The following is a 60116-nucleotide window of genomic DNA, read 5'->3' on the forward strand; positions in this document are numbered from 1 at the left end:
CCACCACCAGACTGAAAAGGAATGCCAACTTAAAAATAAATGGGTAGGCAGCTTGTTCAGACTGTATTTTCCAGGCCTGTCAGGAAATGAGTTTTTGAGTTGTGTTTATATATTTTTTATTATTATTTAGATTCTTTAGAGTATCTGAAATAGTTTGAATTAACTATATTGTCTCTATTCCCAATTAACTGACCTACTTTTTACTAACTGACTGGTTTTGTCATGAAGAGCGCTCGTCTGTGAACACAGCATTGTCAAAGGAAGAGCCACTATAAAGAGGGCAGCATCTGTCATGCTATATCAACATAACGTAAATGAGCACATTTCTCTTAATCACTATATCGACATGTGAAATGGCTGGCTATTGTAGGCTATAGCTATGGTCTTATTGGCAGCACATAATCACTCATACATAACTGACATAACATAATAAGCATGAACTCGTGGGCCCAATAGCACACATTATATTTCCTCATGTTACCAATTAGTGAGTCGGATCAGTAAGAGAACATGGAGACAGTCTGATAAGGGCCAAATTGTTGTGGCTTAATGAGCGCATCAAACCAACATGGAAACTGCTCTTTTGAAGTAATCTGGTCCGGAGTGATCGATATCTATTGACCAAAGGAAAGTGATGCACCAGTTCATGTGTGGGACAGTCGCCATCTACATGTGAACCAGCCCAAAAGAAGAGCTCGCTGAAGAGTTTAAACCTGGTTATGATAGAAAGTTACTTAGGGGATGCAAATTAGGCACGTGGTCCCAATGTAACATAAAAGGTCTGCGTTTTGACATATATTGCTTTTATCATTCCTCTTTTTGGACAAACATCAACTTCTTCAAACACATAAAAGCACTCATTCATTGTTACCCTTTATATTAACGCTATCTTCCTGTCTAATCTACTGTATCCTTTCAAACAAAGATCTATCCTGTCCATCCCTGACCTACCAATCTTTCAAGTATAAATGCTGTTCTGTGCCGTAAACTAATTTCTCTTTCCGATGAGTCAATGAGTGGCTTTCAGAATGGCTTGTTGGACAATTACAAGACAGACAGCAAACAAATTGAGTGTGCTGGTGGCTAGACACATGCTTTCACGTGGACACAAGAGCCCACTACTCATTGACTGGCTCTGTGCAAACACACAGGCTTGTAAATATATGGTTTTAGGATAAGTAAGGTAATGCTTCCTGGTCCCATGTGTGGCTTAACTCACAATAATAGGAAAATGACAGGCTCATTTGACATGTTTTCCACACATAGTAAAGGTAATAAAACAAGTGGGATGACCAAAAGACATAGCCTACATTCCTGTTCTGTAAAGCCATTTGAATTACTTTATGTAAGACTTCTGCTCTGCCCTGTGTCTTGTCTTGTATGACTCTAATCCCTTATAGCACCCACAATGCAGTCCATTTAAAAGTTCCCGGTCCCTTCTTCCATCCACCAAGAAACTTTAATTATTCACAAGGGATCAGAGCACCCACAAAGACTCATGTATCCACTCCTACAACCCTACACCAGCAAGCCGATACAGCGCCACAATACTTCAGTCACATAATAACAAGAGAGTCAGTTTTCAGCATGCCTTCACTCACTCACACACACTGTGGCCTGGGCTGTGTGGGCGTGTTAGCAGTGACTTTCCTGTGTTATAGTGGCGCACAAGTGATTGTTTACAGTGACAGTAGGTGAAAGCAAATATGTGGCCCATTTGGAGAAAATCTCAAGCAGCAGAGACAAACTGAGGCCATATGTATTACTTCCTGTCATGTGTGTCTCCATATTTGTACCCAATAACGCCACAATCAATGAATTACAACAACGTAGAAGCTGAGTGATATAGTATGATGTCAGCTTGCTGTGTCTTTAAAATCCTTTTGTCTCTCACATTCAGCCAGCTTCACAAACCCACTCAATTAAATCAAAAAATCCCCAAGGACCATGCTCTCGGATGGGGGAGTGCCCCATCTCTTTCTTTCAGGGATGGCTACCGGCTGAGTGTAATAAAGCCCTTTGTTGTTTAGCCTCAGTAAAAAGTCTCTGGTGATACAACAAAATGACAAGAAGCTAAAAATAACATAAGAAATAAATAAGATGTGGTCAAGAATCTGTATGTTTACACACGTTTGGAAATCACTTGTAAATGCCAGTAAGTATAACAGTTTTCTTCCCTGCTATTCGACAGATAAGACTTGTTTTATATTAGTCTTTAAGTAGTAATAAGTCCTTATTAAGAATATAGTTTTCTAGGATTCATCTTGGGTAACACAGCAGGTGCTTGCTTAGTTACTGTACAGTGTCCTACCAACAGAAGCCTTAAAGTGACAGTCAATTGTTTACATACCACTTAGAGTTGAGCTATATCAAACTAACATTTTTACACCAAAAATCAAGACTTGATTAAATGTCAGTAATACAATGCAATCAAAAGCAAAACTTACTTCTCTTTTGACTTTTTGATCTTTGTTGTCCTCAAAACGTCCTCTCACTTTTGCCACAAATGTTCTGCCTTAGTTTCTGTAAATCCATGGCAACACAGAAAGAAAGTGCTACGGCTTTGCTTCCAGAGTGTCCCAAAAACAACTTCACTGGTGTGGGCAAGCAGTGCATCAAGCAAGGTCCCCTTTCAAAAAACCAACACTGCTGGGATACCAGGATCACCGGAAAACCTGGAATGGAGTCTCAGTGGAGCAGGGAGAGAACAAGTCAATCATTAACTCAGCCTTTTCAAAGAGGGATCAAAATTGTAAATATATATATACACTACCTGTTGACACAAGAATTTTCTCAAGCATTATTTATGTAGATTTTCCACAATCTTGAATAGAACATTAACGTAATTTATCTTTGAAGGCTTTATTGAGTCTCCACAGCAAAAACAGTGCCATTTATTTGGCTAAACACACTATCCTTGTTCAACTATGCTAGTACAATTTCATTCACTATACAAGCAAACCTTATGTTAATATCTTAACACATGGGGAAAAAAATATCGAAATGGCCCTATATTTGCAGTTTCACCAGTGAATTGTAATCATGTTTGGCAACATATACATCTCCAAAGTAAGTAGTAGTGTTTTAACTGCAAGTATAATTGATTTTTATTCACAAATGCACATGTATTATTTACATGATACACATCAAATAATAATGACATGTTTAAATGTCTTAAAATTCAACTGCGCTCTAATATTTGCTTAAGCTGCAGTTTTGCTCCCACTCCTCCCTCACTGACAGTTCAAAGTCTGGCAGCAACAACCCTGTGCCTGAAATGCACCTTACAATTTAAACCGGCCCACCAATCAGAGCTCTGCAGAGGCCGCAACAGTCGCTAGTAACATTTGCACAACAAAAGGGTGACTAGCTGATTCATCAACCCCCCGCTCTATCCTCTCCCTTTCCCTTCCAGTGTGACTCCTCCTCTGCCTCCTTTGTGTCCGAACCCAAAATCCCCTTCTTACCCCGGTGACCCTCCTCCCCTCTGTGCTAATCTCTTTTCTGCCCATTGGGAGGACTGGCTGGAGCACTAGCTCTCCCTGCACCCCCAAAAGACTCAGCAGCATGCAAGGGCCGCCTCCTCCTGCTCCTTCTCTGGTCAGAAAACTCGCACAATTAATATCCAGTCTATTGACATGCAGTGCAACCATTAAATGCAATCACTCGGCTTAGGTCCTGGTTGAAGTGGAAATTTGTCTGAGCCAATTATAACTGACTGACCTTGCTGATGTTGTAATGCCTCTAGCAATGTCATAATAAATAAAATGCCACTGTTAAATAATTAAGCATGAACTCAAATTTAGCGATGATCTTTAATGGGTAAAAAAAGAATTCTCCAACAAATGCACTATACTGTGCTTTTAGCCATCTGATTGTATGGTCACAGCATAGCAATAGATACTTATTTTTAAATGAACTCATACTCAACACTTTCATTTAAAACATAAAATGTCAGCAGAGTGTTTGATTAAACTGTTCTAGTTTATTTGATCTTTTCTTGAATGAATGAGTAGCTGCTATTTTACTAAACTGACCAGACCCCTCACGTCTTGGTAAAAACTCTCCTGATCAGATTGAACACTTTGTTGTCCCTCAGGGCTTTAAGCGCTCGTTCCCAGAAGCTGTCCTCCTTCCACAGGCCAAGGCTCTTTCTTTTAGCTTTGACCTCCGCCCTGTGCAGTCGCCTGTGCAGACGCCAGTAAAGTGGGGAGTCCGGAGGAAGCACAGAGATCGGAGCAGTGCAGGCCAACCCCAGTCTGAGGAGTTCCACATTTAAACAATAGGTCCACAGCACTCCCTGGTGGACAGAACAAAGAAGCCCAATTAACTCTGAACTTGCATTCCCAGTTTATCTGGTCACTGGTATGCATTAATATGCCTTGTTTTGTCATCAATGAGTACTGCAATATCTTACCCTGTTTTGTGATACTAGGCAAGAAAGTACATCATCTTCTCGGCTGATTAATTTTACCCAAACCATTTTGGCAGGAAGCAGGTTTTCTTGTAGCCATTGCCTGCCTCCTGGAGTGAGCTCCACCCCAGCAAGATGCACTTGTAATAGGCTTGGACTTGGACACACATCTGTAATAAAAGAAGAGGAGATAAATCACTCAGCCACAGCCTAAAGTATAACAGTTGTAATACATTTGTAATATCATGATATAGATATTGTTATAAGAAAACTATTGGTTAATAAAATATCAAAATCACATCTTAATGTTTTATGTTTTATATTTTATTGATTAATATGCTTAGCAATTCAAAGACATTTTATAGCCTATGTCTTTGGAGTGTGTTAAAATAACATTCTCATAATAAACATGTATCTTAAGCTTGAAACAAATTATAGCCCAACTGCAATATGGTAATGAATACATATATACAGAGTGTGTCCTTCATTTACATACATTTATTGAAGACTGGTAATTGGTTCAGTTATTTTTTTTTTCTTGTGCAATTGCTAATATCCACCTGTTCAATGCCATGCCATGTGTTCTTGTTGTATTTGAACATTTAAAATGATAAATTTCCCTGCATCCTGGCTAGGACACTCTTGAAGAAGAGATTTTTCATCTGAATTAGTTTTTATCCTGGATAAATAAAGGTAAAAAAAAAAACTTTTTTGGACACAACTCCAGATGCATGTTAGATGCATTTACTAGTGGTGACACAACAGTTGAACAAGTTGTTACACGCATTTTATAATTTTATATCATTTTTGCAAATGTAAATCTTTAGACGTTTTTGCAAAACAAATGATGTATTTTGCTTATAACATTCAATATACTGTATAACATTCAATGGTAAATGGTCTCAAGTTACTTATATAGCGCTTTTCCACCTATATTAGGCACTCGAAGTACAAGGAACCGTTCACATATTCACACTCTCATTCATACACCAATGTACACAGACACTGGAGGCAAGGTGGGTTAAGTGTCTTGCCCAATGACAGTGTGCACCTGCAGTAGCTGGGATTTGAACCCCCGACCTTCCTATCTATCACCTGCGCCACTGTCGCAATCCTTAACTCCAGATTGTTTTCAGATTCTATAATGTGACTGTTACAGTCCCCAATGGGGGCAGGATTTGTTTATTCCTAACATTGTATTTACAGGAGAAATACCTAAAAGAAAAATTCACACATAAAACTAACCATTTATACCATGATCTCACTAAACCACATACAAATTGCGTATAAACTTTAATAAAGTTCCTGCCCTGCATCTCTTCTTAAATGCTGTGTTCTGTGATATCTGGAATCCTGCAACAAGTACTAAGTAAGTAGTAAGACCCATTCTGGAAAAAGCGAATGAAGAAATATTCTTTTAAGAAACTAAAATGGTTACTTACTGTGTTTTTTGTGAAGTAATGAAGAGATGACAGGCAAATAGACGGGGACATGCTCCACAGCAAGGCCTCTCTCTGTGACTGAATGAACCTTCCCATAAAGACTCACGTTCTTCTCAACAAAATGCACGGGAATATGAGAAGCTGTATGAAACTTGGTCATCTGAGAAGAACACACAGCTTTGATAAGCTAAGGGCAAAATGCATGACTGAATAATGTGAACCAAATTTACACCAGGAGTTAGATTAACTCTTACCAGTTTTATACTTCTGGCAATTATAACAACACCAGCAACAGCTAATCCAGTGCTTAGATTCTGGGAGAAGAAGAAAGAGAGAGATATGCGAATTCAACAGACTCTTATGACACAATGTAGTAAACAGAACAATCAGGAGCCAGAACTGGGATTCGTGGAGAAGTCTTCACAGGTGGAGGTGTCCCGTGACGACACAGCATGTAGCCATAAAACAGGGAAATAAAAATAATTCATGTGGTGTGCACGTAAAACATACCCGCACTAATGTTAAATTATCATCTGCTAATTGAGATAACAAGGAGACTATGTTGCGGGACGATCGATTTGCCTCATGTCTTTGTTGTCTGTCAGTCTCACCGTCCCTAGAATCTTCTGCTAACGACTCCGGCGGCATGTTGTTGACATTCTGGGTGCATCCATGTGCCCGCCCATTATGGGACGGCCTACGGGAGTATTCCTTGCGTCAAGTCTCCGCCCAATGGCTTACTTTGGATATGGCTCAGGCATTGGGAAAAAAGAAGAAAAAAAAAAGAAGAAAAAAAGTCTATGAAAATGCTCCTGGGTAATGTTTACTTTTACTGAACAAAAACAAAACAAAACAAATAAATAAATAAATAAATAACAGATGATGCATTATTTATGATTAGTTGAAATGCAAATTCATGCAGTTTATACCAAAAACAGTTATTTCCTTTCGTTTACGTTTTTTTTTTTTTTTTTTACATTAACTTGAACTAGAAGAATTTGCTAATTTCTACCGTAACAAACAAATATGAAACATTGGTTGAGAAGTAAAAAGGGTTTAAAGGGTTTAGGTTTAGTTCACTCGGGGCTAAGTTGAGAAAACAGACATCACTTCTTTGACCAGTGGAAGAATGACAGATGCAGTGGAGCTTTCATCTTGTAAACTGTGAAGTCATGGAGCTACTTGAAGCCGGATGACGCCCCCATTACCACAAATTGGCCAATAGGAGTTGAGAGGCAGAGTTGTCCTCCTGGCCGCCATTAAAGAATTCAATCCATGAACTGAAATAATGGAAATCTGCAGGAGCTATGGATCACTGAGAGAAGCGTAAATGATGAGTACCCCGGCAAATCTTGAACATCCGCAATTTTAGGTGTAATTTTACTATGTCTGAGCACTGTGATGGTTTTACTAAGAAGGAGGGTGGTGTAGCATTTTTTTTTATTTAGCTAGGAGCTAGCGCTGGAGCTCTGGTATGTTAGCTTGTGTGCTAACTGGCTAGAGCTCAGGGGGAGGGGAGAGTGCCTCTGCTTTGAAATTGTTTCAGACCAGCTAGCACGCAATAGCATTAGCACAAGAGGGGCACAAGATTTGGGGGTAAAGTTTTTAGTTTTGGGGTCATATTTTCTCGCGCTCACTGCCTCTTATGCGTGTATTTATATGTTTCTTTGTCTTGAGCAAGTGAGAAATGGATGTCTGAATTGACGTTATGTAGCAGCAGCGGCAAGCTTGTGGCTATCCAGATCAGACAATACATTTCAAACAGGATTGATGAACAGCTACAAGCTCATAGTTTACGCTATCACAGCCTGTTAGCTTAGCCACAGGGCTAGCATCGGCTAGCACCGGCTAGAAGTTATCAGTATACAGCGCTAGCTTTAGCACACAAGTTGATCAGCGCTTCAACTGGAAACTTGCACCAAACAGTGCTTAAACGCTAAATAACTGGACCAGTTATTGCCCTCAATGGTGATTGAAACAATGGACTTAAAGGATCAAGTCACGCAGTGAAAGGATGACTTCGTGCTTTGTACCAAACGGGGCCAGTTTGGAGGATTGCCACTCCAACCTCTTCTGCCTGGTAAGACTCTGCTAGCGTTAGCTCTCACTCAGGCCAGAAAGCCATTTTAGCTAATCAGGCAACAAGCTTTATAACGTCAGTGCAGACAGGCGTAAAGGTATTTTTGGGCCTGTAACAAGCATATGTTCATTTATCCAACTTTATTAACACGACTAAACGTTCTGGTGTTTCGATACGTGTAAATCTGTAAATTATATAGGACACACGAGGATTGCACATAACATCAAAATGACAGCTTGTCCCATCTATTTTCGGATGTGACATACTGTAGTACAACAACATAAGTATGTATTATTGTGATTTCATCCAAATCAATATTGTGTTTCACAATCTGCAAATGAATTTGTTTCTTAGGCCTGTCTTATTGTTGATAAAGATTTAACTTTGTGCAATGTCTATACATCTCAAAATGCAATATAAATCTCGCATAAATTGATCATTTTCATTATATTGAAGTAGAGTAATAAAATGTTGCAGTGGAGTAGACTTTTTATTTTAAAAACACTGTACATTTTATGCAGTAACTGGTGTTTTGTGTTTTTCTAATTACTCATATAATATCCCTATTCTGTTTTTATAGGCTGATTTGACTGGAATAAAATGGAGACGCTTTGTGTGGCAAGGGCCCACATCTTCGCCCATCTTATTCCCTGTGACCGAAGAGGACCCCATCTTGTGCAGCTTCAGCCGCTGCCTGGCTGCAGATGTACTGAGTGTGTGGAGAAGACATCACACCCCAGGTCGCAGAGAGCTCTGGCTGTTCTGGTGGGGGGATGACCCCAGCTTTGCCGAACTTATTCACAATGAGCTTTCAAGTAAGTTCATGTGACTTAGTGACACTAGGTTGTTGTACCTCTGCGTAAAACAAAAAATGGCCTGATGTATTTTATTCTGTTATGTCAGTGATTAGTAAAGTTATTAGTGGAGTTTGCTGTATTTTGTGTGAATTCTGAAATGGACTACAACAACATTAATACCTCGTTTGTTACCCTGTTCTAGGTGAAGAGGATGGCGAGTGGGAAAGTGGCCTGTCCTATGAGTGTCGTACGCTCCTGTTTAAAGCCATCCACAACCTGTTGGAGCGTTGTCTCATGAATCGGGGTTTTGTGCGCTTAGGCAAGTGGTTTGTAAAGCCATACCAGAAAGATGAGAAGGCACTCAATAAAAGGTACGTGCTGTTTTGTTATTGTTTCTTCATGGATCTTTTTTTAAAATGTGATTAGAGTTACTAATGGCCTTTGTAAATAATGAATTGCAGTTAATTACACTTTTACTAAGTGGTTAATATTTGCTTTAGATGTATATTTTAGGAGCCTCTCTGTATTCATGTGCAGTTGAGATATGGCATTGATGTATCTTTAACCAGGAAGCACCTATATCCTCCTGTCTGTTTCTTCTAGGGAGCTTGTAACAGTTTGGACCATTGCAGCTGTGATCTCACATTTATCATAGCACAAAAATCATGCAATCTATGATCCGCTTTTACATGACGTGGTGTCACGAGAATGGAGTTAAGGTGTAAAAAGCTACACAGATTTGTCCAGCAAATGGTTCTGTGCATCTAACACATGCTTTGACATATACTGTGATTAGACAGAGGAAGACCGTTTTTCTCAGTTTGATAATCCTGTTGACCTTTATGGCTTTCTGGGGGTAATTATAGTACATAGTAAACAAGAAAATAAGTGGGAAGTAATTGTAAATAGTAGGCCATTATTTGAATAAATGTATATGTGTGATGCCTGAAAACCTCCTACTTTGCAATCGTAAAGTAGGAGGTTTTCATTGCAGCCTCGATGTGATCAGTGTTCACATCGAGGCTGCAATGTCATTGTTTTCCGTAAAGCTTCATTTGTCCAGTTGACATGAGGCAGAGGAACTGAGAATGGCCTCCATTCATCTGAAAGATGAAATTACCTCCAGAGTTTTCAGTGTAGCCAATGTGCGTTGTAATGAAATACTGCCCCTTAGAAATGATGCATCTGCTTCACGCAGGACCACCTGGACACACCTGTCTGTCTCCTTTCTCACGGGCGCACTCCATGGCTTTGTCACTCATTGTTTGTGTGTTCGTCTGAAGTCAACACACTTTCACTTTCTTTCTATCCCCGGGCTGGTGCAGGCGTTGAGTCCGCCACTCCGCTGCATTGCAAGTTTTGTTCAAGTGAATGGCTGATCATCTGGTGCTGCTGCCGTCAGGCAAAGCCCCAGTAAAGTCAAGTAGATTGTGTCTAAGAGGGAGAAAGTTGGCTAAAATTCATCTGCATTTATGTTTTTTCATGTGCTGTTTCTGAGCTGTGTCTGGCTGGAACAAGAAACATGGTCTGTGCCATTAATGGTGTGCAAGAAATTGGGTTTATTTTTAATGGCATACGTTTTCTGTTATTAATTAATCAATCAAATTATGTTTCACTATTTTTTTTTCCAGTACATTTCAGTTCTTTGTCCAGATTTAAAATGCAAGAAAATTCTTTGTACAGCCAAATACAGTACATCACTCTGCATACCGAGTTTAACAGAATAAATGCTGGTGGATTATGGTGCTATTCTTTGTACCCAGAGAGCATAAGATTACTAAGGAAGTAAATGAATTGAGTGTTCTAATGCTCAAATATTTATAATCTTTTTGCCTGAAAAAAGATAAATGGCTTATTATTCCAAGTGAGTCATAATCTATCTTGCGGTGAAACTTAGCTCTTGTGGTGTTGCAGGTAGTTGTTGTTCCCTGTCTCACGTGTTCATGAGATTCCAAAAGAGATGGGGCTGTTTACATTGTCAGTCAGGAAAAGTACATAAATTGTCTTTTAACTGGGATGTGCCTAGTGTAACTCAAGTAGATGCTCTTGAATTAAATGTTCATTCATTCATGTACATTTGAGCACTTTTTAAGTTCTATCCTATACATTCTAGAAAATTGTTAAAACAGCGAAAACTCATCAAGCATCTGTCACTTTTTATAAAACATAACATGTGGGTCAGGTTGGCCCATAGTGTCTGATCTATCCAATTTTGTTGTACAATTTGAGTAATGACAAAATCATTCACAAGTGCCTTTTCCTCTTTTGTTTTGCTTCTTTATTTTCTTATTTTACTCAAGAGCATACCATTTTTAAAACTTGAATTTCTTACAGCTGGCAAATTATATTGTATTCATTATTTTACTTTTTGCCTTTGCGTTGAGTCCTCGGTCTCAGATTCCTTCACAAGTTTATCAACATTGTAATGGATTCTATTAAAACTTTGTTGATGGTAAATAACACACCTCTCATCAAGCCCATAGACTGTAAAAAATAATGGACGTCTTCTGCTCACTCCTCCCCGTTTACCATAATGACCACGGTCGAGGGGGAATTCATGGAGGATTTACAGACTCCTCCTCCCCAGCTCTGACGAAGCATGTTCCTAAAAAGGACATACGGGCGGGATCTTCACTGTAGACTCGGCCCTTGCGTGACGTGTAGCTCGCGCTGCTCCAATACTAACAGTCCGACCCTCATTAAGTACGAGATGTCTAAAATTCTTCTTGCGAAAACCAGCCTAGTTTCATGAATTGTGACTAACCCAGCGTTATCTCAGGAGGAATATCTAGACTAGTCTAGTGTTGAAAAAATTGAAACCAGGCGTTAAAGTTGTTTTTAAGGTGTGTAAACTCCAATGCTTTTCAATGGGGGCCTAGTGGCGATATGAAGGTACTACAGCAATGGTGGAGCAATGGCGGCCCCCAGTGTCGTGGTCATAAAGCAGAGCAGCCAGCGCCCATTGATCAAGCCTAGCAAAATAAAGTTTAAAAGAAGCAGTATCTAACTGTAGAGTTGGCTCATTTGTCCCTTTTTGGCTGTTAAGGACTCTTTTCCACTCTGAGGATAAAATATTTGTTTTGAATGCTAGATTGCTATGGAGACGGTCCTTATTTTGTATTACTGTGAAATGGACGAGTGTTGCTGGCATTGAATATGGGGTAGTCAAATAAGCTTTCTTGCTTTGACCAACTCCTTTTGATCCTTCATCACAGTGTAATGTGAATTCTGTAAATAATCAGAATGTGAACTGCTCAAACTCAACAAAACACAGGACCATTCTGAAAAATGCTGAGTCCGCTTTGTGGTTTTCCAGCAAGCATGTCAACAACTACTATTTTAGCAACCCACTATGTCAGAAATGGTAATAAAGATGACTATTGCTTTTAATTTGAACCACCACAATTAGTTTTCACACTGATCATTAAAGACGTGAACTTATGAGAAAAAGAGGGTGTGCTATAGATGCATAAGATCTGTGTTTGTGTGCGTTGTGTTGTTTTACTTCAAGTAGTAATCTCTCTTTCTGGTACATAATATGTGCCTTGAAAAGTTGGTCTACTTAAAGGAACAAAGGTGTCAGAGTATTAATTGGCATTGATATATTGTTTATGTGTTTTCTTCAGTGAACACCTGTCCTGTGCATTCACCTTCTTCGTGCATGGTGACAGCAATGTATGCACGAGTGTGGAGATCGCTCAACATCAGCCGCTTCAGCAGCTGAGTGAAGATCACCTCAGCCTTGCACAGCAAAGCTCCAATCCATTACAAGGTAGTGTTTGATCTGCCTCCTTTTGCACATTGGCCGTGGATGATTTTATTGGATATTTATTTGCATGTCCTCTCCTATCCTGCAGTCATTCTAAGTCCATATGGTTTAAATGCGACCCTTACCGGCCAAGCATTCAAGATGTCAGACCACCCCACTCAAAAGCTCATTGAAGAGTGGAGACAGTTTTATCCCATCAGTCCTAACCCCAAGGATCTCCATGAGGAGAAGATGGAGGAGACGGACTGGGAGGATGACTCTTTGGCTGCTGTAGAGGTCCTTGTTGGTAAGTAATTCAGCACTTGTGGCACATTCTGCTTATTTGGCATGGAAATAAAATTTGGTGGAGCCTTGGTAGCAGTTTGTTGTTAGAAAAATGCCCCTTTTTTATTACTTGCTCTACTTATTTCAATGCATCGGTTGAGGGAAAAATCCTATTAGTAGATAGTCATGTAATTATACCATTTGAGAAGTCCCAAACTTGTCTTTAACTGTGTATGTTACTGCACGTTTTACAGGTGGAGTACGAATGGTGTATCCTGCATGTCTAGTGCTCCTACCCGTCTTAGACCTCCCCGTGGTGGTCCCTCAGGCCTCTTCTAACCCCTCACCCCTGTGTGGAGCTCCAGGCCAAGCTGTGCACAGAGACCCCTCCATGTCCTCTGTGACTTTGACTCCTCCAACTTCACCAGAGGAGGCACAAATCAGTAGGTTTAAGTTATACAATTATTATTGTTTTGCTGCGTTACATACATTACATACATTGTTTGTTTTTTGTTACAGGCCACCCACCAACGCAGAGATGGACGAAACTCTCTTCTTCTTCTGATTGCTATAATTCCACCCATAGCCTTCACGGAGGTAAAATTCCCCGTAGACTGGCCAGCCAGATGGTAGAGTCGGTATGGCAGGAGTACAACGTTACACGCCCAGGGAGCAAGTACGTTTTGTTTTGTTATTGTCAAGTTACTGGAAAATGTATGACAATGTCTTAACTGATGGAAATTTAAATATTAATTGACAAGGAGGAAGTTTACATCGTTGACCAATGGAACCTGTGAAGAGGAGTCTGATAAAACTGTAGTCTGGGATTTTGTTGAGCCCGCACGCAAGCCACACTGCAACTGTTCAAGGTGAGTTTGACAAAATTCAAATAAGGCTACGGTGCGCAAAACGAAATCATTCACTCTTTTCTTTTTCTTTTTTCCTCCATTAGACATAAAAGTCAGAAACAGCGGTCCAGCAGCACCTCGGGGCACCCACCTTCTGCTCAGCCCACCCAGTCCACTCCAAAGCATAAACTAGGAGAGAAGTTAGAGAAAGGAGAGAAGCAGCAGAAGCGACCTCAAACCCCCTTTCATCACCGTAACTCTGTGTGTGACGAGCAGTCCATGGAGCCACAGATGCAGAGGTTATGTCTGCGAGCTCAGGTGGAGGGCACGTATCCCAGCTTGCACCATGTGGACACTGTACCCTCTAAAGCCCCCACGCTGCACGCACACGGCCCTCCTGGAGACTTGGTCGGATCACCCCCTCCTCCGCCTCTCAGCCCACACCCATGCGACCCTATAGAAGGTGACATGACCCCTGGGGGTATGAAAAACTCCTCGACGCCAATTCACCAGCCCTTTTACCCACCGTCCGTGGAACCGTGTCTCGTGCCACAGAAGTGCTCTTCAGACGAGCCTCCCCTGCAAAACATGTCTATTCCCTTCTCGTTTGCCCCCTCCTACAATGAAACGCTAGAACCCATATTTTTTGTCGGTTCTGCCATAAATCCAAATGAAGATTCCTCGCACAATCCTTGGAAGTATTTCAACCTTCCCAGAAAGAAGGGTACCAACATTCCTACGCCACAGCTACCTTCAGACAAAATGCGGGATGATGGTGGTGGAGTGACGGACAGCATTGTTTCAGTAACGGAGTAAGTACAAAATGAGGGCAGTATGCATTAGGGGTGTAACGGTTCAGCTATCTCCCGGTTCGGTTCACGGTGCAAGTGGAATATTAAAAAAATTTGGTTTTGAAAAAAAACATTTATAAGGCAGTATTTATAGTCTCGGAATATAACTGACAATGCTTTCTAGTTTTTCAAAGCTGCTTTATAATACAATGTTCCCAACGAAATAGAAAACAAAACTGTAGTGCAGTAAAAAAGAAAAAGCAGCTGTGAAATTTATCACTTAAAGTTTCAGTTTCGCTTTCGATTATGACTAAGATTGACATTTGTCTGGTGCAGTGGATAAATCATTTACCGCAGCCTGGTCATTGGCAAGATTCAGAGAAACCTTTTCAAAGCCACACAGATTTCATGTGTTTTTGTAGGATGTTACTTTGCAGGTCTGGAGAGTGTACAGCCTTCAGTTCAGCGGTACGTCATTATGATGCACACTTCTGACACGTGCCACAGAGCTTAAATAATATTCTTATTTAATGCAACGTGCCACAGTGCAGAAATTTGACTTGTTTATGTACTTGTTACACCCCTTGTATGCATACATGTATTCATGAGGAGGGAGCCAAGTTTCATATTGTTTTACTTCAACCTACTCCTTTTCAAATCGCATATTAGATTAAAACAACACAAAAACTCCTGATTTTTTTTGTTGTTGTTGTTTTTTTTTAAATAATGAATAATGACTACAGTCAATTAATTCTGTAATGTCACGTCTTCTGGTTCTAACAAATGAATGCCACATTTACTTTTTAGATTGATGTCAGCGTCCACACAACGCCTGAAGGTTTCCCAAGAGCTGGTGAAGACGTACGCTCAACGGCGGAACAGTCATCTTGCCTCTGTCACTGGCGACGAAGAGCAAGGAGATGAACCAGACCCTTATGCCTTTGTTGAAGGGGATGAAGAGTTTGTCTTCACTGAAAAGAAAGACAAGTCTGGACCTGAGCGAGAGGGCAGCAAGAAACACAAGGCAAGTGTTTAGGTCACAAAAAAATGCTGATATACTACTTAGAAAAAAATGTGTTTTAACCTTTTTTCCACCATTTTTTTTTTTTAGAATGATGATGGAAATGGGACAGCTGATGGTAAGATGTTGCATCTGTGAATATTGACCTTTTTTTTTTTTTTTTTTAATATATATTTCATTGAAAGAGTATTCATCTTTTTTTTTCATCCGCAGATGGTCAGGGACCGTCCGGCAGTAAACCCTCTGCTTCAACCAGCCTCATCCACGAGAACGACCTGGCTGTGTCCTACAGTGACCTAGACAAAATATTTAACTCGGATGAAGATGAACTTGCAGTACGTACCAGATATGTGCCTGAAATATGGCAGGCGCTTTGTAAATTCACTTTTGCTCATATTGGAGTTAATGTATGTAATGCAATATTTATGCAATTGTTATCCTCACAGCCTGGATCCAAAAGAGCAGGCATCAATGCAGATGACAAATTTGGCTGTAAAGACTCTAAACCACCTGCCTCCGACCCCCTGTCGTCCATAAGTAAGCACATTCTTAGATGAAATGATCGCTACACTTTGTTTTTGTAGATGTAGGTAATAAAGACCCTTTTTGTTTAGGTTCAGTCGATCTCCACCAGATGTTCCCCACCCCACCTTCCTTGGGAGAGCAACAAGGTTACTCTCCCATGAACTCCGGGAGCAAGGATATCTTGGAAGCTGGGGCAGGTCTGACATTGCTGGATGGAAGCCAAATTAACAACCATTTCAAGATGGAGGTAGAAGAGGGTTTCTGCAGCCCAAAGCCATCCGAAATAAAGGTAATGCTTCTTACCTCTCACCTGCTTGTTGCAATGATAATTTGTATGAATACATTTTGATTTCTTCAACTTCTGTGTAGGATTTTTCATTTGTCTACAAATCCGATACATGTCAGTCTTTCATCGGCTGCTCGCTATACGCGCCACTAAAGACGTTGCCCAGCCAGTGTCTGTTACCAATCAAACTGCCAGAAGACTGTGTGTACACGCCCAGTTGGACAATGGGAAAAATGGAGCTGATGCCTTCAAATGTTGCAGTCTCCAAAGACAGGTAATAATAACTGAGCTCTCTCGTAAACTATTTTAGATGTAGCCCTAACATGATTTCTCATATTTTTAGTGGGGAGTCCGACTACATCCAGACCTACACACCGCAAACTCAAACACCTTTTGTGTCCGGCAGTGCACCGCCTAGCAACAGTAACCCGGGCATCCTTCCATCCCCAGCTACCCCTCGCTTCTCTGTGCCCACGCCGCGTACGCCTCGCACTCCTCGCACTCCCCGTGGCCCATCAAGTGTCCAGGGCTCCCTCAAGTACGACAACTCGGACCTTTACTCGCCCGGATCCACGCCTTCCACCTGCCGCCCACTGAGCTCTGTGGAACCAGCCACTGTACCTTCAATACCCGAGGCCCACAGTCTCTACGTCACGCTCATCCTTTCGGAGTCAGTCATGAATCTCTTCAAAGACTGCAACTTCGACAGTTGTTGTGTGTGTGTCTGTAACATGAATATTCGTGGAGCAGATGTGGGCGTGTACCTCAAGGATAACGGCGAGGCTCAATATCCCTGCACTTGTGGCTTTAGCGCTGTCTCCAATCGGCGCTTTGGCCAATCCGCTGGCTTGTTCCTTGAGGATGAATTGGATGTAGTAGGGCGAGGCTCTGATGCTGGCCGGGACACAGAGAGACGTTTTGAGGAGCTGCGGGCGTCCTCCATACATAAGGCTGGTAGTCCAAAGGAGAAACCCCCAGATGAATTAATTCTGCTTCTGCAGGACCAATGCACTAACCCATTTGCTCCTTTGGCTGGAGTCAATTACTCTAAACCAAGTTCCACTCCAGCACCTTTCCTAAGGGTTGATGAAAGAGACTGCTATAATGACTGCTATATGGCCTTGGAACATGGCCGGCAGTTTATGGACAATATGTCTGGAGGCAAAGTAGATGAAACACTAGTAAAAAGTACCTGTCTTCATCAGTGGCAAAAATGCAAATGTATGTACATAAAAGTAAAGTTTTTTTTTTCAATTAATGAAACTGGATTGTTAATTTGAGCTTTGTTCCCCTCTAGCAGCAAACATGAACCAGCTTTTCTCTCAGGACGTCCTGCGGGTGTTGTTGTCCCTGCAGCCTGTGCTTCAGGATGCCATTCAAAAGAAAAGAAGTGTGCGCTCGTGGGGTGTGCAGGGCCCACTCACCTGGCAACAGTTTCACAAGATGGCTGGAAGAGGCTCATATGGTGAGCACGGGACCAAGCTCAGGCATTAAAAAAGCATCATATTGATATAATTTGAACTTTACCTTAAAAATGACAAAATGTTTATATCAGTGTTTTCCTGGGATATAATCATTTTCCGACATTTTGACAGTCGCAAAAATTCGTCATGAGCTAATTATATCCGTCAATGTAATTTAACAAGCCTAGATATGATTTCAGAATAGGAAGATGGGACGTACATTTAGCTTGTTACAAAATAAACATTTACCTTGGAACAACATGACGGCCTTCCATTTTCCATTAAAGCTTGTGACTGAGAATCATTGGTTAATGTAAGCTTTGATTTATATATTTGTCTTTGAACAGGTACTGATGAGTCCCCTGAGCCATTACCCATCCCTACCTTCTTGGTGGGTTATGAGTACGACTTTGTGGTACTGTCTCCTTTTGGGTTACCCTACTGGGAAAAACTTATGCTCGACCCCTTTGGCTCCCAGAGAGATGTGGGATATGTTGTTATCTGTCCTGAAAATGAGGCGCTGCTCAGAGGAGCAAAGACCTTCTTTAAAGATATGAGTGCAATGTATGAGGTAAGAGTTTGTCTTTAAATAACTGTTTGAATCATTCTTTGTAAATGTCGATTTTGGAGACATGCTCAAACGTTTCACATGTCCTCTCTACAGGCCTGTCAGCTCGGGCAACACAGGCCCATCTGTAAGAGTCACCCAGAGGGCATATTGAAGGTCGGTCCCACAGAAGACAGAAGCATGACGGAGCAGGCTCTCAGCGACTGGTTTCTCAAGATGGGTGCTAGAGATGGGAATAATGAAGCTTTTAATCGGCTCAAACTTTTTGCACAAGTGTGCCGCAATGATTTAGGTAAAGTTTACCTTATAACCAAATGCCCATTAATTTTATTTAATATATGAGAGAAGTGAGTCTATTTTTCTGTTCTCTTTAGCACCTTACTTGTCGGAACAGTCTTTAGATGGCTCTCTATTGACCCAGCGCAGTCCCCCTGTGGCCCCCCTCCCCCCTCAGGGTAACTTCTCCAGCACCACCCCAGGAGCCCAGGGCACCAACACAAGCACTTCAAGCACCAGCTCTGGCCAGTCCAATGCAGTCAACAGCACCGCCCCCTCCTCTGCAGGCTCACAGGCACTAGGGTCAGTAGTTTCAGCCAAACCAACATCCTACTCTCCTTTTGGAGCCGCAGGCCTACAGGGTGGCACCTCGCAGAACGGAACGCAGTCCATCCAGCAAAACCCTGGGACAGACAATGGGTCATCCACTAACCAAACTCAAGGAAGCACTGAGGCACCAGAAAGGTAGGTCACATGGGGAGGATATTAACCTGTAGAAGCTGTTCTACATTTTTCACTGACTTTTGTATTTAAATGTGTGCATCTGAACATGTCCATCTCTCTCTTACCAGCACAATGGATAGGGATAAAGTGGGGAAGCCAACAGACGGGGACTCTCATGCAGTGTCGTACCCACCTGCCATCGTGGTGTATATTGTAGATCCCTTCAGCTATGAGGATTCAGATGGAGAGGTCCACTCCAGCACGTACACTCTGGGCCTGTTGTGCTGCTACATGGACATGCTTCAGTTACTACCATCTCGAATCAGAAATGCAGTCTCTGTTCAGGTACTGTGTTGCACCCAGTGCCAAGCCGGCTAAGTTGGTTAAATAAGGCAGAGAAAGTTATGAGGGTGTCCTGTGGGAGGTGAATATGGGCAGGGGACCTATTAGACGTGATGGTCTTGGCTACTGCACTCATGACACAATATTACATCAGCAGCATCACACATCTTTAGAATTCCCTTTGCCATGTTATCAAACTAACTCGTGTAAGAGGAGTCAAAATCACCTCAGGATGTCTCTACTTTAAACTGCTTTTATTCCTTTTTGTGTTGATTATTATTTTTTGTTTCACACCAAGTACTCTCAATAATCGCAAGACCTATTGTTTTTTTCCTCCCTCCCCCTACAGATTGTCCCATGCCAGTATATGCTTCAGCCTGTGCACAGTGGGGAGCGTCACCTCTACAGCCAACATCTCAAATCTTTGGCTTTCTCAGTGTTTACGCAATGTCGGAGGCCTTTGCCCAACTCCACAAACTTTAAGACCCTTACAGGGTTTGGTCCGGGGCTTGCCATTGACATGGCTCTCAAAAACCCAGAGGTAACTTAAATGACTTGGTGGTATTCATGCTGCTGTTTGTGCATGTTTTCCTCATCAAAAAACTCTCTTTGTGCAGAGGCCTGAGTGTCAACGGCTATACACGCCACCTTTCATTCTGGCCCCTATTAAAGATAAGCAAACCGAACTGGGAGAAACATTTGGAGAGGCCTCTCAGAAATACAACGTCCTGTTTGTTGGTTACTGTTTGTCCCACGACCAGCGATGGCTGCTTGCCTCCTGCACTGACCAACATGGAGAACTTCTGGAGACCTGCATTATTAGCGTTGATGTGCCCAACAGGTTTGTGCATGTTGTAGAGGTGAATCCTGTTACTTGGGTTTGCATATGAAGTAACACAATATGTGTTGTGTCCAGGGCACGTAGGAAAAAGGGCTCAGCCAGGAGACTTGGTTTGCAGAAGCTTTGGGAGTGGTGTCTTGGTCTTGTGCAGGTTACTTCATTGCCTTGGAGGGTTGTGATAGGACGACTCGGCAGAATGGGTCACGGCGAGCTAAGAGGTATGGGAGCCATAGACTTTTAATGTTTAGCTCTTCTTAATGTGAACTAATTTATTTCAATCTCTTCTCTAAGACTGGAGTATACTTCTAAGCAGAAGAAATCTCCAGTCCCTGAGTAAACGTCTGAAGGAAACGTGTCGAATGTGTGGTATCTCTGCAGCAGACACTCCCAGCATCCTTAGTGCCTGTTTGGTTGCTATGGAACCACAGGGATCCTTTGTAATCATGCCAGGTAGGCATATTTAAGAAAATACAACACTGAAGACCAAACAATATTACATTTTGATCAGATCAGTCAGTATAAACCTGGGTCTGTTTTGTCTTTGTAGATTCAGTGTCAACAGGTTCTGTATTTGGCCGCAGCACCACCCTCAACATGCAGACGTCGCAGCTGAGCACTCCTCAGGACACCTCTTGTACACACATCCTAGTATTCCCCACCTCCGCCATGGTGCAAGTCAACACTAACACCACTGAGCCCATAGACATCAACTTCAACCCCATTAATGGTATGTTTTGAAATCAATGCATGTCAGGAATAATTTATCACAGCTGTTTTCAAAAACACTTGGTCATCTTGCAGATGGATCAGATGGGATGGGTTTCTTCGACTTGTTTGACAATGATATGGTGGATCCAGACCTTATTAACATCCTTCCCAACTCTCCCACCACTTCCCCTGTCCATTCTCCGGGCTCCCACTACCACCAGGGGGGCGACGGCAGCAAGGTCAGTTATATTTTAATGCGTCATTGCATCAACACTTGTCCATCCAAACCGTGCCCAAGCGTTGAAAGCCCCTTCGGCGTGGTTCATTTTGTGTAGAGTGAGCACAAACAAACCGTGCCCTGGTCCAGCTCGGTACCGGACTTTGGCCTGCTTGGAGGAAATGGGCCACAGCTCGGCACGCTTATTCATGTATGCGCACACACACGGATACAAGCAGCTGTTGTATGAGCGGCTGCATTTGTCACTGTAAACCAGTGAGAAAAGGCTGTATTTACAATGTGTGTCAGTGTCGCTGTGCTGCGTTTACCTCTTGATGAACGAACCGAGCAGCAGCGGCCGACTACCGCTCGTCTCCCCGGCCGACTCGCTCTTGTCTCAGATCTTGCTTCACGGTGGGCGCCGCTGTGCCCGAGTGTCATTTCTCTGCTATTGTACCCTGGTCTCACAATAGGCTCTTGTCTGACAGATAAATGCTTCGGGGTGCATTTAGATCGCTTGAGATTTTGGTGTGCTTTCTTGCAACGTCGATTTTTAGGAGTTAATGCTGTTGAACCGGTGGCTCAAGCAGCCATGAGTGACGCAAACTGAGCCTCACATCTTCTGTTCTCATAGCAGTTTTGAAGGCTGTATTTATCCATGAATCCATGTCGGAAAGATTCAGAGTTCAAGTTTTATTCACCATAGCATCTTTTATTTAAACTGCAGTGCAATGCAAAGTGGAGTAAACAGATTTAACAATGGGGCTCATAGTAGACCTGTATTAGCATTTCATGCTGCTGGGTTTGTTTTTTTTCTTTCGTTCCGGGTTAAACATGTTACGCTGCTGCTGCACATGTAAATGAACAACTCCTCATGCTTCTCTAATCGGCCACGGCTCGGTTTGTTTGTGCAAGTGTGAGCCGGGCCGTTCAGGCATCCAGATCTTTTCTCAAACGAGCTAGAGAATAGCACGGTCCGGATGTCAAGTGTGAATGCGCCCTCAATCAAAGAACTTGTAATCCAAGAAACTTCAGAAATGGTTATTAATGTTTATTGTGTTTCTCTGTAGGGTCAAAGTGCTGATCGAATGGAGTCTCATGAAGAGGCTTTGAACATTCTGCAGCAGCCCATGGCTCTGGGTTACTTTGTTTCTACAGCTAAAGCCGGACCTCTGCCAGACTGGTTCTGGTCTGCCTGTCCAGAAGCTAAGGACCAGTGTCCACTCTTTCTCAAGGTACAGTCATCCTACTTTAAATCCACTAATACAGCATGGTTATAGTCTAATGTTTGCATATTCCCTGCTTGCACACTTCTTTACGATTTCAAAAGGAGGAAAGCTGGAGAAAGGAAATTAACTAGCTCCCTCCCAGCTAACCACTCCTGCTTTTTGTTTTTTTAGATCTTTGCTAACAGCAAATCAAATCTCAAAGTTTTATATATCGATACAATCACAAACCACGTTGACGCGACAGGCACCAAATTAACCACTTGTAAAATATTTTCGTAAATGTTCTCGATCGATTATTTCAAGGAAATTTGTTCTTGTTGCCGTCTTTCGAAAGTATTTTTGTTCCACTCCAAATGTACGTTGATTTAACAGCTGTTGCGCATTTGTGTTGAAAATCTAAACAGTTGCTAATGACTCCTTGTACCCATAAAATTTTGTCGCTAAAGCAACATTGATTGTTCACTTTTGTCTGTGCTCTGCTAAAACCATTGCCGTGTTCTCTGATTGAATCTCTGATTGAATTCTTTATTGGTTGATATGCTCTTCAATCTGGACCAAAGAAATCACCCCTGATACCAGACTACACTCTTAAAGAATGGGGAAAGCTTGTATTGTGACTGGACGGGTTACCTCTCCTCCTGATTGGACCTGAAAGCCCCTTCTCGTTCCTTGCGGGGGGAGGGACCTTCTAATTAGTTTTTCTCACTTTACATCGAAATGCTAATGTTATAAAGCAATTTATTTTTTTTATTTTTTTTTTTCATGAATATTTTTGACATCCTGTTGTGAATTTAGTAGGTGTTGAGGTGGTCTTCAGACTTTAGGATTATAGTGGCGCAGATAGAGCAGGTCGGCAGTTCGAATCCCGCAGGTGCACACTGTCCTTGTGTCCTTGGGCAAGACACTTCGCCCATCTTGCCTCCAGTGTCTGACACTGGTGTATGAGTGTGTGAAGGACTTGTGCTAAAAAAAAACATTTCTTTTTTGCCATATTGTCATTTATTAATTTATCATATCAATAAAAATATACCTATATTTAGGCATATTTTAATACGAGTGTGGGAATCCAAAAACATTTGTTTCAAGGAAAAAGCGCATGTCTGTGTGTAAATTAACCATTTAATTTTGGGCACATGTGTGAATAATCCCTGAGAGTAAACCATTGAGGACCCTCGTCAGAACAAATAGTAGCAATAAGAAGTTAAGCTATAGCTTACTTTTATATTCTGCGCAGCAAAGGGGAGGGACACACACAGCATTTTGAAATTCTCGTTATCTCAGCTTGTAGCGCTTAAAAAGTAGGATTCAGCTTCAGGGTGAGGTTGATGATTTTGGCTCTGAAACCTTGCATCAGGGAAGTAAAGATGATGCCAATAACAGACTAATGTTTTCACTAATTAAAGCACTCTGACTTGAGAAAGATGTGCAAGTCCAACTCCAGATACAAAGTTGTTCCCTTGGAGCCGATGGAGAACTGTGCACGTGCCCCAGGCATAACTCAGACAGATGCTCTTGTCGCTTTCTGTTCTCCAGCTCGGTCTGTGGTAGGAGGGGCTGGCATGTCCTTGAGTGCCTATACCAATCTTTAGAATGGTTAAGGCGGCACGGTGGCACAGCGGTTGGCGCTCGTGCTTCATAGCTTGAAGGTCCCGGGTTCGAATCCCGGACGGGGCCTTTCTGTGTGGAGTTTGCATGTTCTCCCCAGGTGTGCGTAGGTTTCCTCGAAGTACTGTCCCCCATCACTAAAAACATGTATAATAGGTAAATCCTCCAGACAGGTGAATACTGACCATCAGCCTTGTTCCACATCTGGAGATGGGTCCCCGGGCGCTGAACGGCGGCTGCCCACTGCTCCTTATGGGTTGCCCTAGCAGAAACGAAGGATGAGTCAAATGCAGAGGACAAATTTCCCCATGGGAATAAAGTATACCTTAACCTGTAGGTTAAGGATAGTTCAACATTGTAGCCTTTTTGGGTCATCTGGACCAGTGGTACTTGTTTTCCCGGTTGATGTGCATTTTAAAGCATCCAAACGTCAGCTGTAGCCAGCTAACACAAACTCTGCTTCAGATATTGTCATGTAGTGGCTATAATTGATTCTTTCCTTTTCTCAGGCCTCTTTGCACCTGCATGTGTCATCTGTCCAGTCAGATGAACTTCTGCACAGTAAACACTCCCATCCTCTGGACTCCAACCATACCTCGGATGTGCTCAGGTAAAATTCAGTAGGAAAAGTGCCATACCCACCCCACTGCATGCAAGGAAGACTAATTATTAAAAGTTATTTTCTTTCCGCTTGACAACAGATTTGTTCTGGAGCATTACAACGCCCTCTCGTGGCTGACGTGCGACCCTGCCACTCAGGATCGCCGCTCCTGTCTGCCTGTTCACTTCGTGGTGCTTACACAAATGTACAACTTTATCATGAACATGCTCTAAAACTCTACCCAATCGAGCTGACCATGTCTGATTGGATGCTCTCAGTGGAAACGAGTAATGCTGAATCACTCAATGGAGGCAATGTGCAGAAAGCAGATTTCTCCATACTCCAATCAGATGCCAAGGATCCATTTTAACCATTTGGATGATCAAGGGACGTTTCATAAAGGAGAATAATTTTTATCAACTGTAGATTGAAATCTATGAAATTTTATCTTATGAAATGCCTGCATATATTATTTATTTTAAGTTTTTAAATGTGGAATTTTTAATGCTTAATATCTTTTATATATAAATATATATTACAAATCCTAGAGTGTGTACATCTCACTGTAAAGGAATTGGTTTGAAATGTGTAATTTCCTCAGCACCAATATGGAAAAACTTGTTGAAAGTGAAATTGCTGTAGATTGCTTTTAGAATCTTATTTTTTCAAAGGGGTGCTGACCTTTTTATTGCCATGCTGTAAAATATGAAGTGCGCTGGCTTGGGCATTGAAGTTCCACCCAACGAGTGGATGAGACTTACCTCTGTTGGCTTCAGCTCCAGAGTCTCCTGCACAGTTACTTGATGAGCTCTGAAGAATAATTAAAAGGTACATTGTCAGATGATATATTTTATATAACAGATTTAGGTAATTGTGTGTGTGTATATGTGTACATATAATTGTGTGCCGCTTCTGATGGTGCAGCTTCTGTTTTAGGAATAAAGTGCGTCTACCTTACTGTCTATACTGTCTTTACTGTTTTATTTTTTTGACTGGATAGTATGCTACAGAGTTAAAAATTAAAACTATTTACACAGATTTTTTCTGTAGCAATCAACCCAGAGACTTTGTATTAAGATGGTTTTGCAGCCCTGCAATCTAATTCTCTCAAAGACAGGCGGTCTTAAAATATTTGTTTGATTAAATCTTGTGAAGTTAAAACTAGACTACTAGACTTCCATTTTAACAGTGGGGTTAAAGGACTTGAGTAAATGTACAGAATACTACTGGTCAAATATTACTCCAATTCAAGTAAAGAGAACAAGCTGAGTATACTTTAGTATTTTAGTAGAAAGTACAAATCAAAGTCAATAAATGTAACCAAATGTAACTACAGGACAAAACCTCCCGTGTAAGTCCGTCAGCGCCACCTGCTGTTCATGGAGTGCACTTTAATGCTTTTTAACCCTTGTGACCTGTTAACTGGGAGTGTTTCGGACATTCTGTGTATTTCGATGCTTTGAGCCGCCATAAAATCCTCCAAATATTAATGGATTTGAAAAAAGTTTTAAAAAAAATGTGTGAAGGGGTTCCCTTAAAGGTGACATGGTGCTTTCATATATTACCATAAATCATTAACCCTTTACATGCCAATGTTTACCATGAACAAACAACAAATTGAAATAATATGCAATAATTTAAAAAAAAAAAGAATATGGCTATTGTCAGTGTGACCGGCTGAACAGTGCAGATAATCAGAAGGAATTTGGTGCATTCTTTTTGCAAAAGTTGAATAAAATGTCTCCATGTGACATATAAGTTTTACCTTGATTTAGAGATGGGAGGTCAAAACAAAATGTTTATAGTGGAAGTCTATGGGTACACAGATTTCTGAACTCCAAGAGGGTTTAAAACTTCTCTCTCTTCTGAAAACATGTAAAAACACACCTCCGTGCCAATTTTCATGGGAATTGAAGAACCACAGCAAAAGCTATTGCAGCAAGTACACCCTCAGATACGCAAATTTCCCTTAACAGGACACAAAGATGAACTAAACACATGGACACATTTACTTTTTACTTTTGGGCCTTTACATAAATGTAGTGGAGTAAAAGTAGAAGGTTCTCAACAAAAAATACTTCTCAAGGGAAGTACTAATCCTCAAAAACTACTGAAGTAATGTGTATTGTTACTGACCTCCTGTTTTACTCTCCACCTCGGACACGATCAAGGGCATCGTTGGAACTGCTCTGTCCTGTCGGCGGTTCGAATCCTGCGGGTGGAAAGGCACTATATAAAAGTGACCATTTACCGTTGCAGCTCCCCATTGAAAAGACTCAAGCGTATCTAAGCTTGTGTCTTTGGAAAGGAACGGCTTATTTGTATTGCGCTTTTCACATGACACAAGTCACACAAAGTGCTTCACACAGGGATTTTGTCCCTAAAAGAGAGACTTCATACTGGTTTGCATTTGTGTATTATGTGATTGGGCCAAAAGATCCTGAGCTATACGGCCATCAACCCTAACAGGATTAGAAAGTTAGTGAGAATGGCATTAACAACTCAAGGAGAACATGTCATGACAAAGCCTCATCCAATCAGCATCTTATGTTGTGCCAAATGGGATCCACTTAAAGGGTAGCCCAGTTTGTCTTGGACAATTTAGGACAATCCTCTTAAGCCAAAATGTACCTTTAACACAATTTAGGTTGATCTTTTTTTTTCATTTAATGGGTATGTGGCTACTCGGTATAAGGGGGGAAGCACTTTACTTTTAACAAACTAACAAAGTATATAGGCCTACAGGGAATTCAAATAATATATTAACAAAGCATTTAACAGAGGAAGTTTGGACATTTCCACAATGCCATGTTACGCTGAGGACACGAAGCAGGAGCGGTTTCTGTACACAAAGCCCACTTTTGCTTTAATCTTGGTTTGAAGGATCTAGCCAACTTGTAAATTGTGAATTGCTCTGGATTCATCTGAGGTGGCAAGACTTTAGGAGAGTTAGCAGATCTATTAGCTAAAACCATATAAACTTCTTCTTCTTCTTCACATTGAGAGGTCCACATTTGTAAAGGACTTTTAAAGATTGAGAAAGCTTCCCTGTAGATTTTGAATAAGTGTTTATAGAGAGAGGTATTCAAAATTGTATCATCTGCATAAAGGTGTACAAATCCTTTGCAAACAGATAGATTGAGGGATGTCATTTATGTATACAAAAAACAACGTTGGACCTAGGATGGATCCCTAAGGTACTCCTTTGGAAGCACAAAGAGGACAAGAATATGGGGAGTCAATTATTATGATCTGAAACCCCAATCTTGCTGAGTTGTTATCGAAAAGTTTTAGAAAGAATGCTTTTTCTAAGTCTATGAAAATAGCTGCACAATTTACCTTTGAGTCCAGAGCAGATGTTATATTGTCAAGAACTATGATTGAAAGTGACATCCATTTGTTTTCACTAACACACACTGTCCTGACCAAATAAACCAATAAATAAATGAATAAACTTTCAAAACAGTTGTGACACATCACAAAAATAGGGTCCCCTTTGGTGCCAAGACTGCCCTGAAACAAGACATTTGAAATTTCAGGGTGACTATCCCAGTTAAAGATTAAAAGATTCAAAAGAATTTTTTACTTGTCAAATCATTTGAAATTATATTTCTCTCATCCTTGATTGTGGAGCGGGGGTTGGAGGGAGAGGGGTGGGAGCACAGGGAGTTCAGCTTCCTGATGGTCTGGTGCTTGAAACTATAGGTTAATAATGACAATTCTTTCTCACACACACCACATTCACATATAAGCAATGGTCACAATTAAATAACTTTCATGACTCAACTGGGCACAGAGAGGATGAAGTGTGAAGGCCTTATGGCAGAGTGGAATTTTTGAAATGGGACTTCTAATTGTCCCCTCCTGGAACCGCCACCTTAACGTAGTGGAGGGGTTTGAGTGCCCGAATGGCCCTGGAGCTCTGTTGTCGGGGGCTTCGTACCCCTGGTAGGGTCTCCCACGGCAAACTGGTCCTGGGTGACGGGTCAGACCAAGAACGGTTCAGAAGGCCATTATGAGAGACCAACAGGCCCGGTTAGAATCGTGAGGCCGTCTTTCCGTGGACCCACCACCTGCAGGAGGAGCTATAAGTGGCTGGTGCAATGTGATTTGGGCAGCTCCAACAGCTGCCCCCACGACCCGGAAACGGAAAAGTGGAAGAAAATGGATGGATGGATGGACTTCTAATTGTTTTCTTTCAAAAATAGCTTATTCTAGCCACTCTGCCACAAAGGCCAGATTTGTGCAGTGTACCACTAATAATAATAATAATAATGCATTGGTTTTATATTGCGTTTTTCTGGACACTCAAAGACGCTTTACATTGCACTATTCATTCACTCCATACTCGGTGGTGGTAAGCTACTATTGTAGCCACAGCTGCCCTGGGGTAGACTGACGGAAGCGAGGCAACCAGTCTGCGCCATCGGCCCCTCCGACCACCACCAACCGCTCACTCACTCACTCCATTTGCTCCTGGTGTTACCAAACGGTCTCCCATCCAAGTACCGACCAGGCCCTTCCCTGCTTAGCTTCCAAGGTCTGACGGGATTGGGCATAGCAAAGGCGGTATGACCACCTAATACGCCTAATAGTTGTTTGTACAGCTTCCCCCACCTGAGCTGCAGCCCTGAAGTTCATCCAGGGTCACCATAGGCTTCTTGGTAACAGGTCTGGTCAGTGCTGTCCTTCTTCGGTCAAGCTTAGGAGGACGCCTGGGTCTTGGTAGGTTTTCAGTGATGCCTTACTCTTTCCATTCCTGGATGGTGTATAACTGTACTTGAGAGATGTTGAAAAGCTTTGGAAATCTTTTAATAACCTAACCCAGCTTTATACTTCTGAATAACTTTATCCCGGACCTGTCTGGTGTGTTCTTGGACTTCATGACGCTGTCTGCTCCCCAGTAGTCTCTTAACAGACCTCTGAGACCATCACCGAGCAGCTGTATTTGAACAGACATTAGATTGCACACAGGTAGACTCTATTTACATTTGGTCAACATGTTATCATTCAGAAATCTTCATTCAAATTCGGAAAGCAGTTGGTTGCACTAAAGGGAACGGGGGGTCGGTACTTATGCACATCCCACTTTTCAGTTTTTTATTTATACTTCTATGTTTATGGTCCATAGCGTGGCAAAATGGCAAATAGTTGTAGACTAGCTGTCCTGTTGAATAAAGCATATGGGCCAAAACATCCTTTAAAAAACAATTACAGTAAATGGTTTAAAATCCTTTGTATTTTTGTCTGTTTGAAAACCTGCTGTTACCTTCTAAACCACTTCTCCAAAGTGAATCACAAAGGTTTAGTGTGCTGACGGGATTACATTTAAGCATTAGGAGTAGTTAATGGTCTTTGGTGAGTAACACTGACTGACTGGCGCAACAGAGTCAGGTGGTGGGACAGAAGACGCTGTGGCCGGATAAAGAACAGACAAAGAGACATGAGCGCTTGGCTTCTTGACACAGGTAAAGCACATTTAAATATTTTAAGTGAGTAATTTTTTTATGTAGAGTAGATTGACAAAATGTATTCATACCTGATTACATTTACATCAGTTATCTAATTATTCAAAAAAACCTAGGTGATGTGAGAATGCTATGATAAGCCTCACAAATAATAAATCGGTTATATACAGGTCACAGTAGCTTCTATAGGCCTATGTGTATCAGCTGTCACGAGAAGTGCTAGTACTGACCGGGGATAAGTCAGCTCTTTTCAGTCAGTATGGTTTGAGTCCAAGTCCAGTCCACAGCTTTGATATTAGATCTGTGAGACTCCTGCACAGCTAAAAGTAACAGACTTGATTTAGTTTGCACTTTAACTGGGACCACAATAGAATAATCTGACAAAGTACGGTTGAAGTACAACTGGAAAGTCTCAACTGGATTTTTTCAGTTTCAAATCCTGACACAATCTGATTTAGTTTTGAACAGACAATTGGAATCATCCTGTTCCTAGTTTCAGTTGTGACACTATGATTAAAAGTAAGGCAACATGTTAATCATGTATGTAATGTAATTATATACAATTACAAGGGGGTTCCACAAGATGGTAGACTGTATACTCTGTGTGAGTTGGGAGTAGTGGAGGATGAATTTCATTTCTTGTTTTACTGTCCAACATATAATGATTTAAGAATTGCTTTGTTCACAAAGATTCAATGTAAAAATCCTGATTTGTTTTGGCTCTCTGACGGTGAGAGGCTGTGCTGGTTATTTAAAAATGACATTTTTACTTTAATTTTGTTGAAAAAGCATGGACACTGAGGCAAAGCACTTTATATCCTGAGAGATAGTAACAGTTTATATTTAGCTTTGTTTATTGGTGTTGGCTGTCTTTCTTATTATTGTTGATAGTGTCATATAAGCCCACGGGGGCTGGGCACATATTGTTTGTGCATGACTCGTAAATAAATAAATATTCATTTATTCATTCATTCATTCATTCATTCATTCATTCATTCATTCATTCATATATACTTCTCTTCCCTATGCATAGTACCAAGCATCGTCATTCAGAATGTTTTCAACAGCTCCGGCCACAAGCTTCATCCACAAAACAAGTCATAAGAGGGCCTTGAAATCGCCGGTATGTAACCTGCATTCTTAATTGATTGAATCATTGATTATAACAGGGGGAAAAAATAATAATAAAATCTTCATTTTCAGAGGCACAGAAAATGGGCATCTATGCATATCAACATTGCATGGCAGATTTATTATAAGGAGCAGCAAAAGGTAAGAAAATATGCATTAGTGGTATGTTCTACAGTACTCGTTTAGTTATTACAATTGTTGAATGCACTACATTTTCTTCATTTTTGTCTGTAGGAAATTCAACTGAAATCCAAGAGTTGGCTTTGTGACTTTGAAGCTAAGGACAGTTTAGGTGAGTAATGATAATGGCTTATACTGAACTGATTATAATGGTTCAAACTAATTGTTAAGATCATTATTCTCCTTTTTAGATAAGGCACACCCCTGTATTTATCGTCACACCACTGAGAGCAGACTGGATAAACTGCATCCTTACCAGTTCTGTAATGGTATGGGAAAATACGAACAGCAGAAGAAATTGGTGTGTGATTTCAAAACCTGTAACTACATCTGGAAGCCACGTGACTCTGAGTTCCCCACATTGTACCCCAGTTTCTTCAAAGACAAGAGACAAACGCAGGAAGTACAAGAAGACTTCTGGTCCCATGCAACCTCAGATAAGAAGGCTGTCTTTTTTTCCAATAGCGGTAACTGGATTAATAATCTACAGCCGATTTATTCACCAAGTGCAAATCCTATCAACCAACACCAAGTGCCCTCAATGTTGACATGCGTAAAACTAGAGGGCACGAATCGGTCACTTTTTTACCCCCCAGTTCTCACCCAAGATTTCAAACACAAGACCTTCAATCAAGCAGTGGAGCAAAACTGTAATGTCCAACGTTTGTGGATGCCCCCCGCCTCTTTGTGGACTCATGGCAACAGCTTGTTTGGCTCGCCCAATCTGTAAAGCCAGTTTCAGTGTTAGTAAAAGTACCAAGTGATGGATATAGTCTGCATCTGTGGAACAGTCTCATGCTGTTTTAAGCCACTTCTTAAATGACAAGTTTAACACATGTTTTCAGCACTGCCTGAGAGTGTTTTAGTATAACTATATTGTTTTCATATTGTCTGCACATTGATAATGTTTCACCTATGTACTAATGTTTTATTTGTGTGGTCAGTACATTTTTGGATTTAAGCAATAATTGACATTTCTGTGATTTCCAAATGGAGCATTAGGATCCACAAGTGGCATTTCTGTATTACTGCAACTGTATTTTGTACAGTATCAAATAATAGTGTCGGTACCAAAAGTGGATCGTATTACCAGTTATACGCTCAAAATTAGACTTAAAACAACAATCGTCTGTGGAGAAATTTCACTATATATTTAACAGATTAAGAATGCAGAGTGTATAAAGTAAATATCTTTATTTGGTTTGTGTCTTGTTGTAACTGACTTACTGTATAATATGGACACAAAAATATAAAAACAACAATGACAAGGTTTCTTTTATATCAAAACTGTATTTAAAACTACAAAATAATCATCAAAACAGTGATACATTCTGAATTTTAGGGGTAAAAAACAAATAAAATCAGTGAATAAAATATGAGGACCAAAATATTGTTGCAGTGCGTAAAGTTATTATAAATATCTGCTTTCAAATTTAAGTAAACATCTAAGTGCTACATATCACAAGGATTCGGCTAAAACATTAAAATAATTTGAAAGGAACAGCTAAAACACTGTTAACAGATAAAACTTTGAAATAATCCTAAAAAGTAACATCAGATTAGATCCTACTATACCACATCCATCCCGAGACCCCTGGCTACCTCAGTCAGGGCCTGAACCGCCCCGGACGTCCCACTAGTGTCGCAGTCATCCTGAGAGAAGAGCTTGGGGTCCTCCTCTAGCTGCGGGACGGTGCTCATCATGCTGTACACGGGAGAGTCATTGGGACTGGCCTGAGATGCCATGTCCTCAGCCCCCGACAGCTCTGAGGAGTATGAGGATGAGGAGCAGGACGAAGGAGAAGAGGAGCCCACAGGAGAGGCCTCTGGTGGGACGGATGACCTACAGTTGCGGCTGGTGCTGGCCCTCTGACTTCTGCGCACGCTCTGCGGCTTTTTGGCCATGTTCTTCATTATCTCTTTAGTCACTTCCACAGTCTCAAAGCGCACCATGTTCACTTTGAGAAAGCCATCAGTATCCTTTTTATATCTAAAGTGGAAGAGTTAAAAACAATATCACAATATTCTAAAAATATATATACTGTATATATACATTTATAGCTTAAAGGAGCTATACCTGATTGTACAAAGAAACAGGGTCACAAATTTCAAATTGCTATTTTCTGGTCCAAACTCATCTCAAACCTTCCAATGCATTTACAACATCAAAATTGGGACTGAGTTTAAACCAGGTTTCACAATTTTCAGGAAGGAAAACTGTCACTTCACTGTAAAAAGTGCCTACTAGCCCTTACATTTTATGACTGTTTAAAATGCTTTAAAACCAGTGTTTTTTGGATAAATGTCTGCTTTTACCATATACTAAAGGGCAAAACAAATTTTATTCCAATAACAGAAAATTAAAAAAAATCAAGGATAGCTTCTTTAATGAGAAAACCACACAGAGCGCAATCACCATGTGAAGTATTCTATGATGGCGTGGAAAATTCAAATTAATCTATACAAAAATGCATTTTGTGATTCTAACAATGCACAAAAACAAAGGTGCGCTACACGGTAATTTACAGTACTGTATTATGCATCATGATTAAAAGTATTTTGTCCAAACCTGAAGCGAGAATGTCCTGAGGGCCACTTGAGCTCATGTTTCTTGCGCAGGTGAAGTGTGAGGGTGTAACACCAGGAGAAGACCTTCTCACAAATATGACATTTATATTTCGACATGCCCCCAGCCTGTGAAAGAAGCATCAATGTCAGAGATGTAAATCTATGACTATGACACTTTTTGTATTGATTATATTTCTTAAGCTGAGAAAGAAAACAACAGGAAGTCTGTAGAAGGACATACACAGCGACTCCACAGACCCAATCAGAACAAATGTACTTTTGTTTAATACAAACCTCATGCACTCTTTTGAAGTGATGGTTCATAGTCTGAAAAGTATGGCAGGAATAGTCACAGCCTTCGACAGTGCAGTGATACACAGAGCCCTCGTTATGGACCTCTGTGTGCTTCTGCAAATCACGCTGGTTTTTAAACCTGCAAAAAGTAAAATTACGATAATTGCACATTTCTTTTCAAATAATAAAAAAAGACAAGCGCCACCTCCCCCAGCTCACCCCCAACATATCCCTCACCTGCCCCTGCATCATGTCAACACAAACACGTGCAGCAACAGTTAGTCAGAGTTTAGCATTAAGAGTCTACAAAAGAGAACGAGCTGACAAACATATCTACATATCTACAGGGAGCTCTCAAACCAATTTCCTCCTTATGGTTACAGGGCACCGGGAAGAGTGTGAGGCATTCAAGGGTTGTGGGAAGTAAAACCTCTGCACCGTAAACATAGTTCTAAATAGAAGTATTACGTTCTAAATGCCAAAACACACTTATTAACATGAATGTTGCAAATAAATATAATCTAAATGTTTACTCTGCTGCATATCTTATTTATTCTGATGATAAAATGTGGATTAATCCGTTCATCATTGAATCCATCATCAGTGCAGCGTGTGCTGTGCAGAGGGAGTGAGGAGCACGGGCAGAGCTGGGTTCACTACTGGTACCTACTAACAATAAAAATTCCAAAAGACAAAGCTGAGGGCAGCGTTAATGCCAATTCTAACATAGATTTACATGTCAAGCCAAACGGTGTACCTTTTGTCACAGAAATCACATGGAAACGGCCGCTCATCACAGTGACGAAACCTGATGTGTATTTTCAGAGCTGCGAGAGTGGTGCAGGTCATGTCGCAGAAAGGACATTTTACCTGATTCACTTCATATGAAATTACAAAAAAGAAAGTCAAAATAATTAAATTAATTCAAACCACTGAGTGATGTTCAAAAAGTTAGACAGCAAACTACTTACCATGTTGGCGGACATGGTCCCTTAGAAGCCTCTCATTGGAAAAAGCCTTCCCGCAATGTTCACATACAAGAGTCTCTAATTAGGCACAGACGTATTAGTGCTATACAAAATACACTCATTCCTATTAAAAAAAAAGTATGGTTCTACCAATTGGCTCAGCCTGTCTTTGCAGATGGTCAAACAATTTTGTGTTGCTGGAGAACATGCTGCCACAGGTGGGACAAGCAACAAGCTTTTCCTGAGTGTGAGTGCGCATATGCTCCCTCAGGCGATAACGGATCTTGAAGAAAGCATCACAGCCTATTTACAAAAACAACACGACAAAAAGACAATGAGAGCTCATTTACATCTGTTCCAAAGAGGACAAGACTCGACTAACCTGTCCAGTGGCAGAACAGTGCTTGATGTTGCTGAGGTTCGTTGAGAGATTGCGATTCAGCACTTTCAACATGATTGTCCACATGACGATAAAACCATTCAGGGTTGTTAAAAGTACTCTGTCAACCGAAAATGTACAAATATGTTTCACTTACTATGAATAAATAGCAACATGCAGGAAATTAAAAAAATACCTACGTCACATTGTTCCCATTGGCAAACAAACCCCTCCGATCCTTCGGGGACAAGATTGTTGCTATGAGCGCCCTGAGTGCAGCTTGGCAAGTCATGGCGGTCTTTTAGTAGTTGTGAACCAACGTATTTGAGCTTGCTGTGGTAGTTATGAAAGTAAGCATGGATCTCCAATTCTAGTGGACTACCCATAGATAGGAACTCACAGCCGTCCCAAAGGCAAGCGTACTCATCTGGGGAAAAATAAGGCATTAACAATGTACATGTAGAAGCTAAGAACACAAAACTGTATGAGGGACTAAGTCAGGAGTGGCGAACTGGCCAATCAGAGTGCGGCTCTTTGCATGACTGGATATGTTTAATACAATGCGGCTCTTTGCAAAATAATTGGTACATATCCTATAATTCCTATAATCTGTAACAGTCTTGACCAAAAATCCAACCATAGTCCTACAGTACAGACCCTGTTTCCATCTCTACACATGAATGAGAGTCTGTATCTCCCTCCTTTTCAAGGCGGTGTGTAAAAGGTGCCTGTGCAGCCTCACTCACAGCGAGATGTAGGTTAAACAACGGTCAGGAAGATCGTGGCACTGGGATCCGCTTCTGTGCGTTTCAACTTTCTGATTAGCCGACTCTTTATTTGATGAAAGTTGGCCTCATATTTCATTGCGGCTTGTATTGTAACACGAAAATGAGTCATTGACTTTGCTTTCACATGTGACTGTAACAAATGCAACATAAAACAGAATCTCAGACGTCCTCCAGAGGCTCCTGATTAAAGTTGATGAACTTTGTGCAGCCAAGAGTGCGTTCTCCGCACAGTTCAGTCAGGACCGAGCTGCAGGCACTGAGCACACAGGCCCGGGGCGAATCAGAGGAGGGGGCTCAGTGGGCAGGTCCCCACATACAAACACACTCCAGCATTAAAAATCAAATCTAATTCTGTCTCAGTCAGAGCAGAACAGCAGAAAATGTCAGTTTATATAGTCTTGGTGAGGAGTAAAACCATTAAATCTAATACAATTATTGAAAAGAAAAGAAGTTTATTGTGATTAAATATAAATCTATATTACATTATATTTAATCACAATAAACTACCGCCCCTGGATCTCATGAATGGTCGGTGCCTTTGTGGCTCTTCACTGGATCAAGGTTGAACATTTCGGCTCTTGGTCTCTGACTAGTCGGCCACCCCTGGACTAAGTCATATAGAAGTGCACTCACCTAACTCCTCCAAAGCGTCCTTGTCTCCCAGGTAGTCCTTTAAATGCTGGGACATGTGATCACTCAGGTCTTCCATGGTGTGACCTCTGAAGCCGCACGAAGCCCACGCACACAACACCTCAAACTTCCCCAGTCTTTTTGTGGACATCATGATGCTGAGGGCGACCAGCCAATCTTCTGCGTAAAGAAGATATTTTAAAACAACATCAGGTGTAAAATGTGTACACACAAGCTACACGAGGCGGTAAACACCACCTTGCTTTCAAAAGTAGCCTAGTATCTCACGCAGCCCTGCACAGTAGCTGCATCTGTCATCCTGGATTAGCTACGTAGACTTTCCTCGATCAGCGCAAACTGTTTGTTGCAGTAAAATTGTACGGCTCCTTCTCGACGGGGTGGGGTAAACGTTTATACTGGTCTCAAAGCAAATGGTTAGATAAGTGTTTGACTTACAAAATGTTGATTCCGGAGCGGCACACAGCGCACTTCTCCTTCCCTCCGTTCCCTCCTCGCTGGTCGAGTGACTTTGTTTATTTCCGGTACAAGCGGAAGTAGCGACTCAACTTGGTTTACTATCGTTTATACTGCCCTCTGTCGGTCGCCTCATTTGACATAGTTTATTTGACCCATATAAAGTCAATGCAATGTTGTCTCCTGCCTACGTGCTTTCTCACGCAGATACTGGCAAAATACATACAGTAGCCCAGGGTAGGCAAGTCTGTGTCATGGAGGGACGATTTTCTTCATTTCCAAAACGCCAAGGGCCGAAACTCACAATTGTAGCCCAAAGTAAAGCACCTTTTTCTACAAATTTAAGTTGTGCACATCATATATGACCTAAAGCAGTGTTTTGCTGGGAAATGTGAAAATGTTGACATTATTTTTCACATTTTAGAGTCCTTTTCACATATTTGGTCTTTGATTTATGAATAAATGTTTCTTCAAAATTATCTTGAGGGCCAAAGGTCTTATGCTGGAAGGCCGAATTTGGCCCCCGGGCCTGACATTGCCTACCCCTGCAGTAGCCTATACATATACACACTGTTCACTGAATCGGTTTAACAGCACATCGCTTCACTTAGATGTCAGACGTAAGGGCCATAGATGCTTGATATAAATTTGTGGACTCCACGTAAACTCTTATTGGCGAAGATTCAAACATCTTAAAAACATATTGGATCATTTAGTGATGTGCATTCCTAGTGCCCCTCTGCCTTTGCCTGTTAGTCAATATTTTATTACTCTGCAAATTTAAGTGTCCTGTTCTGAATTATTTATGTAACCAGTGTTGCAGAAAGACCGTCACCAACACTGTCTAGATATAACATAAGCTACTGGATAGGCGTTATCTCTGTCCTGGAGTGTGGGTTTATTATCCTTGCATTAGCTTAATCATATCATTCAATCACGACCTCTCTATAGGCACTCTAAGTAATGTGAGCCTAATGAATAGAAGACTCTCTTGAATTAAAAGAAGAAAAAAAAAGTCACAACCCTCAGCTGTGTCATCATTTTATTTCATCCAGAGAAGCTGAGAATACAAGCACACTACCAGAATGTTAGCAGTCACTTCAGTTTCATTTGGGCATGAAGCCACACACAGCTCACACCAGACAGTACGTTACATGATAGCACCAGTTTGGACAGGCTGGACAATAACTCCTATCCAAAACAAGCAGAAGTTGTGTCTCTATATGGGCACTGTTGCATTTATAACTACAAAGGGAAGGCTGTGATGGTGATAAAAACACACTTGACACATAATAGCAATTTTTTTACTCCTTTTTTTTTCTTTTTTTTGACTCTTTAAAAGCAGCATTGATTTATACCTTCATGTTCGTTCAAGTCCTGGCCCTTTCCTCGACCCTTAATGTCTGATAGCAGCCGATCTGGGTGTTTATTTAATGTGTTTATGAATGTGTTTATGAAAAACTCTGTATTAGTCCAGTTTAAAAATTGAATTGGGAACACTAGGCAGCATTAAAGCTTTTGATGTCATCCTTTTAACAATGGCTACAAAAATGTATGTCCTGTTCGATGTTGTTCTTGATGTGACCAAAATCTACTACAACTACCACCACATGCATAATATTTGTAAAACTTTGGCCATTGTGTGTCAAAGTCTATGGTCAATGAATACTCATTTCATTTACAGGCAAGAGTTTGCTAAAATGCCTAAATGTAGTCAAAGATAGCTTATGCATGCAAGCTGTATCAATATTATGTTACAATTTATTGGTTGTCTTAGCAACCCAAATGATGAAACCAGACACCTTTCAGAACAGTGAACTGAAGACCAGGACCGTGGCTGAGGCACTGTAAAAAACTAAACCTTAAAACAGATTTGTCTTTGCACATTTTCTTTCATTCTCACACCCAACAATTTTCAAACATATTTTTTCCCATTTTTTTAATGTCAATCTTCAGTCGAAACAATGCCCTTTTGTACATATGCTGTATGCGTACTAAGAGCGGAGTAGAGATCAAACTAAACTTTTGCTAAGATGTGCAAATTCTGTGTTCAAAATATAAAGCTATTCTGTGTGTGCCACAAAACAATCAAATGCTCACACTTTAACTGGAAAGTGACAGCATAAAAAGTGATTGTTCCAAAGAACAGCAAATGACAAGGCAGCGAAACCAAATGACAAAGGAGATTTGAAAAAGATCTAATGCTTTGCCTCAGCCAGTCTATTACTAATTTCTTTGCTCTTCTTTGTCACTACTCCTTCAGGTTTGGATTCTGCAGGGGATGTTTTCTTCTTGGCTGAGAGAGAACTAGCAATCGCCTTATCTTTTGCCTTTTTTACCATCTTTCCAGTCGTCGTGGTTGGTGTCTTTTTGGGTTTAGCACGTGGCACTGGCTTGTCCACCTACAAAAATATATACAACGTTAAATCATAGAAAGCCATACAACATACACGCTTATTTACATGAAATGGCAAATGACTGGGGCAATCGCTTAACATTTCCTGGAACCTGTGATGCTTGTTGGATCTGTATGAAACGTGGTTGTAATTTTGCGCTGCATTCGTATTAGTACATGTTATCTCTACAAAAAGATGATAACATGCTGATTATAAAAGCAAATGGCAATTGACAAGTTTCATTGGAGCCATTTGCATGTACTGAGCTAATGGCATTAGTGCAATGGACATAATAACATTAAAAAACACAATAATTGATTTTATGCATTTAAATGATTCATGCACAGTAACCATTGACAATTATTGTGGACAAAGTTGAATTCAATTGTTTTTAGTAATTTATCCTTGCCTTTGTGTGGGTATTAACAGACCTAATTCAGGAGTATTGAGGAATTAAGGAATATCAATGCCAATCCTGTTATTAGTGTACAATATTTTAGCCATGTTGAGTTCAGGTAATCCTATTTCACAGAGGTTGTATTCTATAATACATTAATACGTTCATGGGAAGATAATTGTTTCTTCTAGAAACATTGGACAGTTAATTGAAGTGCAGAAATGTCCACATGAGTCAATGTAGTGGACTATATTTCTAGGTGATTGAGATTTTGTATTTAAATGTAACCAGAGTTTGGTATGGTTTGCCGGGTGATTGTGCCATCTACAACATTGTGCACTGGAAAAAGGCCCCATCCACTCTGCAACATAATGGGACTTAACCTCTTTGGCCCTTTGAAGAGGAGAACTTTCCCGAAACGTCGAGCATCTAAGCGTAGAAATGTCCAGTTGAGAATTTAGTGGACTCTGTTTACGTATTTTCCTGGATGATTGCGATTTTTTAAATGATCAAATTTACTATACATTAATATCAAGGAAATAGGAAGGGTATAGCATATAACTGAGGATAACAAGTGATAATATTTTGCAGCCCTATTCCCATAGAAAATACACATTACAATACATTTTATATGAATTGAATTAATTTTGTCAACAGTCAAAACGAAAGTATTACCACTCTTTCAACTAGTACTATGAAATAAATTGCATGTGTGTCCTGTTTCCATGTAACTACGATAGTTACCATGTTATTACACTTTTAGGTACCATGCTATTTATTTATTGAAGTGGAATAACCCCTTGAGATGAGCCATCTCGTTTTCAAGGGGGTTCTCATGTCCATGTACAATAAATTGACCGTACCGCTGTTAGGAAGTAATGCTTAACTAATGTATAATAGTCTTGGGTTTGGAAAAACAATGTAATTATTACCAGTCTTAAATGTTGAATGTGTGCTTATGTGGAAAGTGTGATGAAATATGGGTTTCATGAATAAACGCCAGTCCCTTGTAACCATCCAGTGTATGTTGTATTTTACTCGGTTTCTAACAGTGAGACATAGTGGTCGTGTGGCCAGAGAGAATAACAAACAGTGGAGTGCTTCTTTTGGAGTGCTTCTTTGGCAGATAGTGACAGAATTGGCAAGTTTAAGTGCATAACATTAGTATGCACTAGTGTAGAGGGTCAGTCTCCATGCCTTTAGAAGAAACAGGAAACACACCTGACTACAGCAGATCACTCTGAGACGTCCTACAAAAATGAGACAGGGAGTGGCCATATGAACACACCACCAAACAGCAATTTATGTATATTGTCCTTATAGTTGTGAGAAACGTACAATGCATTTATGATTTAACATATTTACTATTACAGAGTAAAAGTAGAAGTCTACAGTAGCCTAGAATAATATGGCAACATAAGTTTGACAATGACACAGATAATGTGTTGTACACTACTCATTTTGAAGTGCATGCTCTCACCTTGCTGGGTTCACTGTAGAGGCTGCGTACCCTCCGACGCTCTGACACCTTGTTGTCACTGGGAAGGGCTTTGACCTGCTCCCCTTTGTATGTGGCACTGTAGCTGGTCTCCAGACTGGTCTCCTCCCCTGGGGGCTTGTACTGAGGAGGAGCTTTGATGGGCTTGGCAGGTTTCACATCTTTGTATGCCTTAAACTCAGTCCTGTTACATGAACACAAGCCAAACACAAAGAATCTGTCCCTGCTGCACAAAAACATTCTTATTACAGGATGTTAAAACACTGAGAAGCAAGTGTAAGTGATTGTAAATAAATTACGCTTTTTTTTTCTTTCATCTGTGTGGCTTATGTTTCAGGATCAAATTCATCCATTCATCTCTCTGTAGGTTATTGGCTTGGGCTTTGTTATAACATGATCTGTCTATTGCTTTTTTGTCAAAGCTTTTATGTGCACGTGGAGCACAATTAAAAAGCTATAGCCTAGTTAAAGCAGAGCGTTACAGCATGATGCCCATTGATGTATGACACTGGTATCTGCATCTATACAGAGCAAATTATTCAATTTGGGCCATTATGCGTATGACAAGAAGTGAGACCGGAAATAGGATCCTTCATTCATGGGACTTGCCATTGATTGGGAAATAGAAACTGAGGTGAATCAATGATGGAGCCCTTGCTGGTAAGCAATCACCATGCTTCTGCAATTCAGTGGGGACGAAACAGATCAGATCAACATCAATGAGCAAATAATACGATCATATATTTTAGGATGAGTATGTCTGCACACCAACAAAGTAGCCAGTTACCTGTAGCTACTGGATGTAGTCATGACCTCCTTGATTTGTCTGTTGAAGGCGTCTGCTGCTGCCCGGCCTTTGCGTTGCTCGGCGCTCACTTCTGCGTTCACCACCTGACTCTCACACTTCTCAGCAGTTTTCCTCTCTTCAGACTGTCCTCTCTTCGTAGCCTTCGTTTCCTTCTCATGAACCTTCTCCTCCAGTTCACTCTTCTCGGGCCGACTGTCCACCTCCGCTGATTTAGGGATCCATGGGTGATCATGTTTCTTCGGAATGGGCCAGGGTTTGTAGTCCTTCTGGTACTGCGTTTCGGTGGTGAACGGTTTAGCTGATGGTTGGTACTCATTTCTAGGTTTGCAGCTGGGCTCGGGGCGTACTTTCCACGCCTTGAAGTCTTGGCGCATGACGGACGCAGAAGAGCCATCTTTAGCGGGCGGTGCCTTTGCAGCCTGCTCCCCGGGATGAGGCTGGGTTTCTATGGCAATGGCAGCGGCGCGGGTCGGCCGGGGCTGCGGATGATGCGCCACATGCTGCACCTCGGCCACATCAGAATATTTGGTGAAAACCAAAGGCACAGCGATGTCCGCTTTGTCTAGCTCGCTCCAGAAGCGATTGATGCAGCAAGCACGCGTAATGCAAGGCCATGCCATGACAAACACGGAAACAATATAAAGACGTCCTACCTACAAGATCAAGAAGACGGGCTTTGTCAATCAGCTCGTAGTCGCTCGATGCTGACGAGTTTTCAAATGCAGTTTTTTTTCATTGGTGCACATTGGAGTCTGGTTGCGTATCAGACTGACCCCACCCACGTTTGCGTGATGCCTTCAAATGCATGGGGTCTGCACTGGGAGCTTGCACCGTGAACTATCACCTGAGTCTGTCAACGTCTGACCACACAAAGACAAGAGAACTTTAACCCCTTACATGCACAGGAAATATTGTGCTATTACAGAAAAAGACACACAAATGTTTTATCAAGCATTTCTGATGAAACAATATTTTATTTAGGCTACTGGATACAAAAACACGACTTTGTACAATGAGGAATCTCGAATTTAGCCAAACTAGAAAATGTAAAGTAATTGAGTACTGTGTTGATGTAAATACATTTAAACAGTATATTGTCATTTAAATAGCTAGTCTCAGATAATTGTAGATGTGTTTTTTTTTCTTTCATTGAATTAAACTGTATATGCGCTCTCATGTCTCTGGAGTCGGAGAGTCCATTCATTGTCCATCAACGCTGCCAGTAGTGACGCGAGTGCTCCCTCTTGTGGCAACACGACAGACTGCGCTCGTAGTCAAATTACAAAAGTATTAACAATCAGTTCAAATGTAAAAATGGCTGAACATAGTTCATTTCATATATATTACAGGCAAAAGGGTTTACAGTCCTGCTTCATATAAATGTAGTTTACACTTCATTTAACGACACATCTTGCTTATAAGCAAACTGTTACGAGACATTTGATCCTTTTGCTTCCATGTCAGTTCCTTCTTCTGACTCTACCCCTGGATCCTCTTCTGGGTACAGTCTGCAGTATTTATCCACCATGACATCTAGATCATATTTGACATGAGTATTAATGTTAAGCATGGCCAGACTTTTGTTCCACTGTGAAGCAGTCAAGTTGCTAAAGTAAGCCTGGAATCGCTCCACTGCTGCATTACTGTTGTCCACCAACTTGAGCACTGGCAAAGTGGACAGCACTTTAAGGAAGGTGTTCACATTGGGGAAGAAATTAACATCCGGAAGCTTAAGAGTTTCATGGATGGTGTTGGGCAGAGGCACCTCTTTGCCTCGATGTTTCCACTTGATTCTCCAGCAGTGTAGCTCTGCCGTGAGAGTGTCAGAGCTGGGGAGGTCACTGCGGTACACATCCGCATAATTTTCCTCCATTGTGTTGAACTTCATCTGACCCATGATCCCTGGCACAAGTGAAAGGCACTTGAAAGCCTTCAGGTTGTTCTCAGAGAACATATCCTCCACTTCTTGCATGATGCCACACATAACAGGCACCGTCACATACTCTTTATAGTATGCTTCGACTTGAACTTCACCCATCTCAGAAGCTCGCTGTTTACGAATGAACAGCCTTGGAAGGTTTTCTGGGATACCCAAAAGACCGGCCATGTTGAGAGCCTCTTCATACCAAAATTCATGGTAAACATCAATGTTGTCATTTACCTCATTTAATGAATGAAGGACAGCAGTCAGGCTGTTGGCAGCACAAAAAACATCAAGGGTTTCTCCCTGGAGATTTCTGCCAAAGGCTCTGGTGAATGTGAGAACATTCTTCAGGATGACAATTGTAACTACCATCTCAAAATCTGCCAGTGTCTCAGTGACTGCATAAGCATCAGCCATTACTTGAGCTGTAAATTTCCCATCAGTATTGTCCAGGATATTTTCAATGCACAGCAGCAACGGGGGTAGTATTTCTAAAAGAACATCAAAGACGTTATGTTCCTTTGTCCAGCCAGCTGCACAGTTTTGAATTAATGCCTCGGACCTCTCACTCTTCTGGTAATACACAGAGACGGCTTTATGAAGTTCATCTAGGGTGAAGGGAGCCTCAAAGAGAGCACTGATCCTTCTCAAAGTTTCCATAAGGTTTTGAACATTAGGAAAAGGTAAACTATGTGACAAATGGATGTTGAGTGCAATGCTTGAGCAGGGCATATGCAACACCAGTGGGTATTTCTCCATCAATAACGCAGCTACCGCCTTCATCTTCGTAGACGCAGACCCGGTGGCCTTATGAGCTTGGCCGCGACAGTCTTCCATGCTGAGCCCCCAGCGCTCAGTGAGCTGAGACTCCAGCCTCTCCACAAGTGCAAACTCACTTCCTTCGAACAAGACAAAATCCACAAACTCCTCTCGCAGTACGTTCTGGCTGACAAATCGCAAATAGACTGGTAGTTGACTTTCATCAGCAAATTCAACCAGTTCACCTGTGATTATGGAGAAGAAGCGGCTCTCTCTGACCTCCATCAGGATCTCCTCTCTGACTGTATTTTCACAAACATCCAACAGCTGGTTCTGATGCGACGATGACAGATATTCTGAGTTCACAGCGGTGTCCTGGAAACGTCTGCGTAACACCTCATCTCCAGCATTCATACGCACATCAAGAAGGGCCTGAAGATTGTTTGACATGTGACCAAATTCAGATGCCTGGTCATTTTTTAACGGGATATTTTGCTTCCCCATCATAAGCAAAATTTCAAACTGCAATCTGAGGTAGTCGCGATACTCCTTCTCTTCGACAGACATTTGAGGTTCATCATTGATGGTCTCCTCGACTGTTGGTTCCTTCTTTACCAGCTGGTCAATAGATGATGCCACTGTAAGGAAGGGAATGTGACCAAATGTTACATATCACTTTAGTAATAAATAATAAATAAATAAATAAAAGACAAATTCAGCACAAAACTCACATCGTCTTTCTTTAATTTTCCTGAGGTCTTCTTCAGTCTGTACAGAAAACAATACACTTTAATAACCAATGTGTGTTTAAGTGTTGGTCTAACACAGACAACATACTGTACACCTACCAGTTCTTTGATTCTTTTGCGATGTCTCATGGTATTGGGATTTTTCAGGTGACTTGTCAAGTCGAATATGGTGGGAATAGCAGTATCCTTCAGAACAGTTCTGTATGGGCTCTGAAAATATGAAGTGTAAAAGACAAAGTTGAGTAATATGAGGCATAACAACAATCGACTTATGTTCAGTGACAAAAAAACAACTGCTAGGTTCATACCGTTTTGTACACCATTGCTGGGTCAAAGTGTTTGGCACACAATCTGTAGTGCTTATTCAGTTGGTCTGATGTTTTGGTCTCCAAATCCGCCCGGCGACAATTTTCTACCCAGAGTTTACATCTACAAAATACAACACGTGCCGATTAACTTTATATAAACAAAACAAACGTTTCAATCAACAGATTTATAGAAACATGTTGTTTACAGGAGTTGGTCCTACCTTTCTGGATCCCGTGGAAATCGGAAAAAGGCCAAATCAGATTCGGTGCTCTTCCGTGTGCAGTTTGGGGCCGCGCAAAAATTCGGCATGTTTGTTGCTAGCAAGATAGCAAGGCTAACAATATCGGAAGTTTTCGTCTTCAGTAAGCTAGTAACAATACATTAACCCGAGTTAAATCACCGGATTACACGTATAGAAGAAGATAGCTAAAATGCATGTTTTGTTTTTTAAACTCTTGGTTAGCCGTGTTTAGGGCGATCCAGTTCATAGTTCAGTTAGAGAATCGAGACGGATTTCAAAAAGAGAAAAAAAAGTGGGCTGATGCTCCCGCCCCTTGGCCATGTTCCCGCGCTGTGATTGGTGGTTCTTCTCCACTTCCTGTTAGTGGCTGGTAAACGTGATGCGATTGGTCCCTGGGAAAACGGCCATCAAACCAGTCAGACCCAGTGCAGTGTTTTTTTTCTGTTGTTTTTTTTACACACTGTAAGGCACATAACGGTTCATCATAACAGTTCATAGCAAGTCAAGAAACATTTGGTTGAGTAGAAAATGTTCTGCGTAACGACACCCAAATTGGTATCACCGTTTCACCCAGCGCCTGTTTTCAACAACAAAGAGGTTATTTAAGCGCTCCGTCGAGGGAGCTATACTTTTATGCATTGTAGGTAACCCCATCAGCGAAGCAAAACACATTAAAATATCAAGGTTTAGTGTGTATATAAAAAAGATAACATATATTTTGCGTCGTGAGATGGCTCGTTGGTCTAGGGGTATGATTCTCGCTTAGGGTGCGAGAGGTCCCGGGTTCAAATCCCGGACGAGCCCATGTTTTTAATAAATAAATTGAGACGAAAACAAAACTCTAGGTCTTCAAATTATTTTGCGTATAATGTTTTGTGTTAGTCTATTGATCTATTAGAGCTCCCTTGTAATCTGTCTGGGTCAGAAATGGGGAGTCTGTAGACCGGTTTATCTGGTGCCGGGTATGCCTGGCAGAGAGTGACTAATAGAAGCAACTCTAAGCCTCTGACTTGCAAAATAACACATCGGGCTCGTCCGGGATTTGAACCCGGGACCTCTCGCACCCGAAGCGAGAATCATACCCCTAGACCAACGAGCCAGGCCGCAATAAGAGCCTGGAAATGGAATTATAGATATAACCGCCATGAAAGCATAATCGTTTTGTTTTTTTCCCCCTGATCGCACGTATTTTATAATGCGTAACTGCTTGATATTGAAACACAGTAAGAAAGACACGCAGAATAATTCAATTAACTTCTTTTTATATATCATACATAAGACTGTCTTAATATAATACAAAGGGCATTGTCATAAACACAGCAAAGTCTTGACTAGATCTTACAATCTGTGGATACAATGGACTTATCCTTTCCCCCATGCTGTTCAATTCTATAGTGCATGTTGCATGTACAACAAAAGTGGAAAAAATGTGAAAAAAAAATGAAAGGGAAACTTTGAAATTAAATACGTATTTCAACTTCTATTGGGTGTTCAGATATGTCAACAAGTATGTTTGTGAAAAACTCACAAACTCAACAGGCTTATGAAAGATGGAACCTTTTTTCAACCATGTGCTTTTCATATAACCAAAAAGTAAGGTCTGTGATGTACATGCACTTACAATATACCCTGTGAAAATTATTAAGGTTTGAAGATCTAGCTTTCCCTGTTTGATTCAAACCCTACCTCATAGTGTTGTCCTGATGTAGTCAAGTACCTTTGCCAAAAGGCAAGGCTTTGCCACTAAGAAAACAGGAGTTCCTGCCCACTGAATGGTCACCAAATTGACAAACATAATCAACATACCAGCAGGAGCAAGGTAGTGAGTTCTATACTTCCTTTATTAAAAAAATATAAATATATACATAAATTCTATTTCAACTATTAAAAAGGGGCTGCATTTCATGACAACTGCTCTAAATAAGAGGTCAATCAGCATGATCTGAAATAGGCGCACACTTACTAGTCACTGCAGTCAATTTTTTATTTTTCAGTCTTTATTTTTGGAATGTTTATTACCAGTATGAGAGCCAGTCTTAAAATCACTAGTCATTTCTAAATGTGTCAAATTCAGTGGTATGAAAATGATTGCAAATTTGCAATAAACCTTGACATCCAGCTAAACCCCAATCTCAATATAGGTAGCTTTACATTTGTGTTTGTGGAAATACCAACCAAGCATGATTTCTTAGGATGTTTCTCCTTCAAAATGACAACAGCATGACCTGTGGCCTGCCCTCGATTTGAAAAGTAGTGGTAGGCAGGATTTCTTTATTTCAAAAACTGGTTGAATGAGCAACAGAAGACAGAAAGCACTTGAAAATCCCTGATATAACAAAAAATATTGACTATGTTTTAAGAACATGCAAGTCTGCCTGGGCAAAGCATGTTGACTGTGGGCTGACGGACTTCCCTTTCCATTTGAGTAGGACAACAATCATGGGGATCTGCCCCTACCATTTCAGAGCAATACAACTCAACACAAACTGATTTGCCACGATTACCCTTACATGCCAAGACTTGTTACTCAGCATTTAAAAGCCTAGTTGACCAGATGATGTATGAAAGGCAGCACAACCCTTTGAAATAGTATGATGGGGGCAAAAGAAAAAACGACGACACAGAAATAGAACGCATTAGTCTCCTTTTTTTCAAACCATCAGCTTCTATGTTGCTACTCCGGAGCCTGCAGAGTAACTACCAAATTCTCTAACATACCAAGATTTAAAAGACTCCCAAAATAATCTACCAATTAATATGGAAACAGTTTTGGTAAGACGTTGCAAACAAATCTGGCCAGAATACACAATAGCCAACGGTCTCAAGAACGGTCTCCAGTTTTGCTAATGTAATATATTGCAGCTGTTTGTATTGACGTTAAAATAAGATCTTGTTAAACTTTGCAAAGTGGTGAACTGCTACATTATTGGTTACAGACACCTATTACTATAAAACAACTGCTTTGGTATAAAAACATATCCAAAGGGAAAATAAATTCTTGTAAAATTCACAGCATAATTTGAGGAGAAAAAAGGCAGTCACTTAACTCTTTTTTTTTTCTTCAGTTTCTATGTTTTTGGATGGAGAGACTTGTGCAGGTGGTTCTGATGAGGAACTACATGCAAAAAGGGAAAATAACAAAACATAAAAGGGTAGACTCTGGAATAGATCTTAGATAGTTCTTTCCACTGTAAAATCCTTAACCAGTGAGTAAGATTTTCAAGGAAGTAATGTTTAGGAGGTTGTTGTGTACAATAAGACCCTGTTATATGGGGCCCTGCTGAAGAAGAAATCTTGTTGAGAAAGGCCTCAAATTACCATTCTTATTTACCGTTACTGTGTTGTTTTAATTTCCTTACACAATTAAGGGCTGTCTGGAGAGAAAAATAGAGAAAAGCCATCTTATTTCAAATCATAATGTCCAGCTCCATCTCGTTCCAAGTCCATGAGTCATAAGGCCAAAGGGTTATCTAAGAACCAGCCACTGACTGTCTTCCATTCACTGGGCTGGATCCTTCCGTCTCCCGTGCCCACTGCAGCTCTGTGTGCGGCCTGTCCCGGCCCAGTCGCGGACCACAGGACCACCGGCTTCTAGGCTTTGAGGGTGGTGCTTCCCTCTCCATTGACCTCGTGGTGTCAGTATCCACCTGCGGGGTCTCGCCTCAATCCGGCCAGCACACGCTGTAGAATTCCACTGCTATGTGCTCCCCTTAAATCAAGAGTTACACAATACCAAGACCAATACAAGAAATATCACTGCAACACTTCCCCTCATTGTCAAGCTACAGGATTTACAAGCAGCTTCTGTGAAATTTCACTTAAAAGGGCAAAATAATTAAGAACCAGTGGAACAGTAATGTCAGGCAGTCCACGGTCGAAACCAAAAGAGGACGCCAGGCATTTTATCACCAACAACTACCAGCAGAACAGCTTGAACCTTTGCTCTGAAATTCTCTATAGAAGATTTTGCCACATAACACCATATGGTGATTACTTGGTGGTTACATGAAACTGGTGAAATGGTAAGATGGATGTCTCAATCTCACTATGGTTATTCCGCAGTATTATTTTGTGCCTAATGATTGCAAAAGAAAAACTGATGAAAATTACATATATACTTTTTAACAAAGGTTTTTCTCTGTAGTAGCGGTTCAGTGATATCTCCCTTCTGACGTGAGCAGCTTTTGTTCTCAACACACCTTGTAGTAAAAAACACCACCTTAAAAATGACGCACAGGGGGAACACACAGCCAAATGTCAGTGCAGTCACGAGCTGGCCATGGAACTCTGCTGCACACATACTCCAGTCATTGGAGACTCCTCTCGGTCCATGCCCTGCCTCATGCCCAGGTGGCCCTCCGCTAGATAGTGGCCAGGCCCTGTGTTCGTGCCCATGGCGAAAGCAGGGTGCGCTGCCATGCCAGTCTCCTGCCGTGGGTTCGAGAAGGCACCTAGCCCCATGCTCAGCCCACCATTCTGACCAAAGTCAAGAGCTCCTGCGGGCAAATGGCGGAGCTGGTAGGCCTGGTTGCCATGGTTCCCAGTGGAAGAGGATGATGTGGAGGAAGAGGAGGCAGAGGAAGACAGGGAGGTCATGGACAGATGGCCGTGCACCACCTCCATGGAGTCCTGTGTCGAGGAGCTGTGTGTCGGGGATGTGTAGTGGCGTGGGCGCGGCCGCGTAGCCATCATTTGCCCGTGGTGGTGATGAGTATGTGAGTGGGGGTGCAGGGCCTTCGGGTGCTGAGGAGGGACATGGAAGGTGGTCTCCTGGACAGGATGGGTCTCACCAGTGACAGACTCAGGACCAACCCCTCCTCCCCACACCAGTGGCGGCGGATAAGGCTGCCTCGTCTGGGAAGAGAAAAAACATGTGCAATTAGATCTCTTATCAAAACATTTCACACCTCAGAACTTAAGTGGAGTTGACAAAACAAAATGAAGCTACAGCAGTAATGATAACTGACCTGTGGGCAGAGGCTGTCACCATCTATAGCAGGCATAGTTGTGCCAAAGTGGCCTCCACTGTGCAAGTGGTGATGCGTAGGGTCTGATCTTGCTCTACCACTTGTACTCGTCCCAGATGATCCACCTTAAGAACACATGAAGTCAATAAGTCCATGAAATAAACACTCTCAGTGAAACAGACGACATGTGATGTTCAAAATGTGTCATAGCACAGTAGAGAAGGCTATGGTAGTAGCTACCTGAACTTGAGGAGGTGCTAGAGGTGGTTCCTGAAGACTGGGATTGCTCTAGTGCGGGGCTCGTTGACACACTGCTGCTTGTGTTGGTCCCCTCATCCGCAGTCTTCTTGAAGAAGCTGTGCTGCAGAGCATAGTAGGGCTGGATGCGGCTCTTAGGGTCATAGTCCAGCATCCGGAGGATCAGGTCCTTGAACTTCAAGTAGTCAGCAACAGCATGGCCAGACTCCCCTGCTCGTCTGCCACCTGGACCCCCTGTCTCCACACCCAGGATGGAGTGCAGCTTCCTTGAGGCTGGAGGCTTATACTGAGAATAAAATAAGTATGGTTAAATCTTAGATCATAAAAGATTATCACAACTAACACATTGTAAAAGGACTCACTCTTTTTCCATCTTTGGTCTTCTTAACACTCCATGTCCCATCCGAAAGCTTTTCAAAAAACTTCCTGGCTTTTGGGGCTAGGTCCATTATGTGATTAGGAGGGATGCCAAGAACCTCAACTATTTTGTTCATCTGGTCCACCTAGAAAGAAAGAAAAATTAGAGCAGGGGACTTTAAAATGTGTGTGGTCTGTAAGCGTTGCATAAAACACTATTTACCTCATTAGCTCCACTAAAAAGGGGCTCTCCTGTGTGCATCTCCACTAGGATGCAACCCAAGGACCACATGTCAATTGCCAAGTCATAGGGCATTCCCAGCAGCACCTCTGGTGAACGGTAGAAGCGACTCTGAATATACTGGTATATCTGGAACAAAAAAAAGTATTATGGTATTTGCCAGAAAGATTAAAAGCATAACCAATACATTCTGATATATTTATTTTGATTACAGATGACTGGCAAACACAAATACCCTTTGTCCTAGTTGGCATGAGCTGCCGAAGTCCACTATTTTGATGGCGCTCCTCTTTGGATTGCAGAGGAGGATGTTTTCTGGCTTCAGGTCACAGTGGATGATGCTGAGCTCAGGCGTGGCCAGAAAGAGTAGCGCTGTGCAGAGCTGCTGGGCAAACTTCCGGGTAAGATTGAGAGAAACTCCACGGAAGTTTGTATTTCGGAGCAGGTCGTAAAGGTTATACGAAAGCATCTCAAATACTAGGCAGAGGTGGTTCCGAAACATGAAGTGTCGTTTTAGGTGAACTAGGAAATGAAAACAATAATTACATTGTGCACTTATGTCCAAAAACATATCTACTATTATTTGTAGTTTTACCCACCAATATAATATTTCATCTCGGTGTCATGTTTGTTCATAAGCTCAAGGAGGCGCACTTCAATCTGGGCTTGATTGAGGAAAGCTTTCTTGTTCTTGATGATCTTAATAGCAACCCATTCCTGCTCTGCCCGGTCATATGCCTTTACAACCTGTAAAAGGAAAATTTGTCATATTCAGCCTGTTTAATTAAAGTGTAGTTTTAAACTGTGTTTATAAATAAGCACCTGTCCGAAAGATCCTTTTCCTATCAAGGAATCAATCTCATAGCGATCCATCCACTTCTCTCCATTCTTGACGATGTAGTCGTAGTTATCATCGTCATAGCCATCATTGAATACCTTCCTCTCCTTTTTGTGACTGGAGTCTTCACCCTGACCCTGTTGGTGCCGTCGCTTCTTTTTTGCATAATACACCTAAAAATATAGAAAACAAATATTTTCTTGTATATTGCGCCTGATTTATCCATGCAAAATAATTATTCAGATTACTGTATTGCTAACCTCATTGATGTGTTTATATGTTTTGATAAGGTCAATGGAGAGCTTCCTCAGGGGAGCTGAAGTTGGGTCACGAAAGCACTGGGGCATGTGCCTCTGAAGAGCCAAAAAAAGTGGACAGAATAAAAACATTGTTACAAATACTTAATCATAGAAAAACAATACATGCCGGGTGATAACAGAATTATATTATGGCAGATAGCAGTGTTGCAGTGGCACAAACTCATTAGACACAAAACTAGGGGCTGTGTGTACTCCATAAGAAGGTACCTGATTGGCAGTGAGCTGTGGTGTCTGGTCGCTGTACGGTAAGACCGTAACAGATTGGTCAGTGCTAGGCTGGTGGCGGTCACTGTACTGCTGGTGCGTATGGGGCATTGGAGCAGCCATCTGAAGACCAGCAGTGTGTAAAGAAAAAGAGGGCGCAAGCCGGACGGACGAAGGTTTGCATGCTGAAGTCTCTCCTCCTTTAAAGGAAAAAAATGCCATCAAATATTTTAATAGAGTCAAACAAAACAAAGAATAAAACTATCAGATGCATTAACAATAAATTAACAATAATTGTACAACATATATCTTTCTCAATATCATTATCCTGCAACATACTATTCTGTTATGCTTGCGATGTCACAAAAAAATATGCAAAATATGCAAATGTATAATGTATATACAGGTGCATAATATACATTTCAATTCAAATATAATATATATAAAAAGATCAGATCATTACTAGGGGAAAAAAAGCATGCCAAGATTAGTGTCTCTGTATGTAAATACACCGTGTATTGCAAAAACTGAAAACTATACAAAAATGTAAAATGTATTAACCATAATATAAAAATACAACGGTAACATATTAACCTTTGTGAAGAAAAAGAAGAAAAACGGCAGGTCTAACAGTGAAAAGGGGTGAAGAAAAAGCATCTCCACACTGTACAGTGAATCATCCTTCATTTTAAGCCAGAAGGAATCAAAAAATTATTAAATAGCATGTTCAGCTATCAGCATCTCTCACCAGACAACACAATTCACCAGCGCTACACAGTAACCACTATTCAGAATCCCAGCAACAGCACCTAATTAGCATAGCCTATCACCACAGAGATACAGCGTGATTTGGCAAGCCCATCAATGCACAGACCAATCACAACGCAGTATGCAAATAGCCTACTTTTGTTGCCAGGGCAGAGCTGCTCCCATTTTCCAATGAGAAAACAAGAAATAAACAAGAAATAAAATTGAACTTTGGCACACTTAGACGTTGCTTTCAACACAAGAGCCTGACAGCAAAATAGCTGCACAGCCCAAAACCTGCACTCGATCTGTAAGCGTTAGAAAGCTGACCTAGCTTTGGAAAAGGAAAAAATACACATCCACAGACAGAAATAAGAGAAGCTGTAAGATGATAAGAGCACAAGCAATGGCTGTGTTTTGAGGAGAGCAATACTGAATGCTTTAAAATATATATATATATATACATATATATATATACACATTTATATGTAGCGACCAAAAATATTTTGACTTAATTTATTTCGTTTTATTTTTGCATCTTGACTTTTTTTTTTTTTTTAACATAAAGATTATGTTTAGTTCTCACATGAGGTAAATGCGCTAGCGCTATACAATTAAAATGCATTTTATTTTCACAGAGATCGGAAAAAAGCACAAATATGTTACAACTACGTTAAGGCTTAAAATGTAGCAGCTAACCTGGATGCATCGTCTCCAGCTAAAATTCATATCATCCTGGGAAGAGAGTCCAGCAGCAAACCACAACACACTACAAAGAATAAAAAAGATTATGATTAAATGTTTTTATTTTAGTCTCATTTTTGTTGAAGGCACAAGTTTAGAAAGAGTCGATTTGTTTTGGCTAGTATTTTTTTTATTCAACTAAATTGAAAGTAGCAAGCTACTAGTAGCACAGGGTTGCTATTAGTAAGTAAAACTTGAGATTCGGAAATATTTTTAACAAAGCCCTGAACTACTAATTTAACACAGCAACTACGATCGATATGAATAATGTGATATTAATGTGTGAAATAAGAAATATTTCCTATGCTTAGTTCTTAAAAGTTAATTTAAACGTTAAAGATCTGATGAGATCACTTTATATTATGTTCATATAAGTGATTACAAAGTTTCAAATATAGTTGAGAAGTATGATTTTAAATAAACATATTTGTTATTTAGTCATCCGAAATAGACTGCAGAAAAATTGGGTAATTGCACTTGCAGCTCTGTATTGTCTTGTTGATTTTTCGCTTTTCAGTACCGACATATGAACAGTTCCTTTCCGCTGCATCTACAGGCCTTATTATGTGTAAATATAAAGACCGGAGCTAGCCAGCTATTCGTAGCTGTGTTATATCCTATAAGATACTAAAATATACTTCTTCCAACCAACATCGAAATCGCCTTCTAACACCCAAATAATAAAACCTTCCACAAATCAGCGCAAACGTCTCACATCCACAACAATTAGAAGCCATAGTCTGTATAAAGAACACTGTACTTACAGGAGATGGGGTAGATCTCGTCATGGTTGAGATTTAGAAAGCATATTCAGTGTCAATGTTTATCCCCCAACTACATGTTCTACGCGTATACTATCAGTAAATATTCTATAATTGACAAGTGCTGTGTTACCCTTAGCTCCCTAACTAAGGCTAAAGCTGCTGTCGTTCAGTAGAAACTGCGGGACATGCGAGCATACATCTCTCACCAATCCAGCGTTAACCTTAGCAAGTGACGCTGTGCTGTTCAGCCAGCGGGTTGTGGGGCCCATTCAGCTTCAACAAGTCAGCCTTAACCATTAGCCAGGTTTAGCTCAAAGGGCTACCAAGTCTCAGCACAGGTTAAGAAGGCAGGGGTTGTAACGTTTGACTCTCACTGTAAATAAATAGAACATACTAAGACTTAAAAATACACTGGAATCTTTCAGCACATCATCCTACAATGACAGCGTCTGATACAGCTGGGTAGTGTTAGCTGTAACCTGTGCCAGCATGACATCCTTTAAGACAAAACCCACTGTCCAGTTTCTCCTTGTTTACAAATTAACACAATGTTCGGCTCAAAATGGTTCCAAGATGCTTTCACTCCAAGTCATTATTTTAGTAAAGACGATACCGCCATAAAAATCGAAGCTAGCCGCCAGTCTGTGAGCTACTAACTTCACAGCCGCGTCCATCATTGTTAGACGTTAACCCTACATGTAAAAATAAGCATAAATGCTTGTAACGATGTGTTGCTGTTGGAACTTATGAAAATAGTGTTTAAGATAAGCTCACCTCTGATGGCACGATCTTCATTTAAAGTCCAATAACCTGTATGATGAGGAAACTTATCCAGCTTGAGACTCTCCCCTCCCTGCTCTCCGTTCAGCGAGTAATTTTAATCCAGTGCTCTCAAAGGCAATCAGAAAAAATATTTGCCAGTAGGATGTAATAGGTCCTCCATGTCTGTAGTTTTGATGGACAATGATGATGATCGAAGCGAGTTTGATTTATGTCACTATCAGCTGATGACTAATAACATGCTAACTACCACGAAGAACTCACTAGCTAACCTATGAACGCGGCTAACATTAGCTACCAGCTCTTGCTAACGCTGTAGCTTTGGTGGCTAGCCTCAAGCTAACAATTCTAGCCACCGCTAAATAAACGATACACCAAATTATGTTTTAACGCCGTCTCTGCACATAAATGGCTTGTCGCTTCGAAATAGACGTCAATACAGTCGAATCCACCGTAATCCAAGTGCGAAATAGATTCCGTGTCCTCTGATAATTTTGGTCAAGAATTTTGTGTCAATTTTCACAAAATGGCGCGCGGTCCAAACCTGCGCAGTGAACCGGCCCGGCGGACCACAGACACGGACAACTGAGTTACAGCGGCGCCGCCTAATAATTTGAACTGTGTTAAAACGTTGGCTCCTTGTTCTTCTTAATCCGATCCACTAGACGCTTTTCGTTATTCAAAAATGAGAAATGTATATCCACTGACAGCATTATTCCGGCGGGAAGGGAGAACATTTGAAAAGACAGAGCTGGGGGAAAAAAAACCCTCCTGACAAAATGGCGATGCTCTAGCTTGTTGCCATGGCAACTGTCAATCAAAAAAAACTAAAGTGCCCGGATGTACCAATGACGAATAAATCTAACTGGCCGGAGTGATAAAGCGCATTGGCCACTGTTAACTATTGTTGAACCTTTTATTTGTTTGCAAAGTCATGATCATTTTATTTTACATCAAAATACGATATAAGGTAACTCAAAGAAAGATAAAGATAAGTAGCTTACTTGTTTTATGTCCAAGTCTATTTATTTGGACCTCAAGAGATTCTGATAAAGGTGTAGACTTATTAGGATTTAATTATTTAAAATTGATGATTGTGTATAGAAATCTTGTGTTTTTCCAATACCATCTTCACCAATAGATTAAGCCAGCTGTGTTTATAGCTGTGCTATATATTTTTTTTTTAAGGTTAAAACGAAGAAAGCCGTGTTTCATTATTACTAAATTGTGTTTCTTTTTTTTCTTTTTTTCAGTGAAATGCTTGATTTGAGAGTATTTTAGCTTTATTTTTAACACAACACACTGATCACTAAAGAGTTTAGTTGATCCTTTAGAAAAAGAAAAAAAAAAGCAAGATCCTTGGTGTTCAGACCTCGGAGTAGGTATAAATGAACGACTCAACGGGTACACAAGGTTAAGTGACATGCATAGTAACATTTTGCCCCTGCTTAGTTCTCAAAAATATTTTAGGCTGTTCTATATGTAGCTATAGTCCGTTAACTTAAAATCAGCATTAGCCTATTTGTGTTACAATGCAGTGATAATGATGTTACACAAATATACAAAATAGTTAGGCCTACATTATAGACACTTTTTAAACAATGTCTAGCTGATGCTAGACATTGCTTGTGAAAAGTTTTATGGCTCGTGTATATTAGGCTAAACCTTCACAAAACACACATTTATTTAGAGCTTACATTGCAGCAGGCTTGATTGTTTTTTTGCTTGATTTTTGATTTTATTTTGGAAGTTGATGATTGGCAGCATGTAGTTCATTATCAATCAACCTCTTTAAAATGCAGTATTATGATCCGTATCGCCAGAAATTGCAGCATTCATATGAATTGACATATTTTTGATTTACTCTCCTAATCCAAAGTTGCCTATATAGAACTACTCAAGAGGCTCACTAACATTAGTGTGTGAAAGGCATTTATGGTGCATGAGACCTGAGACGTTTTGGTGCTGGGACAGCTGGGTACTAAAAAGGGCACTATTTAGGCTACAAATAAGGTTGTAAATTCTGTTTTGGGGATCACATTCCTGTTGTAAGACTGATCACATGTCACAAGAAGGTTTGGATTATACACTGCTTTGTTGGATCATTTCTAAGCAAGCAAAATACAAGCATTTATTTTAGCACAGATATTTTTATTGTTAAAAAATATCTACAAAAATAACCAAACAAATAGGTATATGTTTGTTTGCTGTGAGTGGCATACCTCTCCTAGACCTGCGGTAACTTTACTGTTAGGGGGATGTCTCCATCTAGCTTATCTTCATGGAGATCTTGACTAAAAGCGTTCAAATATGAGATTTTAATGTGTTAGGTGTGTTCATCCAAGTACATTCTTTGATTACCCTCTGCAAAAATAGCATTTTCTGTGTCTGGCTGCTCATTCGGAGCATGTTTGTATTATTGGCAAGGAGAATCCAAAAGGTTACGCAGTGTCCCTTAAAGAAGCAGGCCTAACACTGGCATATGTAAGTGTGTAAGTTTAGGTCTGCCAACTCTCTTCTTAAACTTTCATAACAGTTGTGTGTTGCAATTGTGAATTTTATAAATACAAATGAATGGCTTCGCTCCACAGATCAAACATGTTTAACTAGCCTCACTGTACAAACTAGTTCTTCTTGAAAGGGACAGGTGGACGGCTCAGTGTACTTTATTTCAGTTGAGAGATTATGTCGTCTCATTGTTCACACCCTTTGATATGACACTCAAAACTGAACTCGGATGACTGTCCTTGAGATGATTCTACAACTTGACTGGGGTCCACCTGTGGTAAAAACAATTGATTGGAAAGGCACGCATCCCACAGCTGACAGTCCATGCCAGAGCAGAAACCAACCCTGAAGTTAAAGGAACTGTCTGTAGATCTTTCGAGACCAGATTGTATCGAGACACAGATCTGGGGAAGGGTACAGAAAAATGTATACCATACCAACTTTTATTTATAAAGCACTTTAAGAACTGTACAGTTGGCCAAAGTGCCGCACACAGAAACAGATACAAATATTTACAGTAAAAATATAAGGAAAAAAGTACAACAACAACAACAACAACAGCAGGCAACATCAATTTGCGTTAAACGCCAGAGAAAAAAGGTGTGTTTTTAGGAGAGATTTAAGAACAGGCAGAGACTGGGCCGGTCTGATCTCTAATGGCAGCTGGTTCCCCAGCCGCGGGCCAGCAGAAACATTTATATACTACAGTTTATTGCTTTAGTTTTGTATTTGTATTGTAGGCTTTATTTACCCCATAGGGACATTTGTTCTTTGCATTTGACCCATCCTTCAACCATTGCCTCAGGGCAGCCTGTCAGGAGCAGTAGGTAGCTGCACTCGTGTGCCCAGGGACCTATAGATTTTGAGCCGAAGTTCAAGAGTAAATCTGAAATCTA

General features: G+C 41.0%; 6 protein-coding genes across 11 annotated transcripts; 1 reads left to right on the forward strand and 5 right to left on the reverse strand.

The window, feature by feature from the left end:
- Nucleotides 1–2964: 2964 nt before the first annotated feature.
- Nucleotides 2965–6527, reverse strand: c18h3orf33 (c18h3orf33 homolog (H. sapiens)). Its single transcript, XM_079570520.1, has 5 exons — nt 6367–6527; nt 6111–6170; nt 5857–6016; nt 4418–4584; nt 2965–4300 (listed from the first exon to the last, which is right to left on the reverse strand). The coding sequence occupies exons 1-5, from the start codon at nt 6502–6504 to the stop codon at nt 4046–4048; spliced, it is 780 nt and encodes a 259-aa protein (XP_079426646.1). The 5' UTR covers nt 6505–6527; the 3' UTR covers nt 2965–4045.
- A 569-nt stretch (nt 6528–7096) lies between these two features.
- LOC306972602 (mediator of RNA polymerase II transcription subunit 13-like) lies at nt 7097–25487 on the forward strand. Its single transcript, XM_079569263.1, has 30 exons — nt 7097–7936; nt 8517–8751; nt 8936–9104; nt 12360–12505; nt 12591–12788; nt 13021–13209; nt 13286–13442; nt 13528–13635; nt 13719–14426; nt 15213–15429; nt 15517–15544; nt 15640–15761; nt 15873–15963; nt 16041–16240; nt 16321–16511; nt 16581–17458; nt 17535–17702; nt 18048–18271; nt 18365–18560; nt 18643–19009; nt 19117–19333; nt 19680–19871; nt 19948–20171; nt 20247–20389; nt 20463–20621; nt 20719–20898; nt 20973–21118; nt 22167–22331; nt 24440–24540; nt 24632–25487. Exons 1-30 carry the CDS (start codon nt 7871–7873, stop codon nt 24762–24764), a joined length of 6318 nt encoding a protein of 2105 aa, XP_079425389.1. The 5' UTR covers nt 7097–7870; the 3' UTR covers nt 24765–25487.
- A 7170-nt stretch (nt 25488–32657) lies between these two features.
- Nucleotides 32658–37440, reverse strand: LOC306978066 (histone H4 transcription factor). The gene is made up of 10 exons (XM_079576524.1): nt 37394–37440; nt 36941–37117; nt 35720–35946; nt 35523–35640; nt 35291–35443; nt 35144–35218; nt 34930–35050; nt 34173–34311; nt 33880–34004; nt 32658–33300 (listed from the first exon to the last, which is right to left on the reverse strand). The coding sequence occupies exons 2-10, from the start codon at nt 37089–37091 to the stop codon at nt 32880–32882; spliced, it is 1530 nt and encodes a 509-aa protein (XP_079432650.1). The 5' UTR covers nt 37092–37117; nt 37394–37440; the 3' UTR covers nt 32658–32879.
- A 979-nt stretch (nt 37441–38419) lies between these two features.
- Nucleotides 38420–43415, reverse strand: map6b (microtubule-associated protein 6b). Of its 2 annotated transcripts, XM_079551404.1 has the most exons (4): nt 42490–43415; nt 41685–41886; nt 41426–41454; nt 39674–39813 (listed from the first exon to the last, which is right to left on the reverse strand). In XM_079551404.1, exons 1-3 carry the CDS (start codon nt 43128–43130, stop codon nt 41440–41442), a joined length of 858 nt encoding a protein of 285 aa, XP_079407530.1. In that variant the 5' UTR covers nt 43131–43415; the 3' UTR covers nt 39674–39813; nt 41426–41439. The 2 variants fall into 2 exon arrangements, with proteins under 2 accessions (XP_079407529.1, XP_079407530.1); XM_079551403.1 differs by lacking the exon at nt 41426–41454 and having other exon boundaries at nt 38420–39813; nt 42490–43407.
- A 501-nt stretch (nt 43416–43916) lies between these two features.
- Nucleotides 43917–46767, reverse strand: thap12b (THAP domain containing 12b). The gene is made up of 5 exons (XM_079551420.1): nt 46472–46767; nt 46251–46371; nt 46042–46152; nt 45925–45961; nt 43917–45831 (listed from the first exon to the last, which is right to left on the reverse strand). The coding sequence occupies exons 1-5, from the start codon at nt 46558–46560 to the stop codon at nt 43940–43942; spliced, it is 2250 nt and encodes a 749-aa protein (XP_079407546.1). The 5' UTR covers nt 46561–46767; the 3' UTR covers nt 43917–43939.
- A 967-nt stretch (nt 46768–47734) lies between these two features.
- On the reverse strand, nt 47735–57507 carry dyrk1ab (dual-specificity tyrosine-(Y)-phosphorylation regulated kinase 1A, b). Of its 5 annotated transcripts, none has more exons than XM_079577332.1 (12): nt 56707–57507; nt 55124–55193; nt 53681–53877; nt 53414–53506; nt 53138–53326; nt 52915–53062; nt 52551–52837; nt 52298–52444; nt 52080–52220; nt 51700–52003; nt 51460–51584; nt 47735–51346 (listed from the first exon to the last, which is right to left on the reverse strand). In XM_079577332.1, the coding sequence occupies exons 2-12, from the start codon at nt 55131–55133 to the stop codon at nt 50759–50761; spliced, it is 2229 nt and encodes a 742-aa protein (XP_079433458.1). In that variant the 5' UTR covers nt 55134–55193; nt 56707–57507; the 3' UTR covers nt 47735–50758. The 5 variants fall into 5 exon arrangements, with proteins under 5 accessions (XP_079433458.1, XP_079433459.1, XP_079433460.1 ...); XM_079577333.1 differs by lacking the exon at nt 56707–57507 and adding an exon at nt 55933–56121; XM_079577334.1 differs by lacking the exon at nt 55124–55193.
- Between the last annotated feature and the right edge of the window lie 2609 nt (nt 57508–60116).

Source organism: Gobius niger (genome assembly GCF_951799975.1).
Source record: "Gobius niger genome assembly, chromosome: 1".
Classification (NCBI taxonomy): Eukaryota; Metazoa; Chordata; class Actinopteri; order Gobiiformes; family Gobiidae; genus Gobius; species Gobius niger.

Excerpts from the sequence above, each read along its gene's own strand:
- c18h3orf33 (XM_079570520.1), bottom strand. The coding sequence starts at position 6,504 with ATGCCGCCGGAGTCGTTAGCAGAAGATTCTAGGGACGGTGAGACTGAC. Across the intron at positions 6,171-6,366 it reads ATAATTTAACATTAGTGCGG|AATCTAAGCACTGGATTAGC; the intron begins GTATGTTTTACG and ends TTCTTCTCCCAG. Across the intron at positions 6,017-6,110 it reads TTGCCAGAAGTATAAAACTG|ATGACCAAGTTTCATACAGC; the intron begins GTAAGAGTTAAT and ends TGTTCTTCTCAG.
- LOC306972602 (XM_079569263.1), top strand. The coding sequence starts at position 7,871 with ATGACTTCGTGCTTTGTACCAAACGGGGCCAGTTTGGAGGATTGCCAC. Across the intron at positions 15,430-15,516 it reads AGGGCAGCAAGAAACACAAG|AATGATGATGGAAATGGGAC; the intron begins GCAAGTGTTTAG and ends TTTTTTTTTTAG. Across the intron at positions 24,541-24,631 it reads CATACCTCGGATGTGCTCAG|ATTTGTTCTGGAGCATTACA; the intron begins GTAAAATTCAGT and ends GCTTGACAACAG.
- LOC306978066 (XM_079576524.1), bottom strand. The coding sequence starts at position 37,091 with ATGATGTCCACAAAAAGACTGGGGAAGTTTGAGGTGTTGTGTGCGTGG. Across the intron at positions 35,444-35,522 it reads ACTGTTCTGCCACTGGACAG|GCTGTGATGCTTTCTTCAAG; the intron begins GTTAGTCGAGTC and ends TTTTGTAAATAG. Across the intron at positions 35,051-35,143 it reads GGACCATGTCCGCCAACATG|TGAATCAGGTAAAATGTCCT; the intron begins GTAAGTAGTTTG and ends TTTCATATGAAG.
- map6b (XM_079551403.1), bottom strand. The coding sequence starts at position 43,130 with ATGGCATGGCCTTGCATTACGCGTGCTTGCTGCATCAATCGCTTCTGG. Across the intron at positions 41,887-42,489 it reads ACTACATCCAGTAGCTACAG|GACTGAGTTTAAGGCATACA; the intron begins GTAACTGGCTAC and ends TTCATGTAACAG. Across the intron at positions 39,814-41,684 it reads TCTACAGTGAACCCAGCAAG|GTGGACAAGCCAGTGCCACG; the intron begins GTGAGAGCATGC and ends ATATTTTTGTAG.
- thap12b (XM_079551420.1), bottom strand. The coding sequence starts at position 46,560 with ATGCCGAATTTTTGCGCGGCCCCAAACTGCACACGGAAGAGCACCGAA. Across the intron at positions 46,153-46,250 it reads CAGCAATGGTGTACAAAACG|AGCCCATACAGAACTGTTCT; the intron begins GTATGAACCTAG and ends TCATATTTTCAG. Across the intron at positions 45,962-46,041 it reads GCAAAAGAATCAAAGAACTG|ACTGAAGAAGACCTCAGGAA; the intron begins GTAGGTGTACAG and ends TTTTCTGTACAG.
- dyrk1ab (XM_079577332.1), bottom strand. Across the intron at positions 53,063-53,137 it reads GAAAAGGATCTTTCGGACAG|GTTGTAAAGGCATATGACCG; the intron begins GTGCTTATTTAT and ends TTCCTTTTACAG. Across the intron at positions 52,838-52,914 it reads CGAGATGAAATATTATATTG|TTCACCTAAAACGACACTTC; the intron begins GTGGGTAAAACT and ends TTCATTTCCTAG.